The following is a 60,948-nucleotide window of genomic DNA, read 5'->3' as shown; positions in this document are numbered from 1 at the left end:
CACATACATAATAATTTATTACCTTATGCACGAGACTAAACTTAAATTTCTGGGCAACTCCTTCACAACTCTGTTTCTGGGACTGATATACCTACAAAGTCACAGATTAAAAAAAAGAAAAGCACCTGTTTGGGGGGGGGGGTCACATGGTGATGTCCCCACTGGCCTCATAGTAGGAATTACCACTGGGGCCTTTCTGTCAGGAGTATTCATGGATTTATTGTAGTACACTGGTTTCCTCCCACAGTACAAAAGCATGTATTTCGAGGTTAATCAGTGACTCAGTGACCACGTAATAAAAAGATGAATAATATGTCTTTTTCACTTCCCATCACCATTATTGCCCTCATTCATACCCGGCACTTACTTGAGAAAATGTATTTCTTTAATTCTTCGCCGAGGACAGATGAACGCAATTATGTCATATGCATGACTCATATTTTGTGCCATTTATAGTATTTCTGTGTGGGAAACATTTGTGGCGCAGAATACACAACAGTCTTTTCTGAGCTGTGTGAACAAGACAGAGTGGGGAATCACACGAAACAGTAGTATATAGAGATTGGGACATAATGGCCATCAACAGACTGGAGGAAGTGTAATATGGTGATAATAGACCTCCTCTCTCCAATTCTTCTGAAATAATCCCTCCATTCACTCAGTACCAAGCAGCAGCCTCCTCCTGCTGTCCGATGGAAGGGAAGGAGGACCAGTGCCAGTCTTGTACCTAGTCTGCAGTCCTTCAATGGGCCTTTGTGGATACTGCCATCCTTTCCCCCGGGCCCACCCCCAGCCGTCCATTCAGGAGTGTCACATGGCACTCCCACTCCGCGACCATCTCACAATGCTCCCCTGTCATTTGCACCTCATTGACATGCGCTCATAGTGATGGGCACTGGGGAATGGTGGTGCTCTTCCACTAGTTTCAAAGGGAATGAAGTGCCGGGCTGGGTGGCCAAAGTGTGGCTTCCTGGATACGGTGTTCATATTTCTTGGGAGGAAGTGGTGACACACACACACGCGCGTGTGTGTGTGTGTGTGTGTGTGTGTGTGTGTGTGTGTGTGTGTGTGTACGTGATCAAACCACCCACCGCCCAAATGTTATATGATATTTAAAGAGAAGAGATCAAATCGCTTGCGATACAGAAGATTTGTGCTAAGGCATTTCTAATATTGCAATATATGAGAATCAGCTATTGGTGACGTTTGTGCCTAAGCCAGGCCTCATTGAGCAGATCTGAACTCCATGTCTGTCAGTGGTAATTTGGACAGCCATAAATTGCAAAAAGTTTCATCTATGGTCTATAAATGCTCATTGTTTATGCACTCAATTTGGATTTTTTTCAAAGTGTCACAAATAGGAAATTAAATGTTGCAACAGTGAGATAAAGGTAGGAGAATGATGTGAGTATTGACAACTTTAAATAGCTTTATGTGTCAGCCCCTTCATGCTTACAAGACAAATGAGCTTTTCTTCTTCACATTTCACCTGATGAATATCAGACCACCAGCAGACTTGGACATGTAAGCATCAGTCCGCCCAATATTTTCATTCACTGAATTTTTACAATTGACACAGGGACCATGTCTCATGTGCTCAAAGACAATACAAATATTGTCCAGCATTTTGAAATTAACTCAGCTGGAGTTTTAAAAAAACACCCATTTGCACTATAATGATTTTTATCTGTCCTTCCTAAGATGCAGAACAAAGACATATATTCAACCTTTATGCCCATTACTTGTAAAATTTCAGTGAATAATTACAAAGACATCACCTGTTCTTAGAAAAAATTGATGTCATGATATTAAATTTCTTTCAAAAAGCAATTAGTTAACACCCCCTTCTTATGTTCACTGGCTTCGGGATGTTCTCTATTTTCTTAAATTAGAGAAAATTCACTTCATCGTTAGAGACTCTCTTGATACCTTTTCCAAAACGTGGAATCAACTTTTTGCTGCACTTAGAAAAATGGACTTTCCCTTTGTATCAGATTGATTACACACTGTGCTGCCAGTATCCATATATTCAAATTCAATCTTCTTGAAGTTTTAATATTTATTGCCCTGGGCTTTTTTTTTCTTTTCTTTTCTTTTTTTTGTTATGGGTATATATTTAATAAGATGTATATTTTGACTTTTGATTTGATGGTTTATTAACATGACTATTATATGTTTGTCATAATATTGTTGAGAAGGTTTTTGTTTTGTTTTTTTGTTTGTTTTTTTGTCTCTGTTCTCTGTAGTTATTTTTTATTTGAAAAATAATAAACAAAATCATAATAAAAATGTTCACTGTGGGAATTGTCCAGATCTGAGATAAAAACAACAACAACAACAACAAAAAAACAACAAAGAATAACAACCTTGAAGACAGTAGATCACAATACAAGTGCCTAGAAGACTTGAGTAACTTTAAAAAGCACCTGTACAGTTTAATGTGATCCACTGGGTGGGAGAGCGAGTCGTCTTCCATGGTTGATGATTCAGTCTCTTATATCGCTGTGTTGAAGTGACGAGCAAGACACTGAACCAAAAATAAAAGTACTCAATGAAAACTGAGAGTTCAGAGAGTGTGCGTCAGTGGGACCAGCAGTGCAGAGACCTCTTGAGGCTCTTGAAACAGTGAAAATGTGTTAGATAAGTGAAGTCCATCTCACATGTATTCAGCCTGTTCCCAAGGTAATAATGTTCAGTTTGATTGTGCCTCAGAGGTTAAGGAGAGAATCAGCAGCAGGAAAAATATGAGAGTCATTGGATGCCTTGACCCACCATGTTTGAGAAGCAGTAGTGACCACATTGATGCATTAACGTCCATCTTTTATACCGCTTGTATCGCTTGCGTTGGAGCCAATCCCCGCTAACTATAGGTGAAGGAAGGATGCACCTTTGACAGGTCATCAGTCCAGCACAGCACAACCACATAGGGCCTGTTCACACCTGGCGTTAACATGCGTTTCTTGGTGATCAGATAACATGTGGAGAGCCCTAAAAGACAAATGTAAAGAGGCATCAAGGGGCTTTCACTCAAACCAATTCCAGAAGTGGTCTGGGACACATCTGACCACACCGGCATTGTAGTGTAAACCAGTCATGCATCATGAATGCACTCTGGAACAGTCGCATAGCAGGAAACTATGCCATAGGCAATAAATGTTATCAGTGCGCACTGTATTTTTGTTTAAAACACTGCACCAGTCTGAGTTTCAGTCTTTTCAACTTTCTAAAAAAAAAAACTATGGAAAAGAACATTTATGTCTGTGCCAGAGGGTCTTCAGAGACACGGCGTTGTGTCGCAGCCTGGGTAGAGGATACCGTTCTCGCCTTTATCTGGAGACAGATGGGTAATAACTGCAGGCAGGGCGCTTTGACCTGTTCATGGACGTAGGGGTAGTAACGGAAACCGAATTCAAGTGGTGCATGATACATGTAATCTCACGATCTCATGATGCATGGGCCAGGTGTAAACAGGTCCAGAGAGAAAAACAGACACTCATGATCACACCACTGCCTCACCATGTGGCCTGTAAAACGGCCATTAACCGACATCGGCCATTAACTTGAGTCAAATCCTTTAGGGCTGTAGCGGAGCCAGAGTGGGGGCAAGGGGAAGGGGGCGGTCGTCCCAGGGCCCACAAGGTCATAGGGCCCCGTTTCATGTGATGTGTTCACATTTACTCGAAAATAAATTATTATAATAAAATGTGCGGTGTGTGCTAGAAGGTATACGCATATGATTGTGGGCTCCAATTTGCCAATTCTTACATTACGACTGTCCATGAATGCATCAGAGCTGTAAGCCAGCGCTGATTGGCTGTGCGGCATGAACGAGTTTTTTCTTTTGCGCTTGATCTGAACTCTTTGAAGGGAAGTTAAACAGTATGCTAAACACTATGCTAGCCGCTAGCGGTACTACCCAAACCTAACATCGGAGCCACTGGTGAGTCAGTGAAACCCTCAAAAATATTATCTTTATCAGAATGCTGTGGTCTTAAACACGTGGTTATTTGAATGTGCCTTGTGTTGGCTCAACTATAAGAGACCGCGGAGTCTATTTTTTTTCTAATATATGTGAATTCCAAAAGATATAGATAGCTGTGTCTACTATATCTATCTGAATAGATTGTGTAATTTTAGACCTGCTGTGTTCATTTTATATTTAAGCTGTATCAAAGATTGTACAGATTTAGCCCGTGAGTTTTTAATCTGAATTTTCAGCACCATGGACAGCGGACGCGCTGAGATTGACAGCTGTCAGGCTGCACTTGTGTGTGTGTGTGTGTGTGTGTGTGTGTGTGTGTGTGTGTGTGTGTGTGTGTGTGTGTGTGTGTGTGTGTGTGTGTGTGTGTGTGTGTGTGTGTGTGTGCGTGCATAAGTGTATTTGTTCTTCAGAACAAGTTTGTGAACTGGTTTGTGACTTTATTCTGCTTTCTCAGGCATATAGGTTTGCTTGGCTCAATAAAAGTGAGCATTAGTGTGTGGTTTAACGTAGGATGAGGGATTGTTTGAATGATAAAATTACTGTCATAAGGGCCTGTCGAGGATGCTCCGCCCCCTCTGTACTGAGACCCACGCTCCGCCTCTGCTTTGGGGCATGTGCTTAAACTCTGTAAGGTGCATCATTTCATACTATCTGTGTCCCAGGATTCTTAATAATTTGGCCGTGAATTTGGTGGACGTGTTCTTCCTCTCAAGCTCCAACCTTCATGCGATTCACAGTCAGTCAGCTACGTGACATGTGCATCATCCCCCTCCTCCTCCTCCCCCTCCTTCCTCCTCCTCCTCCTCTCTCTCTATCCCTCCCTCCGTGTCCAGCATCACTCCGCCTCGAACACGCTGTCCTCAAAAGCTCCTGCCGCCTCTCCCGCATCGCTGTGACTCCACTGGGAGGAGGAGGGATCTCCGCACTGGTCGCAGTGGGAGTGGGCTGGGCTACAGAACGTGTACGTGCGAACCGTGCAGACGGCCAAGAGCGACCACCATAGCCAACTAGGAGTATCTGGGAGCCACAAGCCTCCAAACATTCGCCCGTTACGGTTCCTTCTCACACTCCTGCCTCTCTGCCCCCCTTCTTTTTCGGATCCAGACAGTCCAGAGTGTTGCCATCACAGGCTGGGGGCTGTGGGATGAGGTCGCCCCCCAACCGGGATCCGATTCCGTTGAGATAGGGCGATTTTTTTTTTCTTCGTACAGGAGAGACTTTTGTTTTCACTCCGTATTGACTCGCCGCGGGTTGACTCCTCTGGCCATCCAGTTGTGTGAAGGAAGCGATAAGAGCAGCCCGCCTCTCCGCGCAGAGCTGGGGATCGCCGGTGAGTGGATGGTGGTCCTTCTCTGTCCCCCCTCTCCTTTAGCTACTAGCTTTTTAACTGTTAACGTCAAAGTTGGGAAGCTGCGCCGATGCTGTCCAGTTACAACAAACAACACATTCCGCAAACACTTTAGTCTCTCGGTGAGGATTTCTACAGAGTGACGTGTGGATATTTCCGATTTGCTTCAAGTCCATTTTAAATTCTTTAAATAAAAATAAATCTAGTGAACCGCTCACATCCAGTGAAGCTATGCCATTCGCGGCTAGCCGTGTCAGCGGCTAGCTAGCCAGCCTACGCCCCGTTTGCCTCCCGTTCTTTAAGGAGCTCCTTAAAGGACTCCTTTAACGGGCTCCTACACGGGGATGACACCCTGGTGTCGGTAGCGTTATGTCGGGGATTACTTTTAACTGGCTGTCGCTGAACTCCACGGTTGTGGTGGAGCAGAGAGCCGGCGGGCTGACTGATGCCCTCCTCACTGTTTTTTTTTTCCTGCAGTCACTGATCCAGAGAGAGAAGCATCCACCCAGGTTCATCTTCAGCCCACTGTTAACCACACAGCAGAGAGAGAGAAAACACACACACACACACACAGATCTGCCTGTGGGTGGGACACCAGAGCAAATATCAGCAAGTTAGGGTTTAATCAGCATATAATCAATGACATCCATGCTTTGTAAACAAACACTAAGTAGTCTCTCAGGCTTTCTCGGTGGAGTTTGCCTCTTCTCTCTGATTTTAGTTTGTATTAGCAAATTGTTCCTGTGTGATAGTGTCTGTCTCTGTGGGTTTGGCCTGTCCAGGGTGTAACCTGCCTTCAGCTGGGATCAGCCCAGAACTCCACAAACAACAATGAGGAAAGTGGTGTAGAAGTTGGAAAGATGGGTCGGCTTAGAATGAGCTCACTGTGCTAGACAATAAATGTTTCTCATACCAGATTCTCATTGAATTTAAAGCACTTTCACACTTGCTGTAACAATGCAAACATGCTGGTTTCCCCCCTGCCTCTTTGCATAGCAAATCATGTCAGTGAATAATCCAGATTAGCATCTTGGTATTTAAATTGCACAATTTACTTAACAAAATAGAGCAGTGTTGTCATGATAGACCTATTGAAGTTTTTCTACATTGTCATTAGTCAGATTCAGGTGGGGTGGAGCAGAGAGACTTTATTATACCACAAAATGGTTATACCTACAACCCACGACGACTTAGTTACATTAGCATCTGAAAGATGTCTTCTATTGAAGCTAAACCTCAATACAAGGCTTGTCCATTACCACGTCCAGATTCTCTGCTTCTGTACCTCATGTCTATGTCCTTTAATGCTACTGTAGCAACAGCTGGATTTCTGATATAGTTTCATTAGTTTCTCTCCTGAAGGCACTGTGGACATCGGTAGATGACATATAGAGTCATGCTATTCCTAGATATTGACATATTTCATCGTGGTTTCTTACCGTGCACAAGTTTGACAGGTTTCTAAAAATGTGCAGCCTGTAGGAAGCCTATAACATGTAGAGCAGCCTTTCAGGGCCTCGACTGGACAAAGAGTCTTAGGTGGGTCCAACCTCTGTAATCTGAGAAAGTCATGTTGCAATCACTGATGTGGAGTTGCACCATGAAGCTGTGGAAATTAGAACTATTTTGCATGAAAAAAGATTTGTTCTGTCGGGGTATTTTCAGTCTTTCCAAAAATACCATCAGTTCAGTTATATCTGTACCTGCCTTTTCAGAGACGCACACTGCAAAGCTCACATGTCCATCACTAGGCTCATTGAGAGAGACAGACAACCACCCACAGGTGCTTGTGGCTGTTTTAAAATGGCCAATTAATGCTGACCAACCGTTTATGTCTATATATTGTGGGAGAAAGTCAGAGTAGCCGCAACGATCGCACACAAAGAACACTGACACTCCTCTCAGAAAGACCTCCTTCAGTCAGCCCAGCAGGTTACTAACGGGAACCTCCTGTTAGGCTCACCGTTGTAACACTGTGCCACACTAGACCAAATATATCACGCTCAACATGCTTCATAGAGCTTTTCTGTCATCTAATACTTTCATGTACTTCCCTCGGGGCAAGTGTAGCATTTGCGATTGGCGTTGGTGTTGCAATGAGGTCTGACCACTGGCTGGAGTGCAACATGAAAGCACGAGTTGGAAGGTAGCCAGAAGTTCAAAATCGTTGAACTTTGTGTGCACTGACCTCTTAAGACACAACAATGTACATGTGACTGTAGCTCTTCGTCATGTCCAGGAATGAGAAAAACATTGATTGGTAGCTCTTATCAGGACTCTCCAGGATTTACTGTGTCTCTGAGAAATCAATCTACCTTGTATAAAGTATGTAAGTGCACCAAACAATATCTTTTGTGTTTCTCTGTCATTAAGTGGGAGATCGGGTCTGTCTCACCTGCATGTGATGGTATTTTAGCTGTTTAACTTTGTGTGCACTGAATTGACAGTAATATTACATCCTTAAATACATGACCAGAGCTCTATCAATGATTTCACAGGAAAACTGATGTGATTTTCCTGATTGATATACCATAATCGTCCACACTTTGCAAGTGGGGGCTGACTTATGACTGGAAGCAGCTGTTAAAGCAATTATGAAGCGATTATATAGATAAACAGCCAGGACTGTTTTAGCAGTTCTGTCATTCCAAGGCTCAAACAGTTGAGGGATTGTGTGTTTTATAGACTGAACAAATTTAATTAAAGGTTGGTTAAAAACACAACCATAAGTCTATGTAGCTGGAGGAGTGAAAATTTTGTTTAGCTTTTAGGCGTAATACTTACAGTGCATGTGACTGTGTTTGGACCACAACAAAGAAAAAAAAAGTGATTTAAAACTCTGTTGAATATCCTTTCCTCTGCAAACAAGGCCAGCAGTATTTAGACAACCTTTATTCATCAATCACTTTGAAACAGAAGTTGCTCTATGGGAATCAACAAAGAGATTCAACATAAAAACTTTGTGGCAACAGCCATTCATCAGCTGTAGGAGCTCATCACAAAGGCTCATTGGTAGATAGCATCTGCAGAGATCTGGCCTTATCTTGATCTGGAGTGGTTACACATAGCACCTCTTTGAATGTCTACACAAATGTGTTACTGATGCTTTGCTTTTTAGATGCATTAATTCCTCTTTAATCTCAAATAGGAGTTAATTCCACTTAAAAATGACCATGTAAACATGTTTATTTATTCTCATTCAAGAGAGGAATAAACGGAAAATTGGATATGACTTTATTCTGGTCATTCTGCACATGCTCGCAGGCTCATACCCTCGTAATGGCGCAATATTCCAAGATAGCCTCAAAGTTAATCAAGAAAGAAAAAGTAAGAGACACCGGCACCGGGGTCTGTTTTTTTTTTTATATGTAAGTATGTCGCGTCCGCGCTCTGTTCAATCAGAATGCTTCACAACCCCCAGCATGAAAGCGAATTTAATCCTTAGTTTTTCCCATGTAAACACGAAGCTAGTAAATATAATTTGGAATTACTTAATTTGGAATAAACTAATTCCAAATTAAAAACACCATGTAACCGTGACCTGTGTCGACTCATTCTGATAAATTCAGATTCTCACGCTTCAAGCAGAAGCATGAGGATCAACATCATTAAACTATTCCAAAGCAGGTAGAAATAAATCCAATTGTTAAGCATTTTCAGTCTGTTTTTATGTTAGAGGCTTCAAAAAAATTAAATTCAAGTCAGAAGAACAGTAGAGAAGACTGAATTACTCTAGCTTTAATAACTTCTTCGCTGACAGAAAAATCTGCTCTGATTTCTTGGAATTTATCCGACAAGCTAGTATTTATACTTGTAGTTATTTTTAGAGGTATAAGATATTAAAACATCCAGCTGACCTAAGTACATGATATTGCTAAATATATTTTCCATACAGGAAGCAGTGGACTGAAATGTTTCTTCATTTACTGTCAGATATATTGCAACATTGGTCTGATGTAATGGTAACGCCATGGGCTGGTGTAACAGTAACGCAATTGGCTGATGTAACAGTAACGCAATTGGCTGATGTAACAGTAACGTCATAGACTGATGGAACAGGAATATAATGGTCTTCCTGTGGCCTTGCTGTTTTTCTACAAAGCGCATTAAGTAGTTGTTCTGGTATGTAAAGGACATCTGCCGAGGGTCTTTAGATTGGCTGAAAGTAGAGTTTACGTATGATTTTTGACAACTTATTTCTATAGAACTGAGAATGAAGAGATTGCTTTTACAGAGATGACGCTGACGTGCTCAGCTTGTGAACACCCACATTGCGAAGCCTGTTAGTCAGTGGGAATGTTGTTAATTTCTGCAAGTGGGCTAAAAATTGTGTGAATGCCTAGTTTAAGTAAAAGAGAGCATTACTACATGTAGTGTTACACCATCAAATGATGTGACAAATACTTGTGAGATACTTGAACAGGATGAGCTTTTTCAACATATTCTAAATATGCATCATCTATAGATCACAAGTAGCTAAACAAAGGGCTATTTCCACAAATACAACGTTCAGGTTGACGTGAAAACTCTGTGAAATTTCGGTCAGTTTCAGAAACAACCAACCAAACTGTATAGTGATGTTTTGTATGTATAAATTGTAAAGGTATGCTATAGATGTGTATTCATATGTACCAAATTGACAGCAGTGTAGGAAAAAGGTCGATTGTGTGTTCATTTTGAATTTGTATCTATATTTCAACACTAGATGACCAAATGAAGTCGATGTCAAAAGTTAAAAGTCCTGTTTGCTACCATGTGGAACTGTTTGATCTGGGTCAAGTGTAAGTAAATAGACTTGTACAAAGCCTGTACTCATTCAGGGTCGCTCTGCGAGTGCCCCCTTTTCCTGTTATCTTGCAGCGCCATCAGCGGCTGATATGGATAATGTACGCATCCACTACTCATACAGCTGTTGCACTTGGCTTCAAGCACATGGAACCTGGCCAACCTAAGCACTCATTTCTTAAATGACATTTGAGTGTGACATCTTTGGTGCTTAAAATGGATTCACCGTGTAGGTATGCCGCTCATGTCCATCAGAAAACGTGCTTTAAAACAATTTTTCAGTCACAGATGTGTGACCTCTTATTGTTTTGTCTGGGTTTTGCACGTTTGTTTATTTCCTCTGGGTGAGTGGCACATGACCCTAATAAGTGATACGACTTGAACCAGGTTCAGGCTGTTTTCATGTTTCGGCTTAGCTTAGTCACCCTCACATGACTGCAAGTTTTATTAATAGTGACTGTGACCCTGCGTTTCACCGACTGAGGGTCCTGTTTCTCTAAAGTAGGTAGATGTGAAACAGCGTTGCATAGTACTGCAGAGTGCCACAGTTTGTATGTATATACTTGTTTGGTGATAGTACTCGGTGAAGTCAGTTATTTTTAAATGTATTTCTCACCACTATTGGTTTAAAAGTTGTGTGTGCATACCCACAAAGTAAACAAACATCCATAGAGATAAAAAGAATCCAAAAAGTTAAGCCTTAACAGTCAAATGAGAAGCATTGGAAGGATAAAATTACCCTTCAGAAAATGTGACACTGTAGACAAGACAAGAGTGCTTCCAGACAGCTGTGTGTGTCAGTTGTCTTGTGTTTGTGTCAGCTTGTGTTACTATCAGTGCGCTGAGGATTGATGGACTTGGAGTGGAGGGAGGGAAAGAGAGAGTAAATATAGACATGGGCTGAGAAAACCTTTCAGTTTTTGCTTGGAGGTGAATGACATATCTTAGCCAGGCAATTGTTAAAAGGTTACATTCATCCTCTTTTTCACACACAAGCTTTGAAGTAAATATGCAACAGTGAATTCACAGATGATCAAAAATGTTTCCCGATTTGGGAATTGGGGGGAAAAAAAATGATTTGCAAATTGTATTATTGAATCTTTGGATTAATTTTTATGCAAAATTATGTTTTTGAAAACACTAGGATTTTACTTGCAGAAATGCTCATTGTAGTTTTAGTGCACTTTCATACAAGCCCTTGTTCCTGGTTTTGTTTTCCCATTAAATGTGGGATTTCTAGTGGTGGTTGTTGATTTATTTATTGTTTCTAATCTATCTGTGACTAGTTGTATACCTTCAATGTGCAGGAAAAACAACCACCACAAACATGTGAGAAGCTCAGTGAGACAAACGTATACATGCAGGGGTATTATAAATGCCTCGAATAGGCTGAGGCTCCTGAGATGTAAGAAAGAAAGCTTTATGCACGCTATAAATCTCAGAACACAGAGCTTCTCAGTGTTGATCCACCACACTAAGCTAATTCAAAAATGCAATGAGCATTGGTGGATAAAGGCCCCTACAGGCTATTTTAGCCATGTATTACAACACTGGATTTCATAAAATTAAGTTTGATTATAAGATGTCACTTTACACTGAATCTGGGGTGTTGACAGCCACAATGTACTGGAGCCTGCAAACAAAATGTTATGTACCAAATAGTCCTGGTGCCTTCATGGGGTTAAAATTAACTGGCTAATGGAGAGCGGAACATTAAAGTCCAAGGAAAAAGCCTAGTATGTGCCAGCGTTTTACCGTGACACAGAGGACCTGCACACCAACAGCCACCATCAAAGTCCTCACAATTGTTTATCTTCTATTTGAGACAGTGAAAATGTTACAGAGTGTGCTCACCTGAAAATTTGTAGCTAATTTCGGATTTGAAAGCAGTGCAAATATGAAAAGCTGGAACAGCGCCTATGGTGTAGTCTACTTCCCTCAGTTAATGAGAGTTTATGAACAACACAGAAGACAAATTCAAAGAAATTTTTAGCAGTATTTGGAGATTCATTTTCTTAATTATTTTTCCTCACATCTGGTGTAGAACTGTAGCCTCTGTTAATCCTTTAAAGTTAATACGAGCATGCATCATTCTTACCAATGAATAAAGCTCAGACGTGACTTATTCAGAAATGGAGTACTTCACTCAATAGTTGTTACACGACAAAAAAGGGCTCGAAATAAATGCCTCGGAAACAATGATGAGCATTACTCCTAACAGGGTATGATTCATGGTTGTCACCGTGTCTATAAATAAAGCAACACTGGACGTAGGTACAGCAGTTGGTATTTTGTCGGCGGTCCACATCAGCTTGACCCAATCAGCTTCATTCAGGTCCCGTGCCTCCTCCATCTCCATAACTGCAGTTACAGTTACACTGACCTACTTTCTGCGGAACTTTGGCCAAGTAGGGAAAAACAAGCTTTTTTTGACGCATGTGTAAGAGTACTGTTGACTTCTTCCATACTGGTAATTCGATACATGAGCATATGTTATATATATATATAAATGTATATATATATATATTTTTTTTTTTTTTAAGGAGTGAGTCTTTTCTTTTATTACCATTTTAGTCGAAGAAAAAGTTTGTTTTTTTTCCCCAAGATAAGATTTTTTCACCAAGAGCTTCAACCCACATCTGCATCAGAGATCCATCGAGACGATTCGGTTTGAATTTTTTTCATCGTCATACAACACAATGATCTGTTAGGTTTACATTGTGAGAAAAGTTGTTTACCACATGCCACAGTGTTTGTTTTTATGGGTTAGATATCATTTAACTGTGGACATTTAACCTTCTAAAGCCATCTCATGTAGAAGAATCTCTCTCTCTCTCTCTCTCTCTCTCTCTCTCTCTCTCTCTCTCTCTCTCTTTCTGTCCTCCTGTCTGTCTCTCTGCTCTTGAGGCCCCTTTTTTTTCTTGTTGCTGGCCTTTGCCATATTAAGTTTCAGATGTGCAAATCTCAGGGCTGGGGCTGCTAGTGGAAATTTCCACCTCACATGGACAAGCATCTCGTGAATCTCTTGTTGTGGACAGAAACAACTTAATCCTGTGAACAAAGCCCGGCGATTTGTTTATTTCTCTCCGTTTAATTTGGCAATCCTTAAAATACTGAAACAGTAAATCATTACTGGAAGTACAAGAGCCAAATGCTTAACCGATTTTGGTGTTTGTTGAAACTAAGCAGCTGTAGTTTTCAGTGGTTTTGAAAGGTGATCATTAATCCAAGTCATGTGTGTGCAGATGGTTCAACCACCGCTTCCACGGAGGATAATGGGTTACAAACTGTTTTCTCTTGTTCTTGATCTTGTTCTCGTCAGCACTTCATCTTAGTGATGTGTGTGATGACTGAGCAAGAATGATTCAGGGTCATCTGTTGAGAACATCAACTTATCTATAGCTTGTTCCAGTTAAAAAACTGCGTCCTGTAACAGCCACACAATGGTTCTGAATCGGATTTTAATTTATTCCTGGATAAATTATTACTGCCTGGCTGACATAGTTCTGTTATTTTTAAGAATATGTGATTCAAAATATTTTCTAAAATGTGAGTATTTCGATGATTTCTGGCGTGAATGGCTTAGTTTTTGTTGTTTTGGCTGTTTGTTTCACAACAATGGTATTGTGAGTCACTGAAAATCTGCAAATTCTCTGGAATTATGCCATACTGCACAAGCGCACTGCTGTTGCTGTCAGTAGTTTTCCTGAGCAAGATTGGCAACAGTGACAATGAGCGTTTGGGCTCACTTCTGAATTTAACAGCACATCTTCAGTAAAATGTAGATTTACCACCAACATCTGGATCACATGAAAACTATTTTTATTATTTTCACAACGTTGGTGTCTGATTATAAACCTTTCTGGACCTAAAATGTAAAAATGATGCTGCATCAAGTCAGTAAAATAAAAATAACGAAATTATAAGTGCTGCTTTCAAGAGGTGTTGATGTTCATAAAAGGTCAGAAAAGTTTTTCAAGGAGTAGAAATGGTGCTAGAAATGTGTTTTTTTTTTTTTTTTTTAAACAGAAATAGCACATTTAAAATGTGATATTGGTGAAGTATTAGGATCATACTGCCAAAAAAGTCTGATCAGGACGCCCCTAGTTCTTTACTCAGTCATTCACTGTTTTCATGTAACTGATGATTTTGTTTTAATTGTTATCATTGTGTTTCTCTCGGGGTATTTTGTGAAGTTTATCTCAACAGTTTGTTTTTATAGCTTCTTTATTGGACTAGATGGAATAAAAAAATTCTATTTGGTTTTGTATAAATCACTCATGATTCCAAGTGATCATGCTGACAATATTTTGAAGTATTTCTCACAGACTCTATTCTTAGCACCAGCGTATGAAGCTAGACTCAAACCTTGCATCTGGGTACAGTAATTCAGTCAAGTGACACAGAATGTTCTTATCTTATCACTTATCTCACAGAGCAAATAGAACCTCAGGATTTGCAAGCAGAACAGTAGGATTTAAAGGTTATATTTTCGTCTTTCTTTTGAAGGGGAGTACCTTTTTCCAACTCCATCATAACACAGGAATGCTTTTGCTACATGTGAAAGGAGATTAGGCCACTTATGCTTTTTTCCCATGAATGCGATGTGCTGAGCGTCGTGCTGTTGTTGGTTACATAACAAGGTGAGGAGATGTGAAAATGCTTGAGTGGCAGAAGCAGATCGGGGAAGAAAGGGTGGGATGAGTAGATAGAAATCAAATCTTTCCCAAACCGAAGACTCCGCTGCCATCTGGCCACATTTGGAACACAAATGATCATGTTTAATGTAAGGTGTGTTGCATACTTGTGGAGTGTTATTTTAGCACAGTGCACACACCCCTGTCAGCACTGTTTCACTTTCATAGTTCTTCTCTCAGTGAGGCATGCAGGTTTGGTTTTTATTCTGAGTAGAGAGAGCCAACAGGATATTTTTAGACGCGAGGAAGCTACCTAGTAGCAGTGACCAGGAGGGAATGTAGAACTTGGTGCTGGTCTCATATATTTTTATGACCCCGTATGATCATTTTCACCATTTCGCAGCCAATTTTGCAGAGAAAAATATGTTGAAACAATTTTAATGATTTTTTTTCTCCTCTTTCATGAAGTTATCATAGCAATATTTGTACTGTATGCACAAGTGTGCCTGTAATCTTAAGCAGTTCATGTGAGTTCACTCTATAATATAATCCTGGTTTGGATGATCTGAATCTGACACCCAGATACATTTTTGAGATATGTGGGCTGTTTACTCCAATAGGATTAGATTTCTATATTACTTGATATACTCACAGTTTTCTTGTCAGCGAATCATGATACTTAGGCGGGGACACAGAGTGAGGTACACAGCTTCACAGTGCAGATCAGAACATGGTTTTAATCTGCTTTTCAGTGTAATCTGCTCTCACGGTGACTGACCCCTGTGTGGTGACCTCTTGCCAGTGGTTTGATCAGCGTGTCTGTCCCGCCATTCATTTTAAAGCTCTGAAGAGTTGTCCCATCAAAGACAGTTATTTATTTTTGTCAGCATAAGTCACATAAGGTCTATTAAATAACTGTCTTGTGTGGCGAAGTATTTAATTAACTGTATGTAAAAATCAAGGAAAGTGGCATTATGGTATGATTGAGGTCAGATTAACGAAACAGCAGGTTTGTTGTGGCACTGTTCGAGTGGCATACTTAAAGAGCCAGAGTGGAGAGGGGCATGAATTTAGTATGGGGCCTAATAAACAGGGCAAAGTAGGGCTGTGGGCCAAAGCAGTCACTGGGAGCGAACACTCTGCTGAGGCTCTTGAGGACGAGTCATTTTCCTGTTGAAAGGCCTGTGTTGCAACGCTAAACGGACTTTTCTATTCATCAAAATGACGGCCCCACCAGGGTAGGTGAATGGTTATGTTTCTGTCTGTGTTTTAGATGAAAAAGTGACCAGATAAGTATGTTAATTTAGTTCTGTTGTCAGTACAGGACTTCTCTGAACCCTACCGGGAGGTTGCGTAATTCAAAGTAGGTGTAATATAAGTACATCTGAGTTGATGTCAGAATTTTAAAAGCCTCTGACCAATAAAACATTAAATTTTGCTCAAATACATGAGAAAACAGGCTACATTTGAATTTGAATTAACTTTAAAACACTCGATATTAAAAACACACACACCATTCCTTCAAGGTTTATTGAGATAATTGAAAATAAAAATAATAGTGGTGTATTAACATGTACTTAGCAAGTACTATGTTTTAAACTGCAATATGTTCATTCTGTTTATTCTCTTTACTCAGATTGTAAGTTGAATTTTCAAGCATCTGCACTAACACATTGTGCTAGATTACATACTTATCAAATGACACAGTGTGGATTTCAATTACGTGTGTTTATTGAGGCATTTTAAATACTTATAGTCATAGTTACATTTTAAGTTTCTAGGTCATTTCTATCATCATGTGTCTAGCCCTATCATAGGGCTAGTCCTCAGACTGGCACCGTTTGTAGCTATTAAATCACACGCAGCAGTTGCGTAACATTTAGTTAGCCGCTGAAATGGTGACTAAAATAACTCGTTCCGTTCACAATTGTTCCATAAATGCAAATTTAAGATGAGCCTAGTCTGTCAGGCCAAGACTCTTCATCATCCAAAAAGCACTGGCTTCAGGGCCTAGTCTTTTCATTTATTAGCTTTTTTACAGTGCATTACTTTTATTGCAGTGCTTTTTATACTTTTTCAGGCTTCTTTAACACTGCTGAAAGCGAATGGTGGGTGTATTATTAAAAAATGTCTAGAGTGACAAGAATTTCATTCCGCTGGTCTGTGTAAGAGGCGCTGCTTCCTCGTGGGAGCTCCTGGATCAAGTTCCCATGGCAGCGGACTCACTCATAGGGTTGCCACATCTCATCTGCCACTCCACAAAGGCTGAACACACACTCTTTACCGTCTTAGCTTTTTGTCCCTTCAAAAGATTTACCTTCAGCAACAGATGGTTCCCTTTGAGACTTTAAGACATGGTGATGCTTTCCTTTAAAAATGCTTTTTTTTTTTAGGCACATGCTCCTTTTTTCCTTATGGTCTTTGGTCTGACTTTTAATGGCATATATATCTGTTCTATGATCATTTTTGAAAAGTTTTGCTGATCCTAATCTATTGTCTTCTCCAGGATACCCAGAGTTCCTTGTGTTTTTTCCTGTTAAACTGGCAAAATTCCATCTCATCTCTTTTCAACTTGTGTTTATTTGATCAAACGAGGACCTTAGTACTTTGCCATTAAAAAACCCAAAACCTTTAGCCGTTTCATAAAGATAATTTATTTCTTATATATCATGGCCCAGGTGTCTTAGTCTTTTTGCAAACCCCACCCCTTTTTCTCTTTTTGTATAAACAAGATGAAATGAGGAATATAGCATTGTTGCTATGTTATATAGAAACTTTTCACAATAAAGTTGATCAAATGTTTCCGTCACAAAGATTTATGCGTTTGCACGAGCAGGGTTTTGGTTGGGTAAGACGTGGTTGTCCTGAGCAGTATACCTTTCATGACCTAAGAGCTCCTACACAACTTTCCACTATCAGAGTACAGAGGAATGAAGTTGTTTGGGAAGGAAGAGGCACAAGACAGGGTTTCAAAAAGAGCAGAAGTTATTCCTGTCTTCCCCTCCCCTTTTTCTGTGGGTGGGACTCAGACATGTTGAGTCATGTCCCATAGGTGAGTTGAGTGAAACCACTTGACCAATGGATCCGTGCTGTCTTGCTTTGACTTACATAAATTAAATCCCCAGGAAACAGTTTGGCAGCTCAGTATATGAACTGACAAATAACATTTAAAAACATTTTGTCATTTTAAACATTTGCCACAATACCTATGTGTATTTCACAACCTTTGGCACAACCTCTTTTTGTCCAGAAAAAGACATTTTCTTATTTGTGTACTGTGGTCAGAGATGTCTTCTGCATACCTTAGTTGTGACGAATGTCCACTTGGTTCGAGATAGCAGAAAGACTGCAGTAACTCAGTCTGGCCACTCTCCTCTGACCTGTGGCATCAACAAAGAATTTTGTTCCAGAGAACTGCTGCTCATTGAATATTTCCTCATTTTCATATCGTACCTGAAAATCAGAATAACTCAGCCGTTTCTGAATAGAAAACACCAGCCTGTCTGAAACCAACAACCATATCACTGAAATCTCCTTCCAGAGTCTCATTATTGGTCTGGACCACCAAGTCATCTCTATTATGTGTAAATACATTTAGTCCCTGGGTTAATGTGTACGTCTTAGTGTCCTGTGAGTGTATGGATGAATAAGTACTGTCTAATGTTTAATGAACTTAGGATATAAAGGCTTTGATGCAACCTTGACTCATGAACCTTATCCTGGGCTTGTGCTTCAATCTTATTACTGTTCTCGAGAAACAATTGTTTGCTCATTTCTAAATGGTGTCTCTGCACAATCATGTTGACCTTTCATTTGTTATCTAAGAAAATGCACACAACCTTCAGTGGGCTTGCATTCACCTGAGGGCGACGATATGGTATTTTAGTCATTAATTTTATTCCATCCATCCGTCCATCCATTTTTTAGAGCATTGGTGCTTGAAACTATAGAGCCTATAAAACCCATGCCTGGCAAACACAGAACACACACCTTCAACACCTGTTTTAGGACTGATGGAGGAAGCCAGAAAGCTTGGGTAAAGTCCAATGCTCCCAATGATATGCTGGCTGTGAGGAGATAAAATGTTTATGTGATATAAATTGAATCAATGTTTACTCTATTTTATTTGTCTCTCTTCATCCAGACTACCCATGAGCTCCGAGTTCCCACACTACAGTTTCAAAATGCCAAATATAGGGTTCCAGAACCTTCCCCTGAATATCTACATCGTGGTGTTTGGGACGGCCATCTTTGTCTTCATCCTCAGCCTCCTCTTCTGCTGCTACTTAATAAGGTAAGAGTCATGCCTCCACTACCCTCAGATGAAATTCTTGTAATGTGACTTTCTGACACAAAGTAACTTAACAGGGGTTTCTCTTCCCAGGAAACATGGAAAATAAAGCAACCTACAATGCATTAACTTGTATTTCAAAAAGAAATTAAACTGAATGAGATTTCTCAGATTTTTAAACAAACAAAAAAAATCATTGGCCATGGGACCTGATGGATTCGTTATTAGAACAGTTCGATAATAAGCAGGTATGACTGTTGGTCTGTGTAACAGTCTAATGTTAATGGAAATTTTTTAAAAGTCAAAAGAAATTCCTCTGTGAGGTTTAGAACAGAACATACTGTGTATACAACCTGGTCTTGTTATGTGAGTGCGCAGTTACACGGCACGTATAATGATAATTTGATTCATGACCAACACTTTGTTTTGAACATGCCCCGTTACAGACACTATTCTTTTTCTTCTTTGTAGGAATGTGTGTTTTTGTGTTTTCTTTGCTGGGAGCCTGTTACAAATGTACAAAGTGTTTCAACAGCACAGTTTGGAGAAGTTAGCGTTGATACAACAATTGGCGACTTCATTTCTGAACAGATATGAGGTTCTAAGAGGATCGAAAATTTCCTTTCTGCAACATTAAAATCATGGCACTTGGCGTCAAAGAAAGTAGTAATAATAAATTCTTTGTATGTACCTTTTAACCTCCTTATCTCATCCCACACCATCTAAATAAATTGACTGTCGGATGAGTTGGAGATCATTTCGAACTGATATTTGAGAGAAATCTAATTTGGCAATTATTTTCCAAATGAGAAAAAAAAAAGGAAATTCTCAGTAGCATTTCGTTTGCCCATTATTTTGACACCACTCTTTATGGGATCCGTCTGCTGCTGCTCCAGTTGTTTTCTTCTGGCAGCAGCAAACTGACGAAAAAATAATTTCCGGAGTTTTTTTTATCAAAGACAGCAAGAAGCAGCCGTTCTCCCCCAAATCTCCTCTCGCCACCCTGACAAATCTTACCCTGCAGGGCAAACGGTAAGTAGATTACCTACTTCTATGTTCATGCAATTCTGCATCTAGCTGCGAAAATAGTTCTCATGACTTTGATGCAGTACCATGATTCAATACAGGAAATCACGATGCCTGATTCAGTCGTAAAAGGCAGAGAGCGCTTTTTGCTCCATAAAAGGCTTCTAAAGATGCAGTCTCCCAAAGGACTGGTCCAGAATCTCTTACCTTAAATGCACCATGATGAATATACTTCCCAACTCTATTTTTTTTTTAGCTATTCTCACAAAACACAGTTGGGTATTTGTTAAATATTACCCAAATTATTTATTATTGACAGAACTTCATTTACCCTGGTGAAGTATTTCTGTACAGTGACGCACTGCGACTTTTGTTCCCACTGAGAGTGGGATGCAGGGATCAGTGAGGTGACCAGTTACAGGTCGCATGTGAAATTCTCACAGAGAAAGACATTCCCTTTTCGACACGAGGCAGACTTTCACACACAAACTCTACCACATGTGTTAGTGAGTCTCCAGTCCACACACACAGGTGGGAAATGTGCATTATATAAGGACACGCTGTGTTTCTTGAGTGCTTGACGCTTCTGGCAGTAAGAAAAGGGAGAAGTTGGATTGTAAATTCATGAACATATCATGAAGGGTGAAGAAATGTAGCTGTTAGCCCTCATCAGTCCAGTAGTTATGCATTAAATGCCCGTTAACCACAAAGTCAATAAAAAGCATTGAGGATTTATAAATAGGGATTTTCTAATCACGGTTATTTGAGCTGGAGTGGATCTTAGTTCTCGATAGATTCTGCCCACAGTTATTTTATATTTAATCTTAAGTAATCTTCACCTTCATCCACTCCCCCCCTCCATGATCCATACATGCGTGGCCGTGTCCTCTAAGCCCGGGAGACTCTGCACCTTTACCTGCTGACTTCTTTCAAAATGTCAGTTTTTCTCCTAGACTGTGCTGCTTGTTTTACAGATCCCTCTCACTCTGCTGCGAGAGGTTAAGGTTACTTGTATTGGAGGTAAATCTTACAAACCTATGAAGTTCTCCTATCTCTCTCTTTGGTCTATGTTTCTTACTTATTTTTATGTCTGTTTTTTTCTTTCTCTCAGTATATAAAATGTTCCTATTCAGTGCCCTTCCTGTTTTCTCTGTGTTCACTGAATGGGATTGTAAATTATACCGTGGTTGTGTGTGTCAGTGCGCTCCTTCTTACTCGGGAGTCGCACAAAGCCTTCAAGTGCATCAACAACTGTACTAATACTCTGATATGTGATTCAATGTATTTTGGGAGTTGTAAGTATATATTTTACTGTAAGGCGCGATATATATTTTTTTGACCAGATATCAAAGCCTTCAGACCTTTTGGGGGAGATTTGTCAATAAGTAACTCAGCCTTGTGTTGTTATTACTAAGCTGAAACAACATCTCAAACATTCACAGTGATGCATTGTTCATTCCGACTCTGTAATTTGATAATCTGTTTCATGTTTGATCAGTTATTAGTGAAGAAATTGTAGATTTCTTAAACATTTGTTTAAAAAATGTACATGTTGCTCCTTTGTTTGGCTGTCTTTTTATGAGAAGCAACATTTTGAAAGTTTAAACTTTAAGCAATATGGTGTAAGACTTGCCTTTTAGTTAAAGCGCTTACTTATTACCACAATGGTATTTATGCTTTTTACCATTAGGCAAGTTTTTGGCAATAATAATTAAAAACAAACAAAAAAAAAGTATTATTCTCCTCTTCTTTTCCAGCATGTTTGAGATGTTTATCTTTGCTTTAAAGTTTGTTGATGGGGTCTCTGGCTAATCAGGAAGCCGTTCTTGTCTTTGCGTTTTCCCAGGTTACGGCACCAGGCGCACAAGGAGTTATATGCATACAAACAAGTAAGATCTCACACACACACACACACACACACACACACACACACACACACACACACACACACACACACACACAAAACCAGAAATGATTTATAACCAGATATCTGCCAAAAAAAATCTGTCAGCTTAAAATAGTTCAGCTTACATGGAGGATTTTGCAGACTTTTTTCTTAGCTGGCCGGTGTAATGATTTGCTGACTCGTGGAACAGCTCCTGTGTTTTAAATATATAGTGTTCAGTGGATTTAGTTGATTTAAGAAACGTGTATAGAAGTTGTACTCCCAAATGAAATGGAATAAATGGCTTAGCTGGAGCTTTGAATCTGTTTAGAGGCTCGCCTGCAAAGCTCGAAAAAAAACTAGAGGGCAGACGCTGGACTGTCGTGTCCTTCAGTTATGTAATGCCAGCATTAAATGAAACCTAAGCATGTCACAGGGAAACACGCATGCACAAATGCACACACAGGCACATGCACAGACACACACACTTAATATTACGATGCTCATTATCTATAATTTCTCACTCAGCTTGCATTAACAGCTAAAATCTCTGTGCGTTTTCAGACTATCGAGTGTTTATATCACACACAGCAGTTTAGAGTAAATGTATGAACACACAGGCTTTTGTGAAAGCACTTACTGTAAATGAGACGTTTCTAGCCTTCCGATTGGTTGATTTATTGTAATCCACATTTGCATGAGCTGATTTGTATCATTAGTGCTGGTCAGCTGCTGATCTCTTTATCTCTTGTTATGCCTTCCAGGTCATTCAGAAGGAAAAAGTCAAAGAGTTAAACTTGCATGAGGTAAGCTCTCATCTTCTTCGTTTTATGCTGTTTTCCTCCATGTTTTGTATCGGAAGCCAAAATATATTGAGCACTTGCTTGATTCAAAGTCAAGCACCAGTGGCGTCATTACCCCTATTTTAGGGGACTGAAGCCCCCCTGAATAATTCGGTGTTTTATTACTTTTTTTTTTGCAAAAAAAAAGGCCTACATATTCAGTGGGGTCCTGGAGTTTCAGCAGGTCTGCAGGAAGTTAAGGAGTTAACCAGTTAGTGTGTGCTGTGAGATTTTCTGTGCAGTGCCTGTTAATCAAGTCTGGAGTTCTGAAGCTTCATACCAGAGCGTTTCCTTCATCTTCAGGTTACTACAAACGGTGTGAACACTGACACAGTTTGTTGAACAAACAGCTCAAAACCTGAAGTGGTTCAATATTTATTTCCACGTCTTTCAACCACTGGTAGAAAACTGACAAACCTACATCACAACAGTTATAGTCATCCAGTAGATATATATAACTCGGCTTGTCACTCACAACTCAGTCTCTCACATCACTAACAGGTTAAAATAGTGAGAAGGTGAACCTGTTTTTCACGACACAGTTTCTCTACTCTTGGAGTGATGGATGACAAACAGACTTAGATCCTCCCCTATCACTAAATCAGAAGCCCTCAATCTGTTTCTGAAGTTACAGCTCTGTTTAGTCTCTGAACTCTGGTTCTTGGTAATCAGGAGCTGCTTTAATTGGTGGCTTCATTTACTACCAGCTGAAGACTCTCCAGAAACCAACCTCCAGACGTCCAGTCAGTTATAACTGAGAGTAATTAGTTTATTTAATTGATGCATTTCTCACATCCTGTGTATCTGCTTGGTGCTAAGCCCCCCCCCCCCCCCCGAACTGAAAACCTAGTGTCTAGCCCCTGTCAAGCCCTGAGCGATATGACGCTGCAGCAGTACTCGGTGTATCATTACAAACTTAAAGGTCTTCAGGTTTGAAGAGGAGAAAGCTTATGTAATGTTTTCTGGAGTATCCTTGAACCACGTCCACGTGAAAGCGACTGGCGATCTATGCACGGCAGCGATGTAAATGTGTGGGTTCAGAGAATATCAGCCTCTGAAAGTTGTTCTGTTTCATCCAGTCTGACAGTGATCTTCCTCAAACACATCTCGTTTTGACTCGGTCATGTGAAATGCAGCGATTAAATCTCGAGTGTCCACCTGACCGTTATTACATAATCACACGTGTCGTCTCGGCCTGATTAAAAATACAAGCCTAAGAGAATCCATCAATTGGTGTCGTGTGAATGAACTGAGTTTGTTAAAGGAAATAAAAATACGCACACGAGTGGACTACTAGGCCTGAGTGGACGACCATTTTTTTTAAAGTTTCTCTCTCTGGAGGATTGCCCTAGAGATGCGGGTATTGCCCAAGTTGTCTAAACATTTCACTGTACTTTACACTGCTTTACAGGTCATGTGTACTTCAGCTCAGTGTGAAAGAAACTCAAACAGCTTTGCCAGATTTGTTCGTATTCCGTTCATTTCATCTGCTTTTAGTTGATTTGGGTTCAGTTATTGTTATGGGTCAGAAGAATTTAAGACCAATGAGATGCTTATATCCTTAAGTTACAAACATAGAATGCTTTGGAGTTAATGTGTGTATTCATTATTCCAAGACAAAAAAGACTTGTTGGTTTATTTTTTGTCAAGTTTTGCCAGGCAACGGAACTAAGGCTGAAATTCGCCTGTCACCCTTAAAAGTGAATAACAGATAATCATAACATTCTATAAATCTTAATATTTGTGTGATATTTCATTTATTTTTCTGATCAGAGTTGCCAAAATGGTTTATCTTCTGGTCAGAAAGCAAAGGCAAGCCTCCAAGCTGTGCCTCTCCTCCCAGCATACAATTCTGTACATTATGCTTTCCCTTTTAAAAAGTATAGACTTTACATTCAGTAAAGCTTAGCTCTTTCCCGTTTGATGACATTCCCTCGACCACAGTGCAGCCCTCTCTGTATGTGAGTGCTGTGACATTTATCTTTGCATTTCTGTTATATTTCGAGCGCAGCTGCTCATTGGAAAAGTTGCTGATGCACAATACTGAACTCTCAAATCAGCAGATGGAAATCACCCTGTGGGGATGATATGGAAATTTCCAACTCCCTATGAATATTCATAAGGTCATTAGAATGTTTTTGAGGAGGCAGTGTTACTAACTGTGGATTAGAAACCTGCAGTGATGCGCAGAATCGATTAGTACACGTTGACCCTTGAAGATATAGGAGACTTTGCTTATTGGAATGTGGAGAACTCTGAGTGTTTTCTGTCAATAAATAGAAATATGTGTGTGTGGTATCTGGGAGGGAGCAGTCCTGCACTGGCCTTGCTCCTGTACTCTCTTACTCAAAATGATGACAGTGCAGAGTAACGACCCTGACACACTACACACACTGTGCTTTTTGTGAATGAGTTGACCTGGGCAGCTGGTTACATTTCTGTTTTTGTTTAGAGTTGAACCGATAATAGTGTGTTTCATATATTTATCTAAAATAATTCATATCTGAAATGATGAAGTTCAGTGTAATGGTCTATTTAAATTGTCAAAGTTAAACAACTTCCTGGTAGACGGTGTGTTATTGCTATTTATGTAAAAGTCTGTGGGAACTGTCTGCTTTAAAATGATGAAGAATGAACTCTTCAAATATTCTGTTTTTGAAACTAAGTTGTATGATAAATGTTAATGTAAATAAAGAGGTGATAGAAGTATACTATTATTTGTGCAAAGCAACAAGTTGTTGATGGTGGAGATGCCCAGTGGCCTGAATTCACTCTTTCTAAAAGAGACAAAAGGCTCTCAGAAACTAAATTGCTTTTCAGGATTACTGAGGGATTTTCACAGCTTTTCATTATTCTCTTGCTTTGACTGACTCCTGTTATAATCTCAATCTGTTCGGTTTTTTTTTGGAGAATCAATCTCAATAAGGACATTGACACAGGTTAACATCGCTGTAACATTTTTCTTTCTGGTAAAAGTTATTCTATAGTTATTTCCGTTAAATGTACTCGATGGGTTCTTGCTGAAGCTTACAGGATTAATTCAGTTACCAGTGACAAAAAAGAAAAACGGTTTTATGGAGAGTTGGCAAAGGGTGCCAGATCTTAACTCCGAGTCTGACACCCCAGACAAGGCACCGGGGTGAAAAAGAACATTGATCTATTCATTAATAAAGAGAGCAAAGCAGACACTTGAACACGGGATTGTTTTGTGTCCAGAACTCCTCGAGGAGGCTAAGAGCCCCCATACTGTTCTTTTCATTCACAGTTGTCCATCCACCTCCTCTAAAATAGAGTGGAGGAAAAAAGAAAGAAGTTGTGTGGCTCAAAGAGTAATAGTTGCAGGGTGAGACGGCTCAAAGGGAAAGTGCTTGATTCAAAGTCGACCATGAAAGTGCTCCTTCTGATTGGGTGAAGCTGAAGATTGGGATGGGAACGCTTTAGTCATTTTCGCAGATTTTCTCACAGTTTCTCTTGTTTGTCACTGAAATGTAATGGATATTTTTCAAGAGGCTTAAAGCAGAAATAGTAGACTCTCTTCTTTTCGTTGACAGGTTACCTAAAAACTTTCCTCATATTTCAAAGTTGACTCATCAATCATTTTTAGCTCATGCTCAGGGAAGGGAAGCCATGTCTAAGGTCTGATTTCTGAGAAAAATGCTTCAAAAAGCTGAGAGAAAGCTGAGGTTGTGGCCAACGATTCCTTCATCTGTTCAAGCTGTTTGTAGAAGAGAAACACGTTTCAATGCAGGAGGACACTGGAGTGGAATGTGAGTCTTCAGATATCCGACATCTCACTACGTTAAGAGACAGGGAGGGAATTCAATATGAAGAATGAACCATTAAGCGATTTCTGGATGACTTGCTCACTTATTAGAACAGTATTTTATTTCACGGGCACTAAGCGAGAATAAACTGAAGATTTGAAGGGGAATCTAAATGGTGAGGCTCAGATGAGAATCTGAGGGCGACAGCTCCGCTTCCAGCGCTCAGGATGTGCAGTCAGTGTATTCCTGTGGCAGACGTCATGTGGTCCAGAGGTTTACATAGACTGTCCCGAGCACACGGAGTCTTCCACCGATAAGATAATATTTTTGCAGGGATGTGTGTCACTCCGTATCACATGAAGCGAAAGCTGAGTTTAAATAGTATCTGCTTTGTTTTCATTTGCCAGTTGACTTTTGCCAGGCCTCTGTATCTCCCGATTGCAAGAAACGAGTTTGATTGGACGAACAAGCTGCCCGCTGTATTTTCTGTATCTTGGTCTCTGCAGATGAGGATGGAGATGAAGATGAAGGGATGAGTTTCGACATTAGGAAAAGTGTTTGGTCAAACCGAGCGATGGCACGAAGCTTATTTTATCACTGCAGCCTGAAGCTGTAAAAAAGCAAAACAAAAAGTAGCTTGGAATCATCTAATTATTAAAATAGCCATAAACTACAGTCTTATTTTTCACATTTTCTGATGAAATGTGACTTTTTCTACTCCTTGAATGCGTTCAGTGCTGAAAGCTTTGACATCCATGGGAAAAAAGTTTCCCTCTTAAGAAAACAACAATTCTAAATGTATTATCCACTGGCCACTACCTAGCATGTCCCCATCGGGGGTTACAGTTATATAACCAGCAGACAGTGGGTCAGCTGCAGCTCCGCTTTTTTTTTTTTTTTTTTTTTTCCTGCGTCGGTTTTATATTTGCAGACGTTAGTTTTTGTGTTTGTTCCTGACCTTTGCTCTTCGCGTTGCTTGTTTGCCGTCCACCGGCACAAAAGTGAAATGAAATGTTAACGAGGTGAAATGTCTTTTTAATGAACGTCTCTTTAAATCTCTGTCTCACAGATCTGTGCAGTGTGCTTGGAGGAGTTCAAACAGAAAGATGAGCTGGGGATTTGTCCCTGCAAACATGCCTTTCATAGGAAGTGAGTACAAGGCTTTGTTGACTTTTACAGACACACGCACACACACACACACACGCATGAACACGTAGATAAGTAGAGATATCTTTGGGAAAATTGAGTTTCATTGTGTTTTTCACCTGTACTTTTAATGCAGTGAACTTAGATAAGGAGACATTTAAGAAAAAGCCTTAATATTGGATCATTTCAGCACATTAGCCAAGTGCCGTCAGGTTAGGAAATACACAGGACATGATGGATTGCTCAAACAGCCTCCCTCCCTCCCTCCTCCCCTCTCCCCCAGTCCCCTACCATTCCAACAGAGTTGTTTATATCAGCATGACACTCCCTTGGCCTAGTTCTTCTGCAGCAGGAGTGGTGGGAGCCTCCGAATCTCCTGTTTGAGTGAAAATGTCCTCTTTTATTAAATAATCAAATACTTTCTTTATGACAGTGCTTTTTATATCAATTCTAGACAAAGACAGAAACTATTTGGGAAACATAGTATTCTGAATTAAATCCATAAGGCAATCAATCCACTGAGCATCCAGTAATAGATTGTAACATGTCTTTCCACAAAACACCTAAATATGTCGAAGAATCAGCGGAGCAGCTCCAGTAATCGAACCCAGTGTCGCTGTGGAGGTTTTGCAGAATGAGCCAGCCATTTGGCTTATTCTGAGTCACGATTCTGAAAAAATTAGTTGCACTTTTAAGTATATTCTTGGTTGATCAGTGGCTCTCTGTAGTTTTCATGAAGCCTGGTTCTGATGGGTTCCTGTCCTGCTTGCTTCAGATCCTGCCCTAAGAAGCCCGATCAGCGTGATTGAATCTCTCTGATTGAGCCCTTTCAGTTGAACGCTGGGGAACGCTCGTATAAAAATGGTTCTCGTGCGCTTTCTTCCAGGTGCCTCATCAAGTGGCTGGAGGTGAGGAAGGTGTGTCCACTGTGCAACATGCCCGTCCTGCAGCTGGCCCAGCAGGCCGGCGGCTCGGAGCCCTCCGTGCCCATACAGCAGCCTCTGCCCGGCATCGAGAACTTGGTGTAGCAGACGCCCACCTTTTCTGACAGTACACTACAAACACACACACACACACACACACACACACACACACACACAGATGCACACACTCGCCTCCCCTCGCTCGTGCTCTCACCTGTACAGGTACACCTTGAGTGTGTGAACAAACTGGAGAGACTGAAAGGTACTGCACAGATGTTCACAGTGAAAGTGCAGCCGTCATCGCCGCTCTCATCTCTGCTTTTGGTTCTGAAAGGATTTCCAGATGTCGACTGTGACTGGAAATGTTGTCACTATTTTATTTTATTTTTTTCTTCTCCTTTTATTTTACGGACAATGAAGAAGAACTGACATAGAAGAAGTTTCACTATCGACCATCATATGTTCGATAACTTTTTTCACAACCAAAGCACCTTTCTGGGAACACCAGCGAAAGACCAGGAGGAAGACAACAACAAAAAAAAGCCAAGAACTTCAATAAACTAGATGACTTTTTTTTTTTTTTTAAACAAGCACTTTATGAAAAGTCAAACCCTTTTTGCTTGTGGATTTTCGTTCCAATGTGATGTTGTATATTTTATCAGTGACTATTTTTTTCTGTCTCCAACTAAATATGTTTTCTGATTTAGTTCTGGTAATCCTTCGTTTCTGTACAACGACAACAACAAAAAACAGAAAAAATTTAAAGGGAATAAACATTTATGACTGTAGGTGTCAAGAAATGTGCAAAATGGTCAGTGATCAGATCATGTTGCACACACACACACACAAAAGAACTTCTGAACTTTATGTCTGCCTAAATGTGAAAGGTTTTGAATGTGTTAAACCCCAGAATTTATTGTTTTTTACACAGAAACACTAATACACTTTATACGTGACAGATCTCCTTCCCTCGGCACCGGTGTTTCAGGAATCTCAGTGCAGCTGCTGCCTGTCGGTGATGCAGAAAACAAAAATCTCTGTAGATACTCAGCAGGAACGGAGAAATTCGTCTTTCTTCCGGCGCTGGGAGAAAAGAAATGGCGTCACAGTTTGATCACAGTGCTGCTTTGGGAGTTTCCCCAGCTTGGTCTTGACACACCAGTGTGTGTTTCATCAGAAATGTGAAGTAGGAGTGCGGACAGACCGACATCCACTCGATAATTTTCCATCTCCTTTCAGGGCTTCTGCTTTTGAGTTGGAAACATCTCAGCTTGAACAAATTCTAGAATTACAGAAAAATCTGTATGTATCCGACAGTAACTCGTGATTTCAGGACATTTCCAACATACGTCTAAATTTCAAAGTAGCTTCCGTGATAATATCATGACCAGTATTGATGCATTCATCCTGCGATACACTCTTTAGACAGGTATTGTAGGAATAATGCAGCATTAACCATAAATCTCCAACGTGATCCTAATGTTCCACTTTCCCTTTGCTGCTGCTGCTGCTGCTGCATCCTTTAATCTCATTGAAACAGTTGCGTAAATGTTTTAGTGGCTTGCATCATGTCGAGACTGAAACTTTTACTGAAAGTAACAAATGTGAATTTAATTGAACCTGCTAAAGGCAACACACACCGCTGACAGCTCATATTAGTAACGCACTCAGACTCTCCTAAAATGTTACTCCGTCCACTGTTACTATTCATTTTTCTCCTCTCCACTTTTTTTTTCCCCAGTGGCTTTTTATTTATTATATTTATTTATTCTAATTTGTTGGTCCAGGTGACGACGGTGGAGTCTGGATTGGCACATGCGTCACACACACACACACACACACTGCCCTCGGCAGATCATCAGCATATCTTTGGCCCGACGTACGTGGGCAGTTAGCTGCTTAATACCCCTCCCAGCTGCCACGCAGTCAGCGGTCAGCAGGTTGTAATGAAACAGCGTTTCCATTCACACACACACACACACACACACACACACACACACACTTACAGGGTAGTGGAGCTTTTTGCCTGCAGTATTCTGGTGCTTTCGTCTCTCTGTCGCTCTCTCTCTCTCTCTCTCTCTCTCTCTCTCTCTCTCTCTCTCTCTCTCTCTCTCTCTCTCTCTCTCTCTCTCTCTCTCCATACGGTACAGGGTGCTTTTGTTTTGTGCCACACACATGTTGACTCGGAGCCCTGCTTTTGTGGAGTTGTTGACATGCCTTCCTGCTGCCTGCATCTGTCAAAACGGTCGTGTGTCGACACGCGGCTCATAAGTGTCGTTTGAAAAAAAAGATTGAGATGAATCAGACCATTTTTTCACGTCCTTTTAAAAAAACTTTAATTTGAATGAAGATAGCGAACTATAGTTAACAAAATTTAAAATGTTTTCTTCATTTGTAAGCTATTTAAAGTTGCGTAATCAACAGATTTTTGGAGAAATTTACCAAAACTAAATGTGCATTAATAACTCTAAACCACTGGAATACAAATCTACAAATTTGGGATTGAACCTTTAACAACACAATCACATTTTCCCATCAGACTTTCCGTGGCAGATATGCGTTGTTACTCACACACGCACACACACACACACACAGGCTGCTGACCGTTGTTGCGGTCAGACACTAATGCGGCAGCAAGGTGAAAATGTCAGACGAGTTCACAAAGCAGTTTGCCTCTGTGTCAGCGGCTGGTTTGTCCTCACAATGCTTCCATCAAAAAGAAAACCTCTCGCCTGGATTTAACATGTTTGAACAACAAAACTGCCACAGTTACAAAAAAAAAAAAAAAAAAAGGACGAGGCCATCGATACTTGCCCTTGTTGAGGAACATTTTGAACAACATACACAGCATCAGGGCCTTGTGTTAATACGTCGCGTGAGGTGAAGCTTTCGGTACCTTTTTACTTCCTCATGTTTTGGTTTTGAAGTGGCCGTGACTGTTTAATTCAACTTATATCTCACAGCTGATGTTATATTAATGAGAATCGGGACGATCGGTCACATGACTCTCCGCATCGGCCGGCTCTTCTTCCACTGTCCACGACTGGCAACGCCAGTCTTACAGCTTTGTCTTTGAATGTACGTACGAGAGAAAGGAAAGACTGCGAGGAGATGCAATGTGAACGCATGCTGTCGATTTGCCACTAATACCACAGTTGTTCGATGTGTGTAGACGGTAGTGTTGTTAGTAATGTATTTATACATACGGTGCACATGAAAAGTGCTTCTTCGTATACACTTAAATGGCAGCTGACACTTCCTGCCATCTTAAGGCCATCTTAAATCTTGTGTCTCGATTGTAAATTTCACGTTTTCTTCCTCCGTGCTGCCCCAGTCCCACTGAAGGGACAGTGCCAAGATGAATGGAAGTCTATGAATCAAAGCCAACCAGAGAAGAAGGTTCTGCCCTTTTTTTTTTTTTTTTAGCAGGAAAAGAGATAAGAGGGGGCGTATCTCTATGGAGAAATGAAAGAATGGAAACAGCCAGTTCTGAATGAAGTACCGTAATAAACAGCTTCCCACCACTGACGTCAGTGTTGCTTCTGCTTCAGCTCCGTTATAAATAGACGAGACTCAATCAGACAATGTGGGACAGTCAGGATCTGCCTTTCATCTCAGACATTTCTGAATACGTTGAGTGAAAATTCTCTGAACGACGACGGCAGAAACCTTCTCAGATAGTAACCCGGCAGAATGTGAGAGCTCTCCCTCGTCTGCGAGGGCTTCTTCGTACTTCCATGGTTGGTTTTAGCGACTCACCTCTTAGAATCTCCATTCAGCATCACTGCCTCCCCGAAGTGAACTCTTGTTTGTTGGGTGTGTTATTTCTTCCTCTGTAGCTCTCCCCTTGCCCCACCTCCCCTTTTAAGTCCGAACAGCCTCCCCCTCCCACCTAAAGCAGCGTTCCTGAACACACCCCAGACCCTCACAGCCGTTTTCTTAACACTGATTATGTTTGTGGATTCTCACAGACATTGTTTGTAAAACTAAGAATTCTGCAGCAGAATATTTTTGGAGATAATTGCTGTACAGTATTTGTATGCTCTATTTTTGTATATTGCTATTTTGGAGAAAATAATATGCATTTTCTTTTCTTTTTTTTCCCCCCCCCTTCGTTTTTGCTAATTTCATGTCTATTCATTTTGAGAATATGTTGCATGTAACTGACTTGAACTGTAAATAAAATTTCAAAGTTTTTGGACAGTTGAATTGGACATTAGTATTTTTCTTTTACTCATGAGAAAATGTGGGGAAATTGTATAACATACTTCACAAAAGAGTTGTTACACTGTGTCACAAAAATAAAGAAAAGGATTTACAACCGTGTGCAGAATGTGTAACGTCATTCGAGTTGAGATTTTTTTTCTTTTTCAAGTTTAATACTCAGTTTGACGCACACATCATGAGTCAAAACATTGAAAAATGCACAATGCTTGAGAGCTTTTCTACTTCTCTCCAGTGAATTTTATCATAACTCCACATCTATAAAGCAGCAAATGTCTGCTTCAGCAAACTTCAGGTCATGAGACGCACCGAGCAAGATTCTCTAAGTCGCTTGATTTAATTGATTTAACCTGATAAGGCTTCAGAAACTGTCGATACACAATATGCCTCCAGTTTCTTCAATTCCCAAGTACAGCAGTATAAAAGTAGTTCGCAAAGCTCAGCATTACTTCAGGAAAAAAAAGAGGCATGTTTCTACCTGAAGGAATCACATTTGAAATATCTGTATTAGGAACACATTATTCTTATTAATGGATTGGAGTCACTTTCATGTCCTGCCAGCTCCTGGACTGGAGCTGAACATAACAGTCAGTGATAAGGTTTGTCATGAATGTTGAAAATGTGCATATCCAATGGAACAGCGCCATCCTGTGGTTAGAGTCTGTACTCTGATACATTGTGAACACAGCACCACTCTTACAAAGATGCCATTAATCCTTAACTACTGACTACTACAGCTATTACATTTATTTGACCAATTCTTTTTCTTCAGTCTCCTGTTTGCAGTCATTACCTCTAAATCATAAAACTTGGTTCATTACTAATAAAACCTTTCTGTGTGGAGTTTCCATCTTCCCCCTGTCTTCTCTAAGCATGTCCAGCGGTTCAAAATCACATAATTGAACTGGCTGCCTGTTCTCTGTTTGCCCTGCCCTCAATGTTAAGTTGCACAAAGCAGAATCTAAGAGATGGATGAGTGGGTTTCCTGTAAAGCTCCTGGCATCTGCAGGAAAATGAACACATTTCAGTAACAGTTGTCTGTGTGGGTTTGACCTAATCTGTGTTTTGATGGAGGTGCAGCCTGTTTATGTCACTTTGACAAACTGTCAGTCTCCTCATGTCACCTTGATGAATGTTGATCCTCTAAAAATACATAAAGGCCATTAGTCAAAACTCTTTATCACAGTCAGACTCCAGCAAACTTCAGCAGTCAGACATGAAAACAATGTAAAGATTTATAACACAGAGGCATTTCTGCTTGAATACGCTTTTTTTAATAGATATTTCTGAATTAATTTTAAGTCTTTAGTGAGTAGCCACCTTTTATTGAACCTTTGTTGAGAACATGGAGAATATGAGACACTGTCTTCATGTCATATGGTCTCTGTTTTTAGAGCAGAATGGGAGATTGTGCTTTATTCTCATACTGTTGACTTTTGCAAGCAGTTTGATTTGTATTTTTCATGCAATTGTTCTTATGATTCTTAAGATACAGAAATTGATGTTGAAGTTAATGACAGAGCGAGAGGTTTCATCAAACCTTTATTTGCATATTTCAGCTCTTTGTATCATACAATTCTGAAAGAAATATCAACAACAGAGCACATGGTAACATGCTTTATAGTGAATATAGTCATGAATGTTGCACTGAGCCCTCGGCAGATTGTGGATGAAATATTCAGTAGAAATGGATCGATGGAGCGCAGTAAGTTACAAGGTAAACAAGACCTTTAAGAGCGGCACACTGAAGTGGTACAGGACCACAACGGACACAATCCCAGCAGGTGTGTTCACAGCACTGTTGGTTGTTGTGTTGTTTGTGGAGTTTGTTGTTATTGCTACTGTTGTTGTGGCGGCCACTGCTACTGTAGTGGCAGCTGCCGCTCCTGTGGTAGCGGCCCCTGATCCTGTAGTGGCAGCTCCAGCTGCCGTGGTAGCAGGTCCAGCTGCCGTGGTGGCAGTTCCAGATGCTGTGGTGGCAGTTCCAGCTGCTGTAGTGGCAGTTCCAGATGCTGTGGTGGCAGTTCCAGCTGCTGTAGTGGCAGTTCCAGATGCTGTGGTGGCAGTTCCAGCTGCCGTGGTGGCAGTTCCAGATGCTGTGGTGGCAGTTCCAGATGCTGTGGTGGCAGTTCCAGATGCTGTGGTGGCAGTTCCAGATGCTGTAGTGGCAGTTCCACCTGCTGTGGTGGCAGTTCCAGCTGCTGTAGTGGCAGTTCCAGATGCTGTAGTGGCAGTTCCACCTGCTGTAGTGGCAGTTCCAGCTGCTGTAGTAGCAGTTCCAGCAGTTGGAGTGGTTGTTCCAGTAGTTTTTAAGACATTTATTGATGCTATGGACAAAAAAAAAAAAAAAAAAAATAGAATGAACATATTTTCAAGTGTGCAAAATGTCATCATGCTTTTTTTTAATCAATTAAGTTTCAGTTATTTTCATCATTTACAGATTTACTCAAATTTAACTCTCTTATTTCACTATTATTCATGCCAATCACTTGTGAAGCACTTTGAGGTGCATTTGGTTTTCTTAGAGGTGCTAAATAAATGAAGACTGGTATAGTGGCGAGCACTGTTGTCTCACAGGAATTGGAGTTTGACTCTGGGGTTTTTGGCCTTTAAATTATGAATTACCAAACAGATCACATCAAGACTGCTGAGAAAATCGGTCTTTTTCTTTCTTTTAACTCACCAATGATGAGGAGTTGTATCAGAATGGGCGAGAACATTTTCATTCTGTGGTGTATCTGAAAAAAGGGTGAAAAAGTGTATTCAGAGAATGTACTTCCACCTACTAAGTAAGCAAGTTAAAGCTTTTTGAAATTATTGAGAATGATAAAAAAAAACCTGTAATTCCAGATGATACAATACAAGTTAGTCTATACATTACATATTTATGAATATTGTACTCACAGATTGTTTTTGGACTCCTTGGCTGGGTAAAAGTATGAAACTACAGCGGCTCACTGTAAAGTCTTCTTTATCCTGAGTTGAAAAGCTACACCACAAACCTGAGTCTGTCCCTGCTTTTATACAGTCAGTGTCAAACAATAGAATTAATGTGAAGCAAAACCAGTTTTCTATACATCTGAATGGCGATCATTCCCTCCGCCTCAGTCACATCAGTGTAACAAGCTGCTTTGTAAATCCTCCCATTTTTAAGCTTGTGAGATCACTTTTGCCACAATTGAAAGGATTACTGAGCAAACAGGACGATGATGGACGGTGGGGGCTGCAGGACACAGAGACACAAAGGCAGCAATGTGCAAATGTTCAGTGAATGAATTATTTACTTTAAGAATGAATGTGTCGTGTGAAATGTTTGGAATGAGTGCACAGTTAAAGAAAAGCAGGGTGTCTCAGTACCACCCTGCCCTGAGCATACACTGCCAGACGTAAAGCCTGCCGGGGGTGTCATGACCAAAACCACTTCCTTGCCGAATGTTGTACATTCTCATTTCCCTAATTTATTTTTAGAATTGTATTTTCTCTTTTTTCAGTTTAATAGGATCTGAAGTTTTGATATTTTTTTAGAATAATTAGTCTGAGTATTTCACAGTGTGAACTATCGACTTGGTTCCTTTTGATGCTGGATGTCCTTCCTGCCCCAACAACACTTTAATTTCAGCAACACCCTCGGTGAAAACATTGCATTTTCATGTAATTACAGGTATCACTGGGTTTTTCTTTGACATATAAAACACAACGAAGGATTTTTTTTAAATTTTATTACATGTTGTGGAAAGAAAATATCAGTTTGGTAGGAAAACATTGCTGTAACACACCAAATGATCTCAAGTTTAAATACTTTTCTCTTGTTATTTTTTGCTGGGTTGGTACAGTGGTTATCTCTCACTCAGAATGTTACAGGTTCGATTCCTTGCCCAAATGTCGAAGTGTATTTGAGTAAAACGCTGAACCCCAAACTGCTCCCAGTAGATAGACTGAGCACCTTGAATGGAAGCTGCCTCCATTGGTGTAGAAAAAATGTCATATAAGTGAAATCCATTTATTGAATATAACACAGTAAGGATCCTGAATGCACCCTTCATATGCAAACCTGCTCACAGGTCTGTGATTCAACAAGTTTAAATGTTGGACAAAGATATAACCAAAGTGAACACAAAATGCGGTTTTTAAATGATTTGTTTATTGGAAAAAAGCGATCCAAACCTGCCTGGCCCTATGTGAAAAACTAATTTCCCCTTTGTTAAATCTTGAATTAGCTAGTCTAATCACTTTATATTGGAAAGCTGAGTTTAGTTTCACTGACCACGCCCAAGCCTGATTACCTCCAGAGCTGTAAATCAAGAAATCATCTAAATAGAATCGGTCTGACAAAACGAAGTCGGCCAAAAGATCTCAAATTGTTACAACAAAACGATGCAATCCATAGAAATTCCACAACAGATGAAAAATAATTCAGTCTGTAAAGGGTTACAAAGCCATTTATAAAGCTTTGGGATTCCAGTGAACATCTGTGAGAGCCATCATCCACAAAGGGAGAAAACCTGGAACCTTCTTCCAAGAGTGATCAGTCGACCAAAATTACCCTGAGAGCAGAGACGAATCACCCAGGAGGTCACAAAGGAACCCAGAGCAACAAAATAAGAATTTGACAAGGGGCACACAATGATGAAATATACAGAGAGCCTGAGTCATTGAAAAATGTACTCTATGTATTTCTTTTTAACAAATGAAATACTTTTTTTAGGGTTTAAAGCCTTCAGGCATTTTGGAAATTTATTGCAAATGCATCTTTAGTGAAATAAATGTGCCATTTGATTAGTATTTTAAAGCATTAAGAAATACACATTAAAAAAAATGACAAAAGGACCAAAAAGACCCTCAAATTGTTGTTTTTATTGATTGTGTCAGTGGGGACACATGGGGGCGCGGTTAGTTCACTTGTCTCAAAAGGAGAAAATCCAGTCTGGGAATCTCTGTGGAGTTTGCGTGTTTTTCTGTGTGCGTGTGCAGGGTTTTGGTAGTCCCTCTGTTTAACTACCACAGTCCAAGAAACAGGCACAGGTGTGGCGTGAATGTGTGTGTGGTTGTCTTCATGTTGAATCTCGCTTGTTATTTGTTCGTGCTTTGGTTTTGACGTTCTGGTTCTGTGACTTCTGCAGCAGAGCCAGCGTGTCTCTCTTCTCGATTTTCCTCAGCTGTTTCTTCTTCATCCTCTTGATCTTCGCTGTGTTGCGAATCTGCAACAGAAACACAACATGACAGTTAGACTGAGTTCCCGAGAGGCTTCAGTTTGTGATCCCATACAGATCATCCACAATCGAGGCTTTACATTCCAACGCACCACTTGCACAATCTCTGACTTGCGTTCATTTTCTTCACGACGTTTCAAGTTGTCTTCTCTTCTTTTCCTCTTGTCCTGTGAAAATAGATGAAACATCCGTTGAGAACAGGTAGAAATGCTTCAGGCCTGCACCACAGGAGCTGTTCTCTGACCTCTTTCTGTTTGGCTTTCTCCTCTTTAAGCTGCAGCGCGTACTGTTTCACCAGGTCCTTCTCCCGCTTGGCCTGCATCTTTTTCTCCCAAGAGGTGCACAGTGGTTTGTCTCTCACCAGGGCAGAGAACCTGGAGGACGAGAGAGTGGGTAAACTTATCAGATAAACCAGGCAGGAAAAGGACAGTGTCGTTGTTCACAGGTATCCGTCATGATGATGAAAAGGTGGATGATGGTGTCAGACCTTCCGAAAATACTGAACATCAGTGTTTCCATTCCTTGTTAAATTTATTTCCGTTTACAGTAAGTTTAAGATCACATATTACACTTGCAATGCAATGCAAAAAGACGCAACTGCCTGCACAGTCCATGTCTGAGACCATGTTATCTATGAGGGGCTCGGTCCACGGAAAAAATCTGTAAATCATCTTTCTGCATGACACATTTACAAATATGTAAAACGCTTTTGGGCGATTAGCACCATCTACCGATTGGATCCGGTAGATATAATGGATCAATGACTTGCGTGAAGATCCGTCGATCACGCTGCACATTTTCCCCAAAGCAAATGATGCAAAGGTCGCAATCTATCTATCGCAGTCTAACACATTATTATTCAGTTAATGTGCGCCCCCTGCAGCCTCCTCACCTCTGCTTGCTGCGGTCCTTCCACACGCGCCCGGACTTGGGCTTTCCCAGGGGAACGGCCGGGGTCTGTTTGACAGTCGGAGCCGGGCAGGGCTTCTTCATTGGGACGCTCTCTGAACTCGCGGGTGCTGTTTCTACGGGTTCGGGATCGGGTCTGGGCTGAGCACCGTCTCCACCGCCGCTGACGGGAGTCTCGTCCGTGTCTGCCGGGGCAGCGTCGATCTGCGGCTGCGCTGCGAGCTCTGGGTCGGCGCTCGGCTCCGGATCTGCGGGGGTCTCTGCGGGGGTCTCTTCGGGGGTCTCTTCGGGGGTCTCTTCGGGCAGCTTCTCGGGCTCCTGCTCCCCGGTCTCCTTCTCCTCTGGCTCAGGCTGCTCCTGCACCACGGACCGCCTGGTCCTCCTGCTGGGGGTCCTCACGGAGATCTCAGAACCGAGCAGTGCGGCAGGAGTCCGGATCCTGCGGCCGCTGCGGGTCCGCCTGGTCTCCGCTGGAGGGTCCAGCTCGTCCTCCGGTACCGCAGCGGGAGCCACGAGCTCCTGTGTCTCGGCTCTGGTTCTTTTAGACATGTTGTTAAGAAAACCAACTCCGACACATCACAGAGGTAAACTTCTTGACCCACGTGTGCTCATGCCCGGCGCTGTGTTTAACACGAAACTTCCGGGGAGGTGAAAACATTGAGTATCGCATTACTGCCCCCCGCAGGCCCGGAGGAGAACTGCAGCTGATAGCTTCGCGGGTGAAAGGTCAACCTGTTCCCTCAGCAGAAAAAACTTAGTAACACAACATAACAGACAAATAACTGAAGGGAGAACCTATGCACATATCTTTTTTCTTCTTCTTCGTTAAAACCCTTTTGTATTCACTAAATCTGTCAATAATCACTGTTTATTTACATTCATAAAATGGAAAGACAAGAGATGGCAAATTTATTGATAAAGTGCTATTCAGATACAAACCATTCACAGTGCTTTGCAAGGGAAAAATGAAATACATTAAATCCAAATCAAGGCAGTTAAGAGGATGAAATTCATTAAAACAAAATGATTGAAAAGGGGGTGAAAATAAGAAAGTATAAAAGTTCTATTTAGATAAGGGTACTAGAATAAGTAAAATATATCATTTAATGAAAGTTTGAACAATTAACAGTGATTTGTGTCAGCAGTTCAGGAAATAAGGAATTTTGCTTCACAGGTGTGTGACATACGTATCTTGTTTGCTTCTGACTCTGGGAACACTTGGTAAACATATTCCCGAGGACCTCATGGGTCTGGACGTTTCATATGCTACGAGTAAATCTGCGATGAGCCCAAGACCTTTAAAATGTTTAAATACAACAATTAGGTTTTCAAAGTCAACCTTTGATACATGGGCAGCAGTAGTCAATATAACTACCCTTACCAGAAATTTCAACTTTTTAACAAGCAAGACTTATAGTTTTCACCCATTAACGATCTCTGACTAAACTGGGTAATCCTGCCACACTTTGAGAAACTCTGTACAAATTCTTAGATGTGATGGGTTTTTCTTTTTATAACAATTTCCTGAAAAAAAAATATTTCTAAGGTTGCATTTAGTCAACATGACAGTGGACATGGAAACAATCAATACAGCTTCATACTTGAAGAAATAATTGAAATGTAAATTTATCATAAATTAAAGAAGAAAAAGAAGAATGGAGCATTCCCGCCCCCTGCTGGCTAAAGTGAGTATTGCAGCTAGTCGGCCAGTCACATGATTTCACTTCCGCAACTCATGACACCCCTTTTCAAAACATCCCAGCTCACTCAGGGAAGTGGACCCAGACCTCAGGGCTGAATGCCGGATCCCTGAGTCCCCTGTCGGTGTTGTGGTTGATCCGCCGCTGCGGGACTCCCGTGAGGACTCATCATGTCTGAGCTGAGAGTCTGCAGCGTGCTGCTGCTCCTGATGCTGTTTGGACAATCTGTGAGTAAATCCTCTTCCAGTACAAGCTCCACTTCTTCTGCATGATGCACATATAAATGCGGCTTTGACTTTCTTTTTACTAACTCTAAACCAAATATTAAACAAGAGATTTTGGTCCGTCGTCTTACGTTATCACACAATATCACACAATATCACAAAAACTTCCTCAATTTAATCTGTTTCCTTTCATACAGTAGAATAGATGATCAGGTAATCTATGCCTGTCGTTTCTCCAGTTTCTGTTTTAAAATATTGACCTGAACTCACCAACACATGTTTTGTTGTATTCGTCATGTTTTATTGTGACTTTATTGTCAACCTTCAGTCAGCAGAGCAGTTTTTCATGTCTGAGTGGCTGAAATGACCTGCTGCTGTCAGCCCTGCTCTATAAAAAACACTCAGCTGGTTTAGGCTGGTGTAGGCAGGACATGATCACTACTTGAAACATTTCTGCTGTGTTGAACTGCAGTTTGGGGCAACACCGTCATTCAGCGTGGACTACCAGGATGACTGCTTCCGTAAAGATGGAGAGAAGTTTCGATACATATCGGGAAGCATCCACTACAGCAGGATCCCCAGAGTCTACTGGAAAGACCGGCTGCTCAAGATGTACATGGCCGGACTGAACGCCATCCAGACGTGAGTCAACTTCCTCTCTTTTTCTGGGTTGGGGAGATTTTTTTCTGGTGACTGACGTGACTTGTGTTCAGATTGAAGATCTAATTTTGGTGGGGAAAAGGAGATTATGGAACTGAATGACTTCATTTAACCAGAGTAGCATGCTTCATCTGAGTGAGGATGTTATAAAACAATATAAAGACAACAGGATGGTGATGATTTACTGTAAACACAGGTCGAGTTTAGATGCAGGGATGTGGCCACATTTATCTTTTGTAAAGCTTCAAGAATGTGTGCAAGAAATGATGTAGATGCAGAAAATGGCATGTACAAGATTTTGTCCTTAATGGAGTAAAAATGATCACCAATTTTAAGAAGACTAGTTGAACCATCCGCGCACATCTGCACTTGGCGGCCATCTTGCTACAGGCAGCTGGCTCATTGACAACACTGTGTTCATCTACTTGAACATCTATAAGTTGATCCGTTTTGGAGGATTTTTCAAACGTTTTGGTTTGTTGTAAGCTTAAGAGATATAGTTGAGAAAGTGCACACTTGTGAATAATTGAAACCTAAAGCACACTCTTGACTAGCACTGTTAAATGGTGAGGTGTGACAATGTGTTGGCGAACTTGGCGGCCATCTTGCTACAGGCAGCTGACGCGTTCACGCTGATAAAGCAGTGTGGCAGGAACTTTTTTGATTTGAAAAAAAAAAAAAAAGACAGACGAACACATACACTTATTTTCGGTAGCAAGCCTATCACGATGAAGGTATTTTTATCATCGTATTGTCGGCCGGGTGCTGGACTCGAACCAGCTTCCGCGACGAGACTCTTGGTCTCCAGAGGCGGTTCGTTGCCCTTAGACCACCGTATCTGCAGGCACACTACTTCCCAAAAAAGAGAAATTTATCATCGTCAATAACACGCGACGGCTGCGTTCCATTTATTGTATCCCCATCCTGTTGGATTCAAACAACTTGGGGATCGAGCCTTAAATCCACACCGACAATCTGACGGATGGCCAATAGCGGGCTCTAAGGCACCGTCCCACCACACACCACATGAGCTTCAATGACACATGAAATAAGTTCATACAAATTTAATCATACATTACAGATTTTGCCATTTCAATGGATATTTGTTTTTACAGGGCCACGATAATTATTATACAGGTAATAACCAGTAAAGTTCTGTCTTTTTTTTTTCTCATTAACTTTTTTAAATTGCATTTCAACAACAGTAATACAACAAACCAGCGTACACACAGTGTCCCACACCAAATGCAAAGCAAAAACCAAATATCCACAAGCTGAATATTAATGTCTATAACCTCTTGTATGTATGAAAGCGCATTATGGATAAGAAATAGATAATAGTGACACTTCACTTCCACCTTGCAGGTACATTCCCTGGAACTATCATGAAGACTTTCCGGGCCAATACCGTTTCAGTGGAGACAGAGATCTGGAGCATTTTCTTCAGCTGGCCCAGGATGTGGGATTACTGGTCATCCTTCGGCCCGGACCCTACATCTGTGCAGAGTGGGACATGGTGAGAGAGGATCTCTGCCCTTGCACGGCCCAAATATACTCACCTATACCAAGAAATGAACTCGGGGCTAAAATGAAAACCACAGTAACAATGAGCTTTGCAGAACACTTACAGTATAAAAACCATACACCAATCGATGCCATATAATAATAAATACGATAGATACCAGGGCATGTGAGTAGTTTATTGCATTTTTGGAGGCAGTACAATTCAAACATATAGAGAGAAATTGGCATGTATCAGAATCAGATCAGAATGTTTTGACATTTCCCTGCATTTTGCAGTGTAAAAATCATGTCTTTTCAAAAGTCATATATTTTTCTTGACAAATTTACCTTCTCTGTGTTTTGTAAAAATATGTTTATTTATATGTGAACATTTTCATGTTATTTTGTCCTTCTTCAGTCACTGTGTTTCGGCTGTAAATGAACCCTGATCTTAAGCATTTCCTTCACAGACAGCTCTGAGTTTAATTAGTTGTGGAGCTTAAAGATTTTCTGCTGTATGAATCAAATACATCTGGCATTTTTTCATAGTTACATTTTCATTAGAATTATACTTGGGTTGTTCTCTGGCATGTTTGATTCGTTGTCTTATTGTTTGTGTCGTTGTGCTTCCACAGGGTGGTCTGCCTGCGTGGCTGCTTCAGAAGAAAGATATTGTGCTGAGATCCTCGGACCCAGGTGGCAAATAGAAAACAAAGGTTATGAGTGAAATAATGCACATATCATGCTAGTGCATAAACAGAAATATGTATATATATATTTTTTGTAGATTACCTTGCAGCTGTAGATAAGTGGATGGGGAAGCTGCTGCCCATGATGAAGCCTTATCTCTATCAGAACGGAGGTCCCATCATCTCTGTGCAGGCGAGTGTGGAGCCATGGAGCCATTTTTGTGGATTTGGTTGTGCTTGTGTTTCAACACAGTATCAAATCCTAAAAAAAAATAAAAAAATTAATTTGGATTGTCCTGTTTTTGGCAGGTGGAGAATGAATATGGCAGTTACTTCGCCTGTGACTACAACTACATGCGTCACCTGACCCGGCTGTTCCGGTCTCACCTGGGAGAGGAGGTGGTGCTGTTCACTACAGACGGAGCCGGGCGCAGCTTCCTCAAATGTGGCTCAATACAAGACCTCTATGCCACTGTGGACTTTGGGCCAGGTGGGCAAAAATGTTTATTTTATTATGTATCATATAGATTTGTGAAAAGGATTTGATCTTACAATCCTCAAGTTTCAGCACACTTCTTGCCAGAGACTGCTTTCGATCGTGGTAACAGACTGAGTCCAACCCTTGACATATCTTCAGTTGTGCACCTCAACTTCATTGAGTGTTTTGGCCATTTATCACAATACGCTCTCTGTTGAGGAAGGCCCACCACAGGCTGATCAGTGTGTGGACAGGTTGGTTCCTCCCTCTTTCACCTTGGGGCCCAGACAGGACCCTTCCTCTTCATCCACAGCCAGTGACTGCTTCTTTCTGCTGTGTTGGCCCGGGCTTTGATGGTTTTCCTCTGTATCGGCGAACTAATACCAAAGTCTTTGAGGAGTTTTATGATGGAGTGGCCTACGAAGCCTCTACAGTCTACAGTCTACTTCGATTGGCCACACCTCAGCCTTCCAACCTCTTTCTGCATCTTCAGCCACTCGATCAGCATAAGAAAGCTTTTTCCGTTCAAAGCCCCCCCCCCCCCCCCCCCCCCCCCCATGTGCTTGAGTGAAGCTTGTACTGAGCACAGAGGGCAGGCTGGATCTGGGCCCATCCAGAGATGTAAGTCAGTGGGAGTAGGCAGGACATCACATGTTGCTCTGATAATGAAGCTCAACACATTTGACTCCAATCAGCCACTGCAGCAGTTGGAGTCCATTTTCTCCCTGTGGCCAGAGTCGGTGCAACTGCCCTTACCACAGGGTCCCGACATTCTGTGAGTGTCATCTCCAGTCTTGTCTTAGCACTCTTGTATTCTTCGACCAGACTGCAAATGGGCAATGCCAGGGCACCCCTCCCATACAGCCCAGTGCTACTACTCAGGCACCTTGGCAGCCCAAGCCACTTCCTCACCTGAGTGTTCACCAGTCTTTCAAGCCGTTTGGCCTGCGAAAGACTCAGCTCATACATTACAATTGGCAAAATAAGTTGGGGCAGTCAACAAAATTGGAAGCAAGCGCTTCAGCTTTCCAGGCAGGACAGTGCTGTTAATCTGCTTGATTTGTCCTTGATTGTATTCTTGCTGAGGTCCTGCTCCTGCATTGTTTGAAAAAGTTTCCATATATATGTTGTCATAACTTTGTATTTTGTTATAAATGTACCATGAAATGGGATTCATTAATGGGTGAGGTCCAGCTGTTGGACTGTCTGTTTGCTCTGACTTGGTGTCACGTTATATTAGTCAGGGCTGATCAGGAAGTTGCACAAATAAAAGTGTGCTTTGTGCTTTCTGTCCTTCCAGGTGGTAATGTGACTGCAGCCTTCAGCGCACAGCGATACGCTGAACCTCACGGACCTCTGGCAAGCATCGCCCTCGCTCCTTTTAGAAAAAAAAATCTTAGGCTTCATCTATAAACTTTCATAATGTTGCGTCTTCTGTCACAGGTGAACTCTGAGTTTTACACCGGCTGGCTGGACAACTGGGGCTCTCGTCACTCTGTAGTGTCGTCTGCTGTAGTGGCCAAGTCCCTCAGCAAGATGCTGGCCATGGGGGCCAATGTCAACATGTGAGTCTGCAGACATGTCTGTCGCTGAAGAGCTGCTTTCAGCTTAACGCCGTAATGAACAGAGTTGAACTGCTGGGCGGACGGCAGGTTAGAAAATGCAAACTCCACACAGAAAGGTGGTAACAACAGCATTTTTCCCAGTCCTGTTAGGGTTAGCTCATGTCTTGTTGTTGTTCAAACATCATTTCTATCGATCTGTGATTCCTCCTCTGGCAGGTATATGTTCATTGGAGGAACAAACTTTGGATACTGGAACGGTGAGCGGTTGAATGTCAGTGTCTGAAGCGTTGACACTCCAGAGACTGATCGGCTGACCTGACTCTCTCTCTCTCTCCTCGTGTCTTCAGGTGCTGGAGGTAAATACAGCTCTCAGCCCACCAGCTACGACTACGACGCCCCGCTCACAGAGGCGGGAGACCTCACCGAGAAATACTTTGCCATCCGTGAAGTGATCAAAATGGTACGGAAACAAGTCCAGTGTGAGAGTGACAGTATAGACCCCTGTGTGTGTACACCACATAAACCGCTTATTCTCATAAAGCCAGAGTCTTATTTTTATTTGTTTTTTTTTAATCATCTTAAAGAACTGATGTGTGTTTGCTGAAATAGTACCGTGAGATCCCAGAGGGGCCGATACCACCGACAACCCCAAAATATGCATACGGACCAGTTAAAATGAAGAAGGTACATGATCAAACGTCTCTGTGTCTCTATGATGTCTTGAAATTCTGAATGATCTCAAATGCTTTTTTTTAATCTGAAGATTTTCTACATTTGACTTGTGAACTCGTGCCGCCTGCAGCTCCAGACGCTGACCGACGCCCTGGAGGTGCTGTCTTATTCAGGGCCTGTGAGAAGCATCTATCCTCAGACTTTCATCGACTTAGATCAGGTATTTCGTCAAGTTGTTTATCGTCTGTCTTATCCTGTCGTCTTATCCCTTCAGTAATGTGTTTGGTAACTTGATGGACGTCTCTCTGGGCTCCAGAAATTTGGTTACGTTCTCTACAGAACCACTCTGCCGATGAACTGCAGCTCGCCCACGCCACTGGCTTCTCCGCTGAACGGCGTTCATGACAGGGCGTATGTGTCGGTCAATGGGGTAAGTCTGATTGTTTCCCATCAGCTGCTAAATGCAAATGCACTACCTTATTATCATCTTATTATTATCTTTTTCTTCTGGAAATCGTTTGTGACGAAGAGAAAAGTCAGATACTGTTGGACTGAAGAGAAATGATGACCATATAGCTCCGTGTTCATGTCCTCTCCAGGTTGCTGTGGGGATTCTTGAGAGGAACACTGCCATCATGATCAATGTGACGGGGAAGGCCGGCAGTCAGGTGGACATACTGGTGGAGAATATGGGCCGAATCAACTACGGGAAAAACATCAACGACTTCAAGGTTGTTGTTTTTTCCTTCATCTTATAACTAAAGTTGACAGAAAATCCTCACTTATATGTCAGAATCTAATGTTTTCTCTTCATTCTCTTCAATTAATGTCAAATATAAGCTGATTTGAGCTTTTATTTTCTTCTCACAGGGTTTGGTGTCTAATATGACTCTGGGAAAGGACCTGCTCACCGGCTGGAGCATGTACAGTCTCAGTATCGATGACGCTGTCAGTCAGGGCCTTCTCGGGGAAAAAGAAGCCACGCTGAGAGATCCCCCTCCGCCCGCTGGACTCTCCCCTCCAGCCTTCTACGGGGGAAGCTTTGTCATTCCTGACGGCATTCCCGATCTCCCTCAGGACTCCTACGTCAAACTGCCCGGCTGGAAGAAGGTCCGTGAAGATTTCCTTTACATTTTCAATCAATCCGAAGATGTTGAAGAGCCAGAAAATCACATCAAAGCAGAGCTAGATGACTTGAGACAACAACTTCATACCAATTGTTCAGTTTTATTTTGTGTTTATGACTTCATATTTATTGATCCATGGACATGAAAACATTCAAAACACAATTTTGTCGAAAAATTATGTCACAGCAGCATAGAAAATGGCAAAAAGAATAATTACTGTATGATGTTAGTAGGAAACAAGAAAGAAAAGAGAATGCCATTTATTTTTAGAGAGAATGTTAATAAAAATGAATATTATCTGATGCACTATCCTGATATTATTCTGTAATGATAAGACAAGATGAGATAATGTGATAGATGTGATTCACACAATGCCACTACGACCACTCAGATTAGCACTTCCAGCTCAGGTGTCATCTGGTTCAGAACCAGTGAAGCTTTAAATATAGCTTAATTGTTGCTAAATCATCATCTTTCCCCTGTGTCTTTTATCTTCTTGAAGTGTTTTTTTTTATATATAAAACAATCAACTAAGCTTTAATATATATTATTTCTCAGTGTCATTGTTTTCTCTGAATTTTGTGATTTTCAGGGACAGATCTGGATCAATGGATTTAATTTAGGACGTTACTGGCCAGCTCGGGGCCCTCAGGTGACCCTTTTTGTGCCTGCCAACATCCTCAGTACGGCTGCACCCAACAACGTGACCGTCCTGGAGCTGGAAGGAGCTCCGTGCAGCTCCAAGCAGTCGTGCACCCTGGAGTTCACCACCACACCCATCCTGAACGCAACAGCTCCCTCTGATAATAAAGAGCACAGGAGGCTGTATGTTAAAGAGGATTTACTTTAACAATAAGGGAACTCTCCTCTCCAAAGAAATAAGTTTGAACTAAACTTATCAGTGTCTGAGTGCCAAATCTCACATGAATTTGTTGACTGTTTGATTTTTATGAAATGTATGTGTTGTGAATGAGGTTTTTAGAGGGATACCACTGATTGAATGTTTTTTTTTTTTAACCAAATGCAGGATTTTACCAAGACTTGAACAGAGGGTTTCTCTACCTCAATTATTTGCCATCACATTCAGCCTGTTTTTTCTTTCATTAAAGTGATTATTTCCATTTGCGTTTGAAGTTGTTCACACAATTGTGGGATTGTTGATCTGTAGCTTTGACTGATTTTGATAGTTGTTTTACATACACACTGAATCTGAATGTTGTGTATATTTTGTTACAATAAACATGATTGAACAAGACAAAGAAGACTTGCAAATGTGAAATATTCAAAGAAACAGATAGCAACTGGTCATACCTTTCTGAAACATGAGATGGGAAACTCGTTCAAAGAATTCTGTTTGATTTAAGCAATAATACATGTAAAAATGTGCAAACATGTGATAGTGAAGTCTTTTCACATGTCTTATCTTAAAAAGCATTCAGCAAGTTAAGAGTATGACTGATTATGTGCATGAAGCAGATCAAATACCGACTGGTTTCTCTTTGTAATCCACGTGTCTCACCACATGGTGGCAGCAACGTGCCGATCTGTTTTCACGTCATCTACTGAATTATGAGAGACGAAGAAGAAAATCTCCGTAGCGTAGAAGAAGATGATGGAGGCCTGTAGAGAATTTGCCGATCGGGAAAGTTAAGGTAATTCTGTGGAAACTTTTGTCCAGCATGTGTGTTGTATCAAAGTTTTGCTGAAATTTTGAAGGTTTAAAACATTTTTATGGCGATGTCGCTTTGCTCTACGAGCCGTAATTAGCCTGAAGTGGCTAATGAGTCGCTAACTTCCGTCAACATCTGTTCGAGCAGCCAGCTGCTCCAAACAGATGTGACCTCTTAAAATAACCACATATAAGTAACACCACACTACAGTTAATATCTGTCAAATAATATATGTAAATTATGTTGTGTTTTTAGACGACAGAAACAGGATAATACTGAGATGTGTGCTTTGTGTTTTTCCCTGCAGATCGTGAATGCCTGTGTGTTCGGACTAAACTGAGTGAAACACGATGCTCCCGAGACTCTTTAAACTGAACCTCCAGTAATCTTACAGGAATCATTAGACATGCCCCGATCCCAAAATATCAGGATTGTTTTTAACCATAAAACCTCAGGCTTCGTCCTTCAGAAGGAGTGAACGCCCAAAGTTTCATATCAGACAGCAGTTATTTGTTTGTTTGTTGTTGTTGTTGTTTTTCATTCGGGACCATGGTGGACAATCGGTACGCCACGGCTCTGGTGATCGGCTCGGTGCTGAGCCTGCTGGCCACGGTCTACCTCTCCGTGGCGGTGGGCACTCAGCACTGGTACCAGTACAGCAGCCCCGCGGTCAAGCAGAATGGCGACAACGTGACGGTGCTCAGGGAGGAGTTCATCAACGGAGAGTTCGAGGAGAGGAAGGTGTACAGCACCATGTTCCGCCTGAACGGCACCCTGGGGCTGTGGTGGAGGTGCATCCTGGTGCCTGTGCGACCCAGCCAGTCGCACTGGTTCAAGGAGCCAGGTATTACTGTGCACTTCCACACAGCTTTTAATACAAACACGAAAACACTCGAGTTCATTCTGTATCCCTTTGATATTCCCTGCAGACCCCAAGATGGAGACGCAGTGTGTGAGCTTCACTCTTCCTCAGCAGTTCAACACAAAGTTCAACCATGATAATGAAGAAGATCTTCTGAGAACCTGTGAGTTTGCTTCCATTCTACCTGTTGTTTCCAGATAGCTGATAAATGAATTGTTTCTGCGGTACGTACCTGCCAGTCGCTGTTTTCAGTCAGTCGTTGCTTGTTGTGTAGACCTGTGGAGGTGCCAGTTTCTCCTGCCCTTGGTGTCGCTGGCGCTGGTCTTCCTCAGTGGCCTTGTTGGGGTCTGCGCCTGCCTGTGTCGCAGCTTCACCCCCACTTTAGGTGTGGGAGTGCTTCATCTTCTTGCAGGTAAGAAAAATGGGTGCAAGGGTCTTCCTTTAGATTCATGGACTGTAGTAGTAAAGAAGGAAAAAAATCATTTCTATTTCCTGCAGATTTATGAATAAGATGCAGAACATAGTATTGGAGTGTAGAGTTTTATGCAAACATTGACATTATAATCAACTGTCCATCAAACAGACTTACAGTATCTCTCCTGGAGGAAGTTTTTGAGTTGTGAGAGAGGAAGATGCTCTGCTTGGATCTAAGATCACAAAGCTCTTAAATGTTTCCAGAGCAGAAAATGTGTATTACCCCAGTCCCCTGACACCCTTCTGATGTCGAAACTAAAGGTGTTGGTCTTTATAACTTGTTGTTTGAGGCATCTCACAAATGTACACAGTGGCAATAGTGTGCTGTATTTCTTAATATCCTTGCAACAGGAAGATCTGCAGCTCGGATTCAGGCTCTGTGGAGTTTTTATGTTCTCCCTGTGCTGTTGTGGAGTTTTTTTTTTTCCTTGTTATGTTTTCTTCCCTGAGTTCAAAAACATGTGTTTCAGGTCAAATAGCACCCTTAACATTGACTTGGACAAAGTAGAGTGGAAGATAGGAAGTATTGTGCTCTCTAATTACAATAGAGAGTGGGACAAAATGATAAATCCATATGAGCTCCTATTCTATGAACGCCCCATCAGATGTCTTGATTACCATTTCCCACATTGTTCTTCGATTTTAAAAGGGGGAAATCAGTCATTCTTAGTTGAAATGACTGCTACACCTCCTTATTCCAGCCACACGGTGGAGCCGTGGTCAGTGGTCGGGGTGGAGTCTGGGGCCAGGCCTTTCTGTGAGGAGTGTGTATGTACTCCCCTTCTATGGGCTTTGTCTGGGTTATCCATTGTACTTGCACACTCCAAAAAGTGAAGGGTTCTCAAGGGAACTCTCTTTTAATTTCAAAAGAGAGTTTGAGAATATATTTTCTGATCTCTAAAGAGAAGCTCGTACCTCTCCTTGCTTCTGAGCTGTTGGCACAGTTCACCTCCTCTCCACAAACTGATCCAGCCTCCCTCTCGCCAGGCCTGTGCTCCCTGGGGTCCGTCTGCTGCTTTCTGGCCGGAGTGGATTTACTCCACCAGTTTTCCCCGCCGGAGGACGTGGAGGGCTCGCTGGGCTGGTCTCTCTACCTCGCTCTCATCTCCTTCCCTCTGCAGATGATGGCAGCCGCTCTGTTCCTGTGGGCGGCCAGGAGCCACCGCAAGAATTACACCCGCATGACGGCCTACAGGGTGGCCTGAAGGAGCGGGGTGGCTCTCAGGCGTCGTATTTAAAAGCGGGTCTCTTTAGAAATTGTTCTCTGGTTTAAGGAGGATGTAGGTAGTATCAGATGTACTAGTTGTAGTTTGTCACTACTCTGCGTCAGTCTATTAGATGAAAATCTTAGACACTTAAAGGCAGGAATAAACTCATCATCAGCATAAGCTCTCATGAATGAGGCTTTTATACTTTATCTCATCTTTGCTTTTCAGCATCTCTGACTTTTATCTTACCCAAAGCATGTTTTTATGATAAGGAGTTATTGATGGTTTGTAATTTCTGGTGTCAAGTGTGTTTCTGTGCAGTACTTTTCTTCTTTTTTTTTTGGCCTTGTTTTTAGTTGCCACCTCTTCTGGAGCTGCTCACCACATTGCCCTTAACTCACTTTCACATTGTAAACTTGCACTGTCACATATTTAAGACCTGGAATTATCCAAGTCCTAGTAGCTTTCTCTTATTAATGCATGAAAAATCCTGAACAGGCCTTTGTTGTTGTTGTTGTTGTTTTTTTGTCTTTTGTTCTGTCCACTTGTTGCATCATCTTTAAATATCAAGCCGTCGCTGTGCATGCCTCTCAAAGCTGACATTTCCATCCTCTGTGGTAATTGTTGATTTTACTCCGCGGTAGATGCTGCCTAAATGTCATGAAATGTCGATCACTAAAATTGTAACCACTCATTTTTCATCTTCACCCTTTGTTGATAGATCTCATGCGTAGACACACCGTTGAGTTGAATGTTACGCCAACCGAGGAAACTTGTGACCTTCAGCCCAAAACTGTACTACTGCCTTTTTACTAGACACATTTCTTAGTTTGAATATTTCCAGGTAGCTGAAACGTTGTTGCTTAACGGACTGATTTGGTGTTCTGTGTTGGTTTAAGCCTTCTAAATGTTTGTTAGTAATATCTAATAGTTTCAAGGAGATATTTCTTAATGAAAACTAAATCTGAAAGAATGTCTTCAACTGTAAATTCTTGTCAAGTGACGTCTTTACTCTTTATTTTAGTCTAGAAAATGGAACTGAATATGCTCCTGTTTGTGTGGAAAAATGTCCAGAGTGGCTCATTCTGAAGAAGAATAGAAGCTGTGATATTTAAGTGTCACAAAGTAAAATGACATGCATCCTCTCTCCTCTGATGCGTGGAAACTTGGCCTTTTGTAACCGTTTCTATGTGTTCTGAAGCACAATTTGCTTGTTTCCGTGTTAATAAATTTGACACTTGCTGACTTTTATCTGCCGGAAATGTTGTTATTGTAGTTTTGCTAAGGATTGTAACTCAAACAATAAAACACAGGCAGGGTTTATCATAACACAGGGTTACACTGTAAGCATTACAACACACTGCTTTTAGTTACTCATTTAAAATATGTTACTGGGAGAAAACAACAGAAACCACAGGTCATCAAACATATCTGAAGCCGCACGTTTTGACCTCAGAAGTGTGGCCTGATACTGGAACAAACGTAATTTCCTGTTTTGTTTTTTCAAATTTTGTAGAATCTCTGAAACTGCAGGTCAGACAAACTGAATAGGCTATGACAATAAAACATAGAAACAGATATGAGACATTTTGACTCAGTCAAAGTCCTAAGAAAATTACTTCTCAATGAATTGAGAAATCAGAAGAATTAAGTGCTATAAAAAAAAATCCTGGTGGAATCTTTTTGGACTTTATAGAAATGAAGTGAAAATGACCACACACCCCCAAACCTGACCAGTGAGCTACTGAGTGTTCTTATTTTACTGGTTTTACTTGAATAAAAGTCTAGTTGCTGTTAGTGCAGCTGAATCAGTTTAGAGACCAGTGTAACTGATTGAAGCCCAAAAAATAATTATTAGTTCAAATAAAATCCTGATGAAAAATCATCTTTTCTAATTTTACATCATGTTTCTGTACTGTCTATTTTGGTATTCACTGTATAAACTGATAACTTTATTTCAGTAAACTCCTGATGTTTCTTAACGCTGCTGACGGTGAAGGCAGAAACAAGATGTTTTGTGTTTAATTCACTCTGGAATTGAAGCAGTTTGGATTCCAACATAAGGCCTCACTGACTTCTATCTGAATGAAGGACTTTTACTCTCTGAGCCACTGTGTTGCAACTTTTCTCTCATTCTTCCTTCAGCTTGCTATGAAACTGCTACTGACCTTCCCTCCATGTGGACAATTTTACTGAGCATCTCTAGATCACTGATTACCAACCTTTTTCCCTGAAGCCAGATAAAGGCTCACTATTACCAAACTAAAGAAAGAGATTCTTTTTTAAAGTATATATAAAGCAGTTCTTAGTTTTCCAGGTCTGGCTCCCTGAGAAGGAGTCCCAGAGACAATGTTGGAAACCACTGATGCAGAAAACTGCTGGTCGGTAGTGTGTCTAATGATTACAGGAGTGTGTGTTCAATCTAACCAAGAGATTCACGAGGTTTATACTGCACGTGTACACTTACTTTAACATAAGCACACTTTAGTTTTCCTGATATTATCAAAAACACTCTTCAAGAAATAACTGACAGCGGGATTGTATTTATACATTTAATTATTTTGCAATTTTACATTGCAATCAAGCTTCAATGTTTTGTTTTGACTTGCCTTACGTAATAGAGCAAAAGATTAGTGATCAGGAATACAAATTCTATAAAATAGCAAAAAATATGTTTTTTTTTTGTAACTGAGATGGCCTGCAGTGTGATTCAGTCAAGGAAAAAATAAACTCTTCAGTGCTCCCAGTAGAAATTAGTCCTTAAAACTGTTGTACTACATCATAGGAAACATTTTTCTCAGTAAATCATTCACACACACACACACACACACACACACACACACACACCGTGTGCGTTTACTTATTTGCAGTGATTGGAACTTGTGTGCTGTATTCAAGTTTAATCTTCTGTGATCATAATTTAAAGGCTTTACAGTACGCTCTGGTCCTGTTCCCTCCGGACGCTCAGTTACTCTTCACACTCAGAGTTGGGATGGTCTTGGTAATTTTCCGAGCTAAATGGAAAGCAATCTTCTTCTCATAGTAGGCGCATTCATTCACAAAGAAAGGGTAGAGGGCGTCTCCCTCGTGCTTCACCGTCTCTCCGGAAAATGACAGGAATAATGGGTCTCCCGGCTGAAGGAGCTTGAAGTCATTATCCTGGAGCGAGGAATGCAAATGTGGCATTTAGTGTTTGTTATGAGATGCGAAACACAGGCATGTTTCCGGTGCATTGTCTGCAGGTGATGCCAGGCGTTTCCTATACGGTACCTGCAGTTTGGGGTGGATGGCTGCAGTCATTTCTCCGCTCACCGGGTCCCTTGGGTAGTCGATGCTTTTCACGAAGCTGTACACTTCAATGTCACCTCCTTCAAATGTACATCCTGTTTACAGGAAACAGTGTGAGAGGAGCTGGATCGCTGAAGAAAGTGTGAGTGGGGTCATCGATTGTTCACGTGTCAACTGACGATTTAATTAGTGCCGGAGCCATATGGTTTGTCTCACAACTTGAAAAAGTGAGAGTTAAACATCTGTTGACATTTCCATGAAGGACAGTAATTATTAACTTTCCCAGGACTGTTTCTTACCAGAGTTAAATTTCTCAATCCACTCCAGAGTGAGATCCACGGCCTTTTTCACCATGTTGAAGATATCTGCTCGGAGAACGCCGTTGGGTTGAGGACCAACCTCGATCGCTGCACAGAGAGACAGTTACCAGTCGTCTTAGTCTTGAAGCCATTTCAGAAATTCATGAGTTTAAGAAATCATGGATACAAATTCTCACACTTACAGAATCCATTTTTGCCCACTGAGTCTAAGGAGTAACAATCTGACAGTGATAAGTCCAGCTGAATTGCTGCCACAGGCACTGGAGCCATCTTTGTCTGAAAACCAAAGAGGTTTACTGTTACAGATTTATACAGAGAGCACAGCTATGTCCTGGGTTATAATTATTGAGTTGAGAATATAATTACACACACGATGAACTCATTCTTGACTGAATGTCGGGTCTCTTTTCTGGTTTTTTTATATAAAGATTCCACATGTACACACATAACCACGCAACATGCTAACACCAGGATCATGCTTTTTGAAGTTTAGTTCAACAATTCTCTTTAGAGTTTCGTTTATTGGCATCATTATCTTCTAATCTCAAATACATGTCTTACCTGGATGTATTTGAAAATGTGTGAAGGTAAGGCGCTGATTGAGTACATGATGATGGTCAGGCCCATGTTGGAGGTGGTGTTGTGAAGATCTACCAGCAGATCCACAGCGCTCTCGCTTCCTTTGGGCCCGATCTGAGCGTTCAGCTCCTGAGCTCGCCTCAGCTCATACGGCGTGGAGTCTGTTATGGGGGAGCTGGAGCCCAAACAGAACAGAAAAGATGTTTCACTGCAACACGTCGACACACCGTCTTTGAATGAGATGTAATGTAATTTCAGACCAACTCACCTCAGCAGAGCGCTTGTAAAACAGCGGTTGAGATCAGTGTCCGTGTATCTCTTGCAGACATCTACGGCTCGTGGATTCGACAGGACAGGGGTCACAGAAAGAGATCCCACCTTGTCCTGCTTCTGTCTCTGCATTTCTTTCACTATGTACACCCCCGTAAGCTCATTTCCATGCGTGCCGCCACAAATGGCGACCCTGGACAGAGGAGGCATAGAGAGGTGCTCCATCTGTAGCAAGACAAAAAAGAAAAGGCCAGAAAAAAATGACTTTCTTGTTTTTTAAGGAGCTTAATGTCCAGCGTCCGGCCAAAAACTGGTGTGAAAAGCGTTTGAAGGTTGTCGGAATGCAACAAGTTGGTCATTTGACTTAATAAGTGACCAAGTTGATTGGCTGTGAGAAGTCAGAGGTTAATCCCTCACAGTCTCTGCACCGAGATGAGTTCAGAGAAACTAACACAAGAATAAGCATTCTGAAAAGTTTAGAAAGCATGCTATGCAACTCTGCAAACTATAGTTGTTTGATTTTCTTGTCAATAATTATTTCTTATTCAGTCACAGAAATGTAAAAGTTGAGTCTGCACAATCACTTCAATATGGGAGGAAGGGACAGAGAACAGACAACAAATTGGTGGAGCTCCTCATTTATGACTTCTTCAGTTAACCATTTCTGGAGCCGACTGTGTGACCGCCATGAGCTCCACAGAAATGGAGAACAAACAAGTTGCGATCAAACCCTTAAAGAATACCCGAATGTAATTCACTGTGGAAAAAAAATCAAACCTATCAGAAAGGTTTTTTAAGTGTCTTTATTCATTTATATCTTTTTAAAACCACAAAAGTGAAAGATTCAGTACTATTATCTGCCATTTATTTATAATCAAGTCAGTGGGAAAAGTATTAAACTGAAAAAAATCTCATCTTTAATGACTTATGACTGAAAACAAGTCAGTGTTTATGTTGATAAATGAGGGGATTTTTCCATGCAAGTTACTGTTTTTTGCATATCCACAAACTCTACAGTGAAACTTAAACAGTCTGTCTTAAAAGCATTATAAAGGTAGACAAGTACATGCATTCTGCGATTGCGTTTAATTCTACGTTAGTTTTGGAGAAGCAGGAAGAAATGTGAAAGTTTATGAATATATTCAAATAACCGAGAAAGGCTACATAACTAAATACTGCTCATAGTTCACATGAGGACACTTTGGACTGTGTTTTGGCAGCTCTTGACCTTTGACATGGTTTTCGCCGACTTTGTTTTTCCTTCTCAAGATAAGTTCAATGCAAAGTGTTGATAATTATATAATAAATATTGGACAGAGGAAAAAGAAAATATGTGAGTAATAAAACACATTTGTGTTATTGTAACTTCTGCCATTCCAGTAACAGTCCGACAAAGAAACTACAGTGTTTTTTGTAATTAGCAGGCAAACGATATTGGAATTATGTTGGAGTGGTGAAACTTTCTTTTCGATTATTTACATTCCCGTCCTGCAGTAAACCTTGGAAACCACAGGGGATCATACATCTGTGAGCTCCTCAGAGGAAAGTCAGTCACTGTCCTCAATCAACCCTCTGTTTCCCTAAAACAATCCCGTTCAGAGGAATGTAAAACAGACAGCGCTCTCGCCTCACAGCCAGACGGCCATGGGTTCAAACGCTGACCGGGCCTTCCTGTGTGGAGTTGACGCGTTCCCCTCATGTGTGTTTGACCTGTGGTCATCTCCCCTGGGTGTATCCTGCTCTCACCCATAGTTAGCTGGGATTGACTCCTGCACAGGTCAAAGCTGTGAACGATAGATGTATAAACAAATGATGGACATGCTTTACTGCAGCTATTTATGTAAAACATGTATTTCTTAATTGGCAAAGACATTTTTTAAGCTGAAGGACATGGCTTTGTTACAGAATCTTACTGTTTTAGTGACAACATGCTCCACAGTTACAATGATCTGCTACATTTGAATCTAAAGTATCAGTGTCAACAGAATGCAGGCTATTAACGCACTAACCTCACACTGATTGAGAGGGTACAAACTTTCCCTGAGTAATGAATAAAACTATTGTCATGATATAAAACATGGGCTTGAGCGGCTCCATTGTTCTCACATAATGTTTAGCATGTCCCTGCATGCTTGCATATTCACTGCTGTGTGCACACCAACATAATGCTGCTTGAATGAGCCAGGAACTAAAAGCATGTGTGTGTCAGCAGTGTGGACAGCAGCTGTGAAAGAAGAGAAGCTGCAAGTCACAAGAAGGCATGCAAAACTGGAGCAGTGAGCAGAAGGCAATCACACAGAAGTTTGTGATTAACTTTTCAAGCCAAAACGCTCTGCGTCTCAGTGTTCTTTCAGTGGCATTTCTTCCCAACTGGTAAACACTTTCACCACAGCTCAGTTCTGCATTCAACCAAAGTTAAAATGACAACAAAATGTGTGCGTTTGACAAATGAAACAAGCCATGTCTTACCTTTCAGTCAATTCCCCGTTTAGTATTCACTGAACTTCAGCAACCTTTGAACTTAAAGGGGAAGTGGTGTCAGAAAAGCAATGCAGCATTTGTCAATCTGAAAGGAGAGCAGTGAAAGCAATTAATCACTGTCTAACACAAGCATGAGTGACTAAAGATAAGCTTCAGTACTAATCCACACACAGATGCAGAAGTTTTCTTCTTTTTTCTCCTGTTGACTGCTCTCTTCCTCATTTTTGTTTACTCTTTCTTGCTGCCCTCCTCCTTCTCTTACTCAGCTCAAATTTCAGGGAGTTACACATTTTGTGATGTAACAGGAACTCCCTCTCTGTTATGTTCCGCCAAACCAGCAGGAGCCACTCTGAGAGCCCTGTGGCCTGCGGTGCAGCTCTGGGAGACTGCAACAAACACCATAACAACAGCAAACGGCAAGTTCGCTTCTGGCAAAGCAGCGAAGTGAGAACTTGTGCAGGCACAGTGGGGGGTGCATTGGAAAAATACCTGACAAAAATATTCAATTCAGCTTTATTTATAAAGTGCCAATTACAACATAGTCATTTCTGACACTTTTACATAGAAAACCCAACAGATCCACATGAGCCAGCATAAGCGACTGTGGAAAGGAAAAACTCCCTTTTAACAGGAAGAAACCTTCACAGAACCAGACTCAGAGGTGGAGGCTTTCTGCTAATCCGCCTGGGGTGAGGGGACAGAAAGAGAAGGAAATATTATTTTGGATAAATGATAGAAGCCCACCAATGATTAAATCCCACTGACTGACAGTGATCAAAATGTTGTAGTTATAAGTCAATTAAATTTACCTGAACGAGCAAGAAATGCTGTGTTTGAATTTACACTAATGACAAAGTTTAGGCATTAAAGAAGTTTGTCAGAGGTATTGGTAACATTTTCAGGCAGAAATTATCAATTGTTTAGAACGGAATAGAAGTAATAGGCGGACTACAATGTTAATATACTAGAATTCAGAAATATCAAATAAGGAAAACAAAGTCAGAGTCACCAAAACACCTTTAATGATTGGAGAAACTTCCGAAATGTCAGGAAACGTCTACTGTCTGCATTTGGCTTTTCTTTAATAATGCAAGATTACTCGTCACCTTCAAAGATCTAATGACATTAGACGTTATTACAAACAACACCACAACACTGGGCTGCATAGTGAAAATACGAGTATAAGTATGAAAATACCTCAAACTTTCAGACCCCCATGCTCGGTACAGTCTCTCTCTCTCTCTCTCTCACTCTCTCTCTCTCTCTCTCTCTCTCTCTCTCTCTCTCTCTCTCTCTCTCTCTCTCTCTCTCTCTCTCTCTCTCTCTCTCTCTCTCTGTCCAGAGCTCTATTTAGAAGTGTAATCCCGTCACTTGATCATAAGCTGCTTCTGCTGACTTGTTCAGTCTCTGTTATATTCTCAGTCTGCTTTCCTGTATTTCATTTATTGCACAGAAAACATAACCAATATTTTCTCCTGCAATAAATGACAGTAAATGAACTTTTCTTACAAAATGATCATCAAGTTCAGCTCTCTGGACTTTATCAAATGTTAATTTTAAACCATAATAAATTGCCATAATTTGATTTATTGATTGATTGAATTGCAAAATAACTAAAATTAGCTCATTCTTCAGTCAGCTATAATAGCAATTGGTGAATACACACTAATTAATTATTAAATAAATATGATATCTTGATTTGCATAAAACATTCATGTTTATATGGTTTAATAAATGTTTGCTTTTTTGTATTATTTTAATCAGGCTTGAACATTTAGTCTGGATGTTTATGTCCACAGAATACCTCAATGCAGGCACTGTTTAAATATAAATGTCTGAAATGATTTTCCTGTTGTTTTGCAGAATTTACTTTTGCCTGTTTGACAGAACACAAACAAAAAAGCAACAAACAGCTGTAAGTGGTAGAAATGCATAATATATTTCACATACTTCATATGTTCTACATACATACAGTACCTACATACAGTTCTCAATTACACTTGAGAAATGAGGGTTTCCGTATAAAAAGTGACGATAAACTGTCTCAGTTCTGCAGTCGGTGTTGTTTCTGTTGAATCCAGCTGATACTGTTTGTGTTCACAGACTGAACTAATTTCACCATGACGGCAACAAATCAATAGTTTTATTGAGTGAAATACCTGTAAGGTTGTAGTGAGAGTAAGATAAATCACTTTAACAGCACCAA

The 60,948-nt window shown here is 41.0% G+C and overlaps 5 protein-coding genes across 9 annotated transcripts; 3 read left to right on the top strand and 2 right to left on the bottom strand.

Annotated features, from left to right (window-relative positions):
* The first annotated feature begins 4,901 nt into the window (after positions 1–4,901).
* LOC115390074 (RING finger protein 24) lies at positions 4,902–31,421 on the top strand. 5 transcript variants are annotated; one of them, XM_030093742.1, is made up of 6 exons: positions 4,902–5,312; positions 18,897–19,046; positions 21,916–21,958; positions 22,719–22,760; positions 27,630–27,709; positions 28,593–31,421. In XM_030093742.1, exons 2-6 carry the CDS (start codon positions 18,904–18,906, stop codon positions 28,732–28,734), a joined length of 450 nt encoding a protein of 149 aa, XP_029949602.1. In that variant the 5' UTR covers positions 4,902–5,312; positions 18,897–18,903; the 3' UTR covers positions 28,735–31,421. The 5 variants fall into 5 exon arrangements, with proteins under 5 accessions (XP_029949602.1, XP_029949603.1, XP_029949604.1 ...); XM_030093743.1 differs by having other exon boundaries at positions 4,902–5,316; XM_030093744.1 differs by lacking the exon at positions 4,902–5,312 and adding an exon at positions 13,644–13,664.
* Positions 31,422–37,687: 6,266 nt separating this feature from the next.
* Positions 37,688–39,583, bottom strand: LOC115390052 (coiled-coil domain-containing protein 86-like). The gene is made up of 4 exons (XM_030093710.1): positions 38,956–39,583; positions 38,308–38,437; positions 38,156–38,230; positions 37,688–38,051 (listed from the first exon to the last, which is right to left on the bottom strand). Exons 1-4 carry the CDS (start codon positions 39,519–39,521, stop codon positions 37,905–37,907), a joined length of 918 nt encoding a protein of 305 aa, XP_029949570.1. The 5' UTR covers positions 39,522–39,583; the 3' UTR covers positions 37,688–37,904.
* Positions 39,584–40,729: 1,146 nt separating this feature from the next.
* LOC115390022 (beta-galactosidase-like) lies at positions 40,730–48,837 on the top strand. Its single transcript, XM_030093675.1, has 16 exons — positions 40,730–40,899; positions 41,369–41,538; positions 42,922–43,072; positions 43,695–43,755; positions 43,847–43,941; positions 44,058–44,238; positions 45,527–45,585; positions 45,670–45,791; positions 46,008–46,048; positions 46,139–46,251; positions 46,401–46,475; positions 46,594–46,683; positions 46,780–46,893; positions 47,063–47,194; positions 47,334–47,573; positions 48,183–48,837. Exons 1-16 carry the CDS (start codon positions 40,843–40,845, stop codon positions 48,438–48,440), a joined length of 1,959 nt encoding a protein of 652 aa, XP_029949535.1. The 5' UTR covers positions 40,730–40,842; the 3' UTR covers positions 48,441–48,837.
* A 336-nt stretch (positions 48,838–49,173) lies between these two features.
* LOC115390066 (claudin domain-containing protein 1-like) lies at positions 49,174–53,049 on the top strand. Its single transcript, XM_030093727.1, has 5 exons — positions 49,174–49,242; positions 49,568–50,104; positions 50,190–50,285; positions 50,397–50,534; positions 51,584–53,049. Exons 2-5 carry the CDS (start codon positions 49,810–49,812, stop codon positions 51,799–51,801), a joined length of 747 nt encoding a protein of 248 aa, XP_029949587.1. The 5' UTR covers positions 49,174–49,242; positions 49,568–49,809; the 3' UTR covers positions 51,802–53,049.
* A 74-nt stretch (positions 53,050–53,123) lies between these two features.
* Positions 53,124–59,119, bottom strand: LOC115390048 (N-acyl-aromatic-L-amino acid amidohydrolase (carboxylate-forming) B-like). The gene is made up of 8 exons (XM_030093707.1): positions 58,914–59,119; positions 58,731–58,827; positions 56,260–56,486; positions 55,974–56,166; positions 55,595–55,688; positions 55,392–55,499; positions 55,075–55,187; positions 53,124–54,963 (listed from the first exon to the last, which is right to left on the bottom strand). Exons 3-8 carry the CDS (start codon positions 56,484–56,486, stop codon positions 54,769–54,771), a joined length of 930 nt encoding a protein of 309 aa, XP_029949567.1. The 5' UTR covers positions 58,731–58,827; positions 58,914–59,119; the 3' UTR covers positions 53,124–54,768.
* Positions 59,120–60,948: the final 1,829 nt, after the last annotated feature.

The sequence above is a fragment of the Salarias fasciatus genome, chromosome 6, assembly GCF_902148845.1.
Source record: "Salarias fasciatus chromosome 6, fSalaFa1.1, whole genome shotgun sequence".
Classification (NCBI taxonomy): Eukaryota; Metazoa; Chordata; class Actinopteri; order Blenniiformes; family Blenniidae; genus Salarias; species Salarias fasciatus.
This window is presented reverse-complemented; position numbering and strand designations above follow the sequence as displayed.

Bases quoted from the DNA above. Each gene is read 5' to 3' on its own strand.
- LOC115390074 (XM_030093741.1), top strand. The intron at 19,047-21,915 runs GTAAGAGTCATG...GCGTTTTCCCAG, and splicing joins TTCTGCTGCTACTTAATAAG to GTTACGGCACCAGGCGCACA. The intron at 27,710-28,592 runs GTGAGTACAAGG...GCTTTCTTCCAG, and splicing joins AAACATGCCTTTCATAGGAA to GTGCCTCATCAAGTGGCTGG.
- LOC115390052 (XM_030093710.1), bottom strand. From the start codon at position 39,521: ATGTCTAAAAGAACCAGAGCCGAGACACAGGAGCTCGTGGCTCCCGCT. The intron at 38,231-38,307 runs GTCAGAGAACAG...CTATTTTCACAG, and splicing joins AGAAAGCCAAACAGAAAGAG to GACAAGAGGAAAAGAAGAGA. The intron at 38,052-38,155 runs GTGCGTTGGAAT...TTTCTGTTGCAG, and splicing joins AGTCAGAGATTGTGCAAGTG to ATTCGCAACACAGCGAAGAT.
- LOC115390022 (XM_030093675.1), top strand. From the start codon at position 40,843: ATGTCTGAGCTGAGAGTCTGCAGCGTGCTGCTGCTCCTGATGCTGTTT. The intron at 44,239-45,526 runs GTGGGCAAAAAT...CTGTCCTTCCAG, and splicing joins CACTGTGGACTTTGGGCCAG to GTGGTAATGTGACTGCAGCC. The intron at 45,586-45,669 runs GCAAGCATCGCC...CTTCTGTCACAG, and splicing joins CTGAACCTCACGGACCTCTG to GTGAACTCTGAGTTTTACAC.
- LOC115390066 (XM_030093727.1), top strand. From the start codon at position 49,810: ATGGTGGACAATCGGTACGCCACGGCTCTGGTGATCGGCTCGGTGCTG. The intron at 50,105-50,189 runs GTATTACTGTGC...TATTCCCTGCAG, and splicing joins GCACTGGTTCAAGGAGCCAG to ACCCCAAGATGGAGACGCAG. The intron at 50,286-50,396 runs GTGAGTTTGCTT...CTTGTTGTGTAG, and splicing joins AGAAGATCTTCTGAGAACCT to ACCTGTGGAGGTGCCAGTTT.
- LOC115390048 (XM_030093707.1), bottom strand. From the start codon at position 56,486: ATGGAGCACCTCTCTATGCCTCCTCTGTCCAGGGTCGCCATTTGTGGC. The intron at 56,167-56,259 runs GTGAGTTGGTCT...TTTGGGCTCCAG, and splicing joins TTTACAAGCGCTCTGCTGAG to CTCCCCCATAACAGACTCCA. The intron at 54,964-55,074 runs GTACCGTATAGG...TCCTCGCTCCAG, and splicing joins CCATCCACCCCAAACTGCAG to GATAATGACTTCAAGCTCCT.